The 72089-nt window shown below is 32.6% G+C and overlaps 1 long non-coding RNA gene across 1 annotated transcript; it reads left to right on the top strand.

Annotated features, from left to right (window-relative positions):
• Positions 1-12256: 12256 nt before the first annotated feature.
• LOC114327732 (uncharacterized) lies at positions 12257-38505 on the top strand. Its single transcript, XR_007699966.1, has 2 exons — positions 12257-12297; positions 38058-38505. It is a non-coding gene; the product is annotated as an uncharacterized LOC114327732 (long non-coding RNA).
• Positions 38506-72089: the final 33584 nt, after the last annotated feature.

Below are 72089 nucleotides of genomic sequence, written 5' to 3' on the forward strand. Positions count from 1 at the left end.
AAAATTCACCAAACTTTATTACAGTTTTGCTAGTAGTTGCGGCAATATCGTACAAAATATGTAAAATTTGTTTTTCTTCAACATAAAAGTTCAAAATTTTTATGGCGTGAAAACGGATGGCGTTACAAAAATTTTATACTAAGTAAACCCCAATCATTTTCAGTTTTTTACCTATCCTAGAGACGGTGTGATCTTTTGTTGAAACACCCCGTATAAACGGTCAAGTCTAATAGAAATACTTTTAGCTAGGAAAAGCAAAGCTTGGGATCATGAAAGGATAAGTGTCGACTGGGAAAGACTACACCACCTGAGTTCTGCTAATGACATATTTTTTAGTAGATGACCTATACGCTGTGAGCTCATAGGTAGAGGGGATATTTAAAATATCGCGAGCGCCAATAGTGACAAATCAGTGAACGTTCGGTGGAAATTTGACATAAATATCAAAGTGATTAATTTAAAACATTGAAATTAAAAACATTAATAGGAAAAAATATTAGTTGGTCAAAGCTGTGGTGTATATTTTTACCTTAAATATACTTACGTTTTAAATACTGAATTTAAGTTTTTTTAATCTATCCTAATATGTAATTATAAATTAATCTAAGCGCCATCTACACGATAATTGTGAAAGTATCCGAAGCAAGAAATTAATATTTCATTAATAGAACGTTTAAATGATTAGCAAAATCTAAAAAAAAAATCGATTACAATTTAATTACCTTTTTGCGTTGTAAATATTAAGCGATAACAATTAAATAATAAATTTAAAGTTACAGGCGAAAGTTGCATTAGTAATCCGCTAGTAGCGACACCAGCGAAGCTCAGAGCGTGTATAACCCAGTAAATGAACGTGAACTACTGCGATACCGTGTAATTTTCAGGGTCAACTCCGAATTGCATGAAAATTTGGATTTAGGTTCTACTTACCCTCTACTTCAAAGTTGAAATTAAGACGTTGGCTGCTTTTACTTTAGGTGTTACAGTCATCCCTTCTAGGCGGTGAAAAAACATACGTTTAAAATAAGTCCGGAAATGGATAAATTGACTAATTCTAAGTAACTTTCGTTCCATAGAGTTTTTTAACTAAGTCAATACTTTTCGAGTTATTAGCGATTGTACTCAAAAAGTATTGGCTTAGTTAAAAAACTCTGTAAAGCAAGAGTTGCAAGAGTTGCTTAGATTTGGTCAGTTTATCCATTTCCAGACTTATTTTAAACGTATGTTTTTTCACCTCAGAGAACGGACTTTCACCCTCCAAGTAAAAGCTACCAATGAGACAAGTTCAACTTTGGAGTGGAGGGTATATAAGTAGAGCCTAAAACCAAATTTTCATGCAATTCGGAGTTGACACTGAAAAGTAACTTCAATACGGTCATTTACTGGGTTACTATGGTCCATTTTTTAAATAGGAGGAGTGATTTAAACGCGAAAAATAAAGCCTGCTGATTGGAAGAAATAAAGCCGAATTTTTACACAAGCAATATCTGTCAATATTGTTCTGAAGTTATTTTCCTGTGGCATTTTTTATAATCGACTATTTTCAATGGGAAATAAGCCACCATTTTACCAAAAAAAATTATATTATTAACGTTTCGACGTCTAAGTCGGATGTCGTTGTCAAAATACAAAATAATACTAAATTAATAATCAGACAGTTAATAAACAAACTTACATGGAATCATCTTATATTCCTCATTTTTTCAAGTGAGTTTAAATAAAAAACTAACATATGAAGTTAAACAATATTTATTTTACAGCAATTTAATCACTAATACCTACATAAAAATTGAATACTCCAATAAACTCATGATAACAAATGGAAACTATTTGTTTTAAAATAAAGAGCATTGAAAAATTAAATGGAAAACTAAAAATGTTTCAATTGTTTTTGATACTGCTATTGCTAATCAAATTGTCAACATTTGGTTTTGGTAGATTGTTCCATTCTTCAAGAACTGCATGTACCAGCCGTGCGGTGTTTTGTAGATTATCGCAATGAGCTCTAATTTTTCTTCTATAATTTCCCACAGAAACTCTATAGGGTTACCATTGGGTGAGCACGTGGACCACTCCAAAACAATGATATCTTCTGCTTCAAAGAAGTCTGTGGTCACCTTGCTGGTATGTGGAGTTGCACTATTTTACATGAACATTAAAGTTTCTCTCTCCAGTTGCACCTCTCCAGGTCCCAACTATACAGGTTCTAGAAGCAAATCAACATACAGGAGAGCATTTAAAATTGATTGGATACAAATTAAAGGGTCTTTTTACTGATCATAATGCCTTCACAAAACATGACTCTTCCTTATTTTTATCTGTGAACGTATCTTACAGATTTCGTTCTTGTTTGGCTTCCTCGCCCTCTAAGTAGAGCTTCACGATACGATACAAAATCGATACATTTTAACTATTGAGTATTGTATTGGTTATGCCAATGAAATATCATATCGTGTATCGATATCGGCAATACTGTCTTAAAAATATCGTACTGATATTGATACGATATCGATACAATTTTCGATAGAATATCGACATAAAAAGGATCTAATAAAAAACGATTCTTAATTCATTTATCACTATCTGTTTTAAAAAATCTCATAATTAAACTATATAAGAAATACGATAAATTACATTGTAACCTAAAAATATAATCATTTAAAGAGCTCTTTATCCATCTGTTTACACAAATGAATTCTTTGTTACTTTTATCTTTTAAAGAGCATCTTTTATTTATTAGTACCAGCGCTGCTTCAGAAAAAAGCCGCTCGACTGGTACAGACGTCACCCTATCCAACTCTAATATCCCATGCTAAGTATCCCTAGCCAACCGAGATAAAACGGGGAAAACACTACTATATGATTTCCACTATAATATAATATTTGTGTCTGGTCCAGGTCTTGGAGATTGTAATTAGTTTTCAATTTTCTTTTCAAAAACATCGATATTATCTAATGATTTTAAAAATTAAATATCGAAATTGATTGACTTACTGGGTTCATCTTCCTCCTCTCTCGCACTAATAGCGAGCATACGCGCTTGTGTGACTTATAACTACCCTTATAAATATTTGGTGTTTTATTTTTTTCCCTCGATATTGATATTCTCAATAAAATCGAGGCTAGCGTATCGACAATACAAGAGTGTTGTATTGATTTCAGATAATGAGTATCGTATCGACATTAGTATTGCTAATCTAAGTATTGTATCGGTATCTTAATAATTTTCGATACAATATCAATACCATATCGTTATTTTTATCAAATATCGTAAAGCTCTACCTCTAAGTACACGAATTCGTCGTTCATCAGATTTTACACAAATCCTGTTCAAAAATTTTGACAAAAATAGCACATTTTACCAATTTCCAATATTCCAGGCTTGGCGTTTAAGACACCAATTTAACCGATTATTAATCTTATGCTGCCTGAATAACTCGGGAATTCGTAACTCTCTCTTGTCCAATAATCCTTGAACACGAACTATTTTCTTTATCAAGTAAGTGTAAGAATTTAAACTACAACACTTACATCTGCAGCTTCCAAAAGTTGCTTTTAGAACATAAATATTGATTTGAAATACATCTTGATTCATATCTTGATCAAAGTACATCTGTATTTTGGACACGTTTTTAGAAGAACTGGCATTACGAAGCTCAAAGTATATGATGGAGCAGTAAAAAAAAGAGTCCCTCTAGTAGAGGTCCCTTATAATTTACACTGACCACATTGTTTCAACCATTGGTATTTCATTATCAAGATCCCCAATGTTGACGAAAAATCGAGAAGCATGGAGGAAGAACATCGACAAGACCAACTTATATATCTCATGACTCATGATAATTCGATACCTGCGTCAGGTTAGCGAGTAAAAAAAAGAAGGTTTTTAAAAGACTATTTATCAAATTTATTATTTACATTCCTCGATAATATGCAAAACTACCCGTATCTTTAACTGCCTTGTCTGCAATTATTAATTAGGTACTCATTGTGAATTCGTTAATAACATAAACATTCCTGCGCAATTTTTTCATTTATTAAATGTTTAAATAATTTCCAAAGGTAAACCCTTTTGGTCCGAGAGCTGTTGGACATTTTTGGGTAGGTATTTTTTGGGCAATCTGAAAATTTTTCAGGTAACTCTTCCACGATAGCCTAATACAAAAATGCCGGTCTGGCTGGAGATTAACTTTGCAAGGTGCTTGCATGGGCGCCCCAGGAGTATTTTCAGGGGGTGCATCTGAACTTCACTGGAGTGAATCTGAATCACTACATACTACTAACGAGTATTAAATAAACAACTATACATGTGTAGCTATGTACTTTCTTTTTATACAGGGGGGTGCAATTGCTATGTTGACAAGGTAATTTTTAATATTAAAAATAAATATTCTAAAAAATCAGAGGTTTTGTTTGGTAAGATTTTCTACCTGCCAGGTGGTGAAGAAAATTACGCGTTGAAGGGAATGAAAAGCGCTGTAGGTAAGGTGCAGTATGAGAAAGAGCCTATTTTCGATAGCTGTTTCGTCCTCGTTCGCAGAAATTAAAAACATCATCTGTGCTGAAATCGTCTAATTCTTCAAACTCTTCATTTAAGCTAAAATATTCATTTAATCTTCTCCTTTGTCGGACTCCCCTCGAGACTCGGATTCCTCTATATTATCTGTAAATATTTATAAGTGTTCATGGAAATAATTAAACATGAATTAATAATTAATTAATTGAGTTGCTACGTATTCTCTGTTCTTTTATATGGAGCCGAAGCCTGGACAATAACGGACGCAACTGAAAACAGACTTGCCATTTTTGACATGTGGTATTATTGAAGAATGTAAAAAATACCATGGACACAACACGTAATAAACACAGAAACATTAAAAAAGGAAAAAGAAATACTCAACGCTATGAAGGCGGAAAAAAAATGAGCTGCTTTGATCACATACTAAGAAATACAAACCATGAGTTGATGCGACTAGTTATACACGGAAAAGTGGAAGAAAAACAAAACCGGGAAGACGACGCATATCCTATTTGACAAATTTACAGTAGTGGAGTGTAAAAAAAACCTTACTCGTCAGAACCCTTGCAGACAGAATAAAACGGGCGGTTATGATTGCCACATTCCTGAAAGGATGAGGCACACGCAGAAGAAGAAGATTGAATTAATTCAATAAATACATATAACTATTTATAGATCATATAGAGGAATCCGAGTATCGAAGAAAGTCCAACGAAAAAGAAGAAGCAAATGGGTATTTTAGCTCAGCTGAAGAGTTTGAAGAAAAAGTACAAGGTTCGAACACAGAATTAATTGAATTTATATTTTTACACTTTTATACTTATATATTTATACCTCGACACCTTACGGTATAACAGGATCATCGATTATGTTATGTTATGTTATATTTATAATAATTGTCCTTCACATTACATTTCGAACATTTGTACTAATGGTAGTGGCATTTTCTGGCCGCTGATCACAGTTTAAAGAAGAAGAATAAGAAAAAAGAAGATATTAGGCTTCTTGACACGTGACGTGCGCACATCACTGTTTTTTTCTGTGCGCGGCTGATCACACGCGTGTTCGAAATAATTTTATGAAAATTGTTAAAAAGCGTTTAAAATGCCAAAAAGGTCATCAAAGAGTGATTGTTTATCCCGAAAGCGGCGGAAATATGAAGAGTTGCAACAGAAATTGGTAAAGTTGAGAGAGGAAATGGATGAAAAGGACTCAGGTATTTATATTATGATATTTATTTTGATTTTCTTATGGTAGTTAAATTAAATTTAGCGTGAATAAATAGAGCTATATTTATTAATTATTTACAAAGTGACAATTTTAATCAAATCCAAACATGGAGTCTTTTATTTTGTTGTTATCAATATATTTTTCTGTTGCCATAGTACCTGTTTCTTCGCCATCTTCCTGTTCGAATATAAAACAGGCACTATGTTGCCGGACTGCACTGGTTTTCCTATTAATGTTTATTTCGTAGAAAATGGGTTAACATAAATGACATGCAAAAACGTCACATTTTGCAAAGAAAAATTATATTGTTTGTCTCAATAAGTGTGCCTTAAGGTAGCCCAAAGTAATACAGACTAAATAATTAAGGATATAACAATAAATCAGAGGGTACTTTTAAGTTGCCCAGAAAATCTTTATGATTATTTAACCTGCTTCTATTATTTCTCAGAGGCACTTTATAGTAGCCCAGAAGTATAGAATGGAATATATTTTTATTTAACTAATTTTACACATTTTACTTCGAATTTACATCACAAGAATAGCAAGTTACTTACACAAAATTTGTGTTTGGCTTGTCTTCAAACAATAATACTATGGGAGCGGGTATTTTTTAATAGCCCAGAAAATCTTTGTGATTTATTTGAGATGCTCCTATTTCTCAGAGGTATTTTATAATAGCCCAGAAATTTAAAATAGAATACATAATATTTATTTAAATATTTTTTTGTACATTTTACCTTGATTTCACTTTTCAAGCGTAGCAAGTTTACTTTCACTAAATTTTTGTTTGGTTTTGTCAAAATATTAAAAATAATATTACAGAAACCATTGTGGAGGTGCATAGCCCGTCAGTTTCACTAAATAATGCAGAAAATGAGATCCAATGCAATTTGAGCATAATTGAAGATTTTGCAACAACCAGCTACCAGCAGCCTGCTACAACCAGCAGTACTTATTGAGGAGTCGCAACAGCAGACAGAAGATTTTTTCATTGGGGAAGGAGAGGTACCTACACAAAAAGAATCTATTTCTCTAAATATGATTAACTTTGGGGAAGACCCATTAAAAACTAACCTTAATGCTTCTGAAATGTTGCCAGATGTAGCAAAAAGGCTAAACTATTCTCTTTCCAAAGGCTTAGACAAAATTATTGTGGGTAAACTTACAGAAAATTTCTTAACTGCTACAAACTGCGAAAGACTTTGCCCACCTCAGTTGAATTCTGAGATTTTATCTGCCATAAAAGATAAAAATAAAATTAGGGAAGATAAATGCTTGATGCAAACAATTTTAGCTGCAAGTATTATGTCCCTTTATAAAGAGGTCGAATTAGGATTAAACGAAAAAAGGAATATCGAAACAATTGCCAATTCCATAAATTTCAATATAGAAGTGTTTTATAAGATGTCCTTGCACAGAAGATTTTTTGCTCAGTTCTTCATTAAATTTAAAATTTAAAAAATTATTAGACGAGCAACCTATATGTAAATATTTATTTGGGGAGAATTTGATTGAAATGTTGAAAGAAAGCAAAGATACAAGATCAGCACCTTTTCAAGTCAGCTCTATAATGAAGCCCCAAAAAGCCACTTTTTATCCGAAGACCGCGCCACAACGCCAAGCTGTTTTTTCCACTCAACATCCAACAAGAGTTCTTCCAGAATCTAACAACTTCAATCAGCAGAGTTTAAACTTCAATCCAGTCTCAAACAGACCAAGATTTCGACAAAGCCAGTACCCAAATCATCCTCAACCAACATCGAGATACAAACAGTCGAGCAGACAACAGCACCAAAACCCAACCAGAACAACCAGGAGGTCATATTAAAGGTAAATAAAAATCAGCAGGAAATGTGGCTAATTATTTTAAAAACCGGAAAAAGATTACCTCAGACAACAAAGTTTTAAGTTGGGTCCAAGGTTTTAATATTTTATTTAAAACAACACCGTCTCAAGAGAGAGCACCAAAAGTTTTTCATAGACCCAAATGAGTCGTATGATTTAGCTATAAAGCAATTACTTGATAAGGGAGCTATTTCTCCTTCTTCACATACAAGAGAGCAATTCCTTTCTTCATATTTTCTAGTGCCCAAAAAGAACGGAAGTCATAGATTTGTTTTAAATTTAAAACAGTTAAATTTAAAACAGTTAAATTGCTTTATAGAAGCCCCACATTTTAAGTTCGAAGACTATAAGTCAGTTCTCAAGCTCATTTTCAAGGGTTGTGTTATGGCAAAAGTAGATTTACAAGATGCCTATTTTGCTATTTCTCTTCATGAAAATTAAAAAAAAATATTTAAAATTTGAGTACCCAAAAATATTCTATATCATTTCAACAGCTTACCATTTGGTTTGAATATCTCGCCTTTTATATTTACGAAAACCTTAAAACCAGCCTTAAACAATCTAAGAACAAGAGGCTTTACTTCTGTCATTTTTTTAGATGACACTTTACTGATTTCAAAATCATATTTAGAATTTAAAGAAAATATTGTTGAAACTTGTTCTATGTTTTTCCGCCTGGGATTTACTATAAATAAAGAAAAAAGTATACTTTCACCCACACAAATTATAACTTTTCTTGGTTTTACGTTTGATTCTAATAAAGTGATATATATTTTTCACCTGCTGACAAAAAAGAAAAAATAATTAATAGTATTCAGACCATCAAAAATAAAAGTACATATATGATAAGATCATTTGCAGCTTTAATCGGTCAGTTGGTAGCAGTTTGTCCTTCAGTTAAATATGGAAAATTATACTTAAAAAATTAAAAAAAGAAAAACGGCTAAAACTAATAGTTTTAACAAAAAAATTGACCATACCTAAATACTTGTAAAACGATTTCAATTGGTGGTTACATAACATACCAATTTAGTGAACAAAATATAAAAGAATCTAATTATGTACTTGAAATATTTTGTGATGCATCTCTTTTAGCATGGGGAGCATGCTGTAATGATAATAAAACTCATGGTTTTTGGAGTTATAAATGTACTTGAGTTATTGGCAGCATATAATGACTTGAATTACTTTTCCAAGGAATATAGGAATTGTAATATTTTGGTAAGAATAGATAACACAACAGCTGTATCTTGTATTAACAAGATGGGGAGTGTGCAATACTTTAATCTTAACATCATTTGCAGAGAAATTTGGCAATACTGTGAAAATAGAAATTTAAAAATATTTGCATCTTATATCAGTACAAAAGAAAATATTATTGCTGATTCAGAGTCAAGATCTTTGAAAATAGGAACAGAGTATTCTTTAAGTGATAATTGTGTTAATATAATTTTTAAGCAGCTTCATATTCCAGAAATCGATTTGTTTGCCACATATCTTAACAAAAAATGTGCAAGGTATGTATCTTGGAAACCTGACCCCGAATCGGAGAAAGTTGATGCCTTCACTCTAAATTGGCATGGATTAAAATTTTATGCTTTTCCACTCCACCTTTTGCTATTATTCCAAGAGTTTTAGAAAAAATCATATGTGACAAAGCAGTAGGAATTGTGGCAGTAGCAGAATGGCCAAATCAGCCTTGGTAACCAACCTTTAATAAACTGATATCAGGCAAAAAAAAAATTTTAGGACCTGATAAAAATTTAATTTTGAACCCTTTTAGGCTTCCAACTCCGGGACACCAACATCTTACCCTGACTATCGCCTGTTTTTCAGGCAATCTTTTTTAAGAAAAGGTATTCCTGAGCATTCCATCGCAATTATGATTGCATCTATTACAAGAAAAACACTAAATTTATATGATACAGTTGTCAAGAGATGGTGGAGGTATAGTATAGAAAAAATATGGACCCTTTTGCTTATGAATTATCAAATATTATTAATTTTATTAAATACATATATCGTAGATGAGGATTATACATATAGCTCTATAAACATTCAATAGATATTCCAGAAAATCATAAAAACATGTTTAAAAATTTTTACAAAGGTATATATAATCTCAAACCTTCATTGCCCAAATATCAATTTACTTGGGACCTTCAACCAGTATTATTTTATTTAGAAACATTATTTCCTCTCACAGGTCTTTCCTTGAAAGAACTTACTTACAAACTTGTAATGTTGATTGCTCTGACTACAGCTCACAGGTTGCAAACCCTATCCCTAATAAAAATTCAAAATATTTTCATGGATCAAAATAAAATTGCGATTTTGATACCAGATAGGATAAAGACTTCTTCGAAAAATAAAAATCAACCTATTTTAAGATTTCTCTATTTTAAAGAAAAACCACAGTGGTGTGTAGCATCGACTTTATGTCACTATTTAGAGATTTCTAAAAACATTCGTCCTCAATCAGAGGACAAGTTGTTTATAACAATAAAAAAAAACCATATAAAGCAGCATCTACGCAGACTTTGAGTAGATGGCTAAAAGATATTTTAAAATTATGTAACATAGACACCAATATTTTTAAAGGGTATAGTGTTAGATAAGCATCTACGTCAGCACGAGCTAGGGCTGGATTAAATATAGAAACTATTAGAGAGACGGCGGGATGGACAGAAAATTCTCAAGTATTTAATATTTTTTATAATAAACCTCTAGCAAAAGATTACGGACTCTTTGCAAAAACTATATTGTCTGTTTAGTCCATGTATGCTTCTGCGTTTGTTTATTGTTTGTTATACGTTTGTAATTATATGTTTATTATATTATTATTACATAAGAACATTAATTTTCTTATTATTTACAAACATTACTCTTAATTGTTCTAATATATTCTCTCTTTTTTTGTAAAGTTCCTAATAAAAAAAATGTAAAGTATCGATTTTTGGATTGCAATGTAGTTTTGTTAATTTATCGCACAATATTGCTTAATCTTTCAACAGCCTACCATTAGTACAAATGTTCGAAATGTAATGTGAAGGACAATTAATTGATTGGTTGACTTACCTGTTAAGGAAGGACAATCATAATTGTCCTATCTTACATTTCGAACATTTGTACGCTCCCTCCCTTTGATTCTTTCGAACCCACCCGTTTTTGTGCGATCAAAATAAATAAATAAAAAAAAAACAGTGATGTGCACACGTCACGTGTCAAGAAGCCTAATATCTTCTTTTTTCTTATTCTTCTTCTTTAAACTGTGATCAGCGGCCAGAAAATGCCACTACCATTAGTACAAATGTTCGAATTGTAAGATAGGACAATTATGATTGTCCTTCCTTAACAGGTAAGTCAACCAATCAATTAATTAATTTATCTTTTTCTATCATATTTGCAAAATTTATTTTATAGTAGGTACCTATGTACTATCTTTTTTAATTAATAAAAAGAGCTGACAAATCTAAAATATATAATAATTGCTCACATTTTGAGGCACAACAACATGGCGACGGTTAAACTGCAAAACCTCGTAAGTCAGTTTTATGTAACTTTAGAGAAGAGACGAAAAACATGTTGGCTTTTTTATGTAAGATTGAATTTATTCGTTTTTTGTGTGTAGGGTCTTTTTAGGTAACGATTCCATTACCATTAAGTAAAATTCAGTAATATTGTTTTTTTTCAAAAAGCGAGTTACGAGGTTCTGTAACTTAAAATCTTAAACTATCATTAAACTTACGAGGTTCTGTCTCATAAAAACGCTACTTACAAGGCTTTGTAATTTAAAATATTATTTATGAAGTTTTTGTAGGTGTCGCTAGTAAAATTAAATTTAAATATTGACTTACAAGCTTCCTTTGTCTAAAAGACATATAAAAGTATAAACCAACAAAATATAAAAGTCATAATGGACCAAAAATCGACTTACCAAGTTTTGCAGTTTAACCGTCAATGGGTATCGTCAGGTCACGTGATTTTGCTCGAGCGAATGGAGTCGCTGCAAACGTGGACGAAAACTCGGCAAACAGTTATCGACAATACGATCTTTCTCACACTGCAGCTTACCTATAGCGCGTAGAAAATCTCACAAAAAACTGTGTACCTGTGAAGAAAGTACATAGCTATACATGTATAGTTGTATATATGTATAATACTACTAGTTAATAGTATGTGTAGATTCAGATGCAATCCCCTGAAGTTCAGATGCACCCCCTGAAAATAATTCTGGGGCGCCCATGCAAGCATCTTGCAGAGTTAAAATGCCTCACAAATCGCCTGGCTTGTTTATTTTCTTTATATTTGAAATTTATTGTAACCTTAAACATATTTTTTTAATAACAATTTTTACCCTTTTTTTAATTTTGGGGATTTTTGGGGAATATGACTGTTTCCCTTCAGCCAGACCGGCATTTTTGTATTAGGCTATCATGGAAGAGTCACCTGAAAAATTTTCAGATTGCCTAAAATACCTACCCAAAAATGTCTAACAGCTCTCATGCTATTTTGACGTCTTAACGGAAAATATCTGCACTTAACACTTCATGGCGACTTAAATTAAATATTATCAAAGTATTGTATAATTTATGCTAAGTGTCTTTTTTAATAAAAGTATATAAAAGAATATTGTATCTGTAATCGCTCTTAAAAGGTTTCCACCATGAAATTGTCAGTGCTTTGTACTTTGGTGATTTTAGGTAAATATTTTATTATTTGACAGTAATTTACAGTTTTTTATTGTTTACTAACTGTTAGCAGAAGTGCACAACTAACTTTTTCCACTATCTTTCATTTTATGTATTTGCATTAAATATTTTAAAAACTTCATTTTCTTAAATATGTACATTTAAATTAATAAAGCTTTAGTAAAACTAAGCAAATAATGTTTAACGAAATTATATTACATAATTTAATTATTAAAAGTATAGAGTATTGTTTTTTTCTCTGTTAAAATTTAACTCGGGGTACAATTTAACTACATGCCTCTTTTACATCACTTTCCCCGATCGGTCAAACGATGGTTAAAAATCTTGTATTTTTTGTACTACTACTGACTTAGGTCTTGTCTAGATTGACTTAGAAGTCATCAATGTTTTTGCCGTCTTTTTAAGTATGAGAATATTTTTAGATATTGTCTATATTTTTACGTCAATACTTTAATGTTGGCAAGAGAGTACTTCATTATATTATATAGATCTATATTTTTTTCTTGACACATTCTAGTAATTGTTTTTGTATCATTGTCACACTGGAATCAGTATCTTCTTCTTCTTCAGGTGCCGTGTCCGTATTCAGACGTTGACCGTCATCATGTTTACAAATTCCTGAAACCTTTGTCTATCGGCTGCTGCGCGAAATAATTCTTCTACTGTGGAACCACACCATTGTCTAATATTACATAACCATGAAAGTTTCTTTCGACCAATTCATCTCTTTCCCTCCACTTTTCCTTGTATTATAAGGCGAATTAGATGGTATTTAGGCCCTCTAATTATATGGCCAAAGTATTCTGTTTTTCTTCTCTTTATAATGTTTATGAACAGACGTTCTGAATTCATCATTTGGAGAACATTTTCATTGGAAGTGTGTGAAACCCACGACATCTTTAGGATTCGTCGATAGCACCACAATTCGAATGCTTCTAATTTATTTAGCATTGTGGTTTTTAACGTCCACGTCTCACAACCATACAATAATATAGTCCACACGTAACATTTTAGGACCTTCTTGCGAATATTTATCGACAGACTTCGGTTACATAAAACTGGTTTCCAGGTCATAAAAGCCTTACGTGATATTTCAATCCTGGTTATTATCTCTTCATCACAATCGCAATTTACATTTAACCAACAGCTAAGGTATTTAAAATGGTTTATTCTCGTTCTATTTCCTCTCCATCAAGAGAAAGCACGCCTTGATCTACATTTATCTTTCCAACTGCCATCCACTTTGCCTTTGAAATATTGATTTTTGGGCCTCTCCGATAACTTGCTTCACTGACTATATTTACTAATGTCTGGAGATCTTCTAAACTTTCCGCAAAAATGGCTCTGTCGTCAGCATATCTGATACCGTTGACCACTTCTCCGCCCAGTCTTACTCCCTCTTGTCTGTCGTCCAAAGCCTCCCTAAAGATTTCTTCAGAGTAGAGATTAAAGAGACTGGGTGACAAAATACAACCCTGTCGCACACCACGTTTGATGGGTAGTCTCCAACTTTGATAGATGCTACTTGATTGTAATATAAGTATTTTAGCAGTCTTAGGCCGATGCCACATTATGCGTTTTGACCGGATGCGTTTCCGCCGCATCCGGTGAAAACGCATAGTGTGACAGATCGGTCCGGTTGCGTTGGAAACGGATGCGTTTTGAGTCATCGGTAGGCGCTTACAAACTGCACCAGACTAAACGCATAGTGTGACAGGTCGGTCCGGTTGCGTTGGAAACGGATGCGTTTTCACCGCATCCGGTCAAAACTCATAATGTGGCCTCGGCCTTATATCGTAGTGTCAAGTCCTGCTGCCTGTAGGCAATTGAAAAGTATATCGTGTTGTACTCGGTCGAATGCCTTCTCGAAGTCGATGAAACAAACATAAACGTTCTTTCGGAATTCACAGCTTTTTTGTAAAAGAACGCGCATACAAAATAGTGCCTCTCTAGTTCCTAGACCATCTCTAAATCCAAATTGCTTATTACCCATTCTACTTTCACACAGAAGAAATACTCGGTTTTGTATAGTTCGTAAAAATATCTTAAGTGCGTGACTCATCAAACTGATTAGTCTAAAATCGCTACATTTGGTTGGCCTGCTTTTCTTTGGTAATGTTATAAACAATGACTCCAACCAATCATCTGGTATTTTTCCTTCGTTTTAAATTTTGTTAAAGAAAGTGGTTAAGTAGGTAATGTTTTCCTCATCCAAAAGTTTAATTAGCTCAGCAGGGATTTGTGCGAGTGCTTTATTGTTTTTGGCTTGCTGTATTGCTTTTCTGACTTCGGAGTTCGGTATCCTGTGCCCTCTGTCTAACTGGTTGCCACAGGTAGTATGTGGAGCATTTTCTCGAGAAACAACGTCAAAAAGGTCAGTGATGTTTTTTTGGAGGTCTTCTATGTCCTTACAGGAATTCCCGAGCCAGGATTCTTTGGCTTGTTTAATTTTTCTTCTTATGAGTTTGTTGATTTCAGGGGATTTGATATTATTTTTATTTTTGTATTTCCGTCGAACTTCCATCAGGTCTAGAATTTCTTGGTCCATCCAGTCATTTTTTGCCAACATTGTAGGTGTTTTTAAAGATTCTCTTACGTACTCTAAAATAGAGTTTTGAATATCGTAACAACATTCGTTAATAGTTCTGATTTCGTTTGGTATATTTGATATTCTGTGCATTTTACTATTTATCTAATAGTAATCAGTATATCTAATACTTCAGAAATTTATAGTAGTAGCTTCATTCAGATTTACTTCTAAGAAATTTTTCAGTCAGTGTCATATAAGTATAGCTATACAATTTGTAATTTCTTCGTTTATTTTCATCCTAAAAGTTTTTATACATCCTTTAATATGTTACTTACGATTAATCGAAGATTTCTTGTTTGTCTTGCTATTATTCATAAACTATCGGAAAATATCAAACTTTGATGTGTTTAAAAAGTATTTATTTTGTGTGCTTGTTATAATATCTTCGAGACAGCAACGAGTTAAAGTCTCTCTTCGGAAAGGAAAATATAGTAAGATATTTATAGGCCAGTAGACTCAAATGGGTAGGACATTAAAACAGGTAGCAAAAACGCGTTCCAAGATTGCGGCTGTAATTTTGAATATTTTTTCGAGGTATTTGGCACACGTATTCGTAATATAATAAAGAATGGCGGTACAGAGCCCAATTTGAAAAATATATTAATATGTGGAAATTACTCTGTAACTAAATACAATATTAAAAAAACGAGCCTGTACCGCCATTAAGAAGAACAAAAAAATACACTTTCTTCAAATAAACTTTTTTATCCGATGCCTAGATTTTGTGTCATTTTGGAACTACTAAAATTTTTTATTTCATTAGTAGTTCCAAAATGACACAAAATCTAGGCATCGGATAAAAAATTTTATTTGAAGAAAGTGTATTTTTTTGTTCTTCTTAATGGCGGTACAGGCTCGATTTTTTAATATTTTATTTAATTACAGAGTAATTTCCACATATTAATATATTTTTCAAATTGGGCTCTGTACGTCTGTACCGCCATTCTCTATTATATTACGGATACGTGTGCCAAATATCTCGAAAAAATATTCAAAATTACAGCCGCAATCTTGGAACCCGTTTTCGCTACCTGTTGATCGCTACTGTTTCACCTTAATTTGATAAGCAGTAATGAAAATCGCCTTATAAACAATGTGTTATGGGAAAGGCCAGATGGGAGAAGGTCTGTAGACGGCCTCGAAAAAGGTGGAAAGATGCAGTCCGAGAAGATCTGGAGAAAATGGGAGTGAGATAATGGGAAATAGTGGCACAGGACTGACAATATGAAAGGCAAAATTAAACGCAGTAAAGACGCACGGAGAGTTGTAACACCATTGATGATGATGATGATGATGATGTTATATCTTCTAATACTTATTCTTTCAAACCTTTTTTATAATCGAATTATATTGGTTAGTCTTTCTATTAATTTTCCTAAATCACTTCTTATTGATTTTGATTCCATTATAGGTTGAAAATTACGACAGTTGGTTTTTCACTGATAACTTTTTAATAAATAAGTTTTGTATTGTGCTGTATAAAAATTTAATAAAAAATGAATATGTGTGTACCTTGTACGCACGTAAGAAGTTATACTTATATTATATGATTTCAACCAAATAACTATACTTTCGAACAGTTTATTTATATTTTATTTAAAGATTAAACTAATTTTTACCTACTAATTTCCAAAAAATTTTATTAAAACAATATCAAAAATTAAAAAAAAATTAGAAAACACCCGGATTCGAACCGGGGACCTATTGATCTCCAGTCGAACGCTCTACCACTGAGCTATACTTCTTTTGTTTGTGCGGACTACAATATCTCACAGACATAGTGCCAAATAGACCAAGTGAAGTATAAAAATACATACACTTTAATCACTTATTATCTTATGCAAATCCAAAGATACAAAAATTATAATAAATATATTTACTAAAAACACTAATATATTCTTTCCACACCATTTTTGGACTAATACATACATGTTATGGCGAGCACGCCACTGTGTGTGTTTATATTTCAATATTTAGACTACGTGACATGATAAACACCAACGCTTGTAATTTCGCGGTGTCAGCGAAATGTTCATGGACTATGAAAGGTTTTAAGAAATATGTAGTTTGTATTCATTAATTTTAGTATCGTTTTGTATCTCTAACTGTTAACATCTCAATAAATTTGTGCATTTCCTTCAGTAGTTACGTTACTCAATTCTCCAACGAACACACCACATTTTATAAAGAATAAGACTGGCGCAGTTAGTAGAAATTTCCAATTAGAAAAAGTAAAGCCTTTTTTTCTAATCGATTTTAATCGTTAATTGGGAAATTGGAGAATTAGTGACTTAGTAGTTGAGTTCCGAGTGTAAGGCCACGAGGAAGGAAAACTGAAGGAACCCGTAAGCAACTTGAAGAATTCCAAGTGTAAGGCCACTTGTTGTGTAAAGCCACAAAGCAATTCGGAAGTTCTGGAGAGGCGCAACTAGTAACTTCGTGAAATCTTCTCAACCACCAGCTTCAGTGAAAAGCCACTCGACCCTGGAAACGGTGAAGCATTTCCACAGAAGAAGCAACAACATCCCGGCTACCATACCGGCTACATACAGTTTAGAATTTCGACCAGTTCCAGTGTAAGGCCACTTGATCTGGAAGGTACAAAACGTGCTCACACCCGTTCTCTGCCCGTTCCAGTGTAAGACCACTTGATCTGGGAAATTGCAACGTTCTCCACCCGTTCTCTACCCGTTCCAGTGTAAAGCGACTAGATCTGGGAAGCTGCAACATTTTCAACCCGTTCCGGTGTAAAGTCACGTTTTCACGGAAGTACTTGAGGTTAGTCGAATTATATTCATTTTGTATTTGTTTTAATTTTTTTATTTACTCTGTTTCGCTATTTTCCAACTTTTAAGATATCATATCTAGTATTTGCATTTTTTATTTATTTAATTCATTTTTGGTTAATACAATGGCAATTAGTAATGTAACAGCAACAATTTCAGTCAGTACTTCTAATAATTATATTAATTGTGAGAAAGCTATCAAGTTTATAAACGTTTTTAATGGGTCCTCCTCAAAATTACATTATTTTATAGTTTCTGTTTATTTGATTTGTACAAAATGTGACCCAGAATTGCCAATTTTACCTTTTATTGTAATAAGCAGATTAAAGGAAATCACATTATTTTTATCTGATCGTGAACATAATACATTTAGTCAAATGATATAGTCCGAAGTAATATTATCAAGTTCACTGAAAAAATTGAATATCGTAAACTAAAATTAGACCATCTGGACAAAATATTACAAACAAAAATAAAGGATATTCAGCATATTTCGCCTTTGGTTAAATCAAACAAACAGGCAGACGCCCTGTTAAGTGCGTCCATAAACCATATGGCATATCTCTCATACAGGAAAGTAAATTGCCGAATTTCAGAAGGTTAAAGCTAACCTGGGTTTAAATATTTTTTTATATTTTAACGAGCAAGTCTTTAAATACCTTAATAATTACAACAAGATATTAATAATAGAAATATTTTGTATCTTTATAATGAGAATAACGAGAAATTGTTTTGAAATTATAATTGATAGTTCTTCTGGTATTGGTGACTCAGATTTTGGAAAATAGTTAAAACTAAACAACACCACTGCCTGGAAAATTTTAATATTTACAACTTTTCCTTTTTGATAAACAAAAAAAAAATCACACTGTTATAAGCTTTATTTTAACTGATAAAATTCTAAATACATCAAAATCACCATTAAACACAGGACCGTATGTTATTCATTCTTGAAGTTAATGAAACCAATAAAAGTCTAACATTTAAGTTGGATAACGAGATTATTCGCAAATTTCATTTTAATGTAAAACAATTTTATGATGCGATTACTTAAACGAAGTTGAAGTGTAACATAGCAAGTAGTAGATATGAGCTTTTATTATACATATTATGAAGAGATTTTAATCAATGACTACAACTTATAATTCGATTACCTTGTGGTACACTTCATCTACGGCCTTCTCACAACAACAAAAATAGAATGAGTTATTGCCGGTTGGTTTCTTTGTTTCATGTGGCCCTACCTGCCCTGTTCGGAGCATATCCAGAGAGGCTCTACACTACAAGCCCAAAACTTCGAAGCTGCAAAGAAGCCCTTCTTGGACACCCCAGCTTCGGTTTTCAGGAGGGAGGTGTTATGGCGAGCACGCCACTGTGTGTGTTTATATTTCAATATTTAGACTACGTGACATGATAAACACCAACGCTTGTAATTTCGCGGTGTCAGCGAAATGTTCATGGACTATGAAAGGTTTTAAGAAATATGTAGTTTGTATTCATTAATTTTAGTATCGTTTTGTATCTCTAACTGTTAACATCTCAATAAATTTGTGCATTTCCTTCAGTAGTTACGTTACTCAATTCTCCAACGAACACACCACATTTTATAAAGAATAAGACTTACATAACTTAAAACATTTAGCAACGAACTCCATACTGTCTGTGTGCGCATGCGCGCAGAATAATAAAAATTCACTCTCAATCGCGCCTAAAGAAGTATAACTTCAATAAAAATTTCACTTGTGTCTTAGTAAAATATTCTTTTACAAAAATTTACAGTTTTTAACTTAAAAAAGTATGGACAGCTCAAGTATCTTTGGTAATTATAACCAAAAATATTCAATTAATAGTGTAAAATTTGCCAAATAAGTGAATTTAATTACAGAATAATAATTTTTCTTTAAAATTTATACCGACGCTGCACACTATCAAAATTTAAACCAGGTTTGCGCCTTTTCTTCTTGGCAGTATTTAAAGAAAGATGTTTTAGCAAAGGTTCGTTTTAAACGATATCGTTTACATATAAAGTACGAATTAAGAAAGTAAGGAAAGTTAAAAGATAATTTAAGTGGAAAAAGAAGTAATCTGTATTCGAATTAATTCGAACGAACGTATATTTTAAATTTTTATATCATATTTGATCATTATTGCGTTAATTTAAAAATTGTGAGGTATATATTACAGGGTGTTTCAGTGGCAGATCTAGACATATGCCATGGGAGGGGAATTTGCGTTAGGGGAGAACTTTCCGTGAAATACCAACCAAAAGACCTAAAAAATATAAATCCCAACTACATAAAAGACATAAATAATAACTTACATGCATTAAGTTCCCTTAATCTACCTAACTAACGTGTTTATTGGGTTCATTTGGTCTGTATGTGGTTTAAGTTTCATGTCACCTTTAATATTTTTATGTCTCAACATTTTTTTTTATTTTGGGTCTTGTTAGGGGGGGGGGAGAATTTCCCCTATTTCCCTCCTGGTAGATCCGTCACTGGGGTGTTTCATTAATAATTGAAAATATTGTAACTGTAGGTTTCTTATGGGAGCTAGAGCCCCAGAAATAAAAACAAAGTATCTAGTTCAAAAATAAAGTGACGTACATACTGGGTTGGGATAAAGTTTGGAACCAAGCAAATATCTTTGAAACGAAAAGAACAATATTTATGAAACTTTGCATGCAAGTACAGTGACGCATATTTCTTGTTACTAGGTATTCCACTTCCAGTTTCACCGGAAATACCCTTAACTTATTTAATTTAAATGGGAACCCTGTGTATTTTTGCAGATTTTAAAAGAACTTGTTATTTTTAATTTATGCATACCAAATTTGGTAGAGAAAATTTGTTAAAAAGTGTCTGTAGATAATTTTTTGTATTAATACAACGTAGTAGGAAATAATCGAGTACCATATATACTGTAGACTAAAATTGTTGTTTACATGCACTGCATGACTTATTTGAATTTAGTATAGTAGGTAAAACTGTTAAGCTAAGGACAAATTATTAACACGTGTCGTGTTAACACGCACTAACACGTGTCATTGAAATATCCATTACGTTATTTTAAATAGATCTACACATATTATTGTGATGTGTCGTCAGAAACCGACAACACGATTTAACACGTCTCAACTACACCAGTATTAGACCAAACAGGATTATGATAAATATTTAACTTATCGTTTATGGACTTTAGACTTTATAGAAGATCCTGATTTTTTAATGTATTGTATACAGACCAATATACCTACTTTTCATAATAATGGTCTCGTACAGTAAACAAACATTTATTTCGTACAGTTTAAATAAATATTATTTATTAAATGTTATTTTTCTACAACCGTGTTAAAAATGCAATTTTTAGCACTCCATACGAGCGTTAAAAATGCTACTTTAAGGCACTAATGCTTTAAAAGTTTAGGCACTGCAGTTTGTATTGACCGTATAGGCAATTTTGTTGTAATGTCAAAAAAATATAAAAATGGAATATCAGTCAAGTTTAAGTAAAAGTTTTTGTAGATATTGTCCTGTAATTACGTGTGTAGAAAAAATATTGGATGATATGCGTGTTAAAAAGTTCATTTTTAAGGCACTTATGTGAATTGCAGAACTCGCTATCGCTCATTCTGCAAACTTTCATATGCGTGCCTTAAACGTGTACTTTTAACATTTATATCATAATTATGTACATATTTTAAAATCAATTTACCGTTTAAGAAGATTGTAAATTGCGCAAAAACTATTACTCCTAGTTATAGAACATCCCTATACCATTCGAAAGAGGAACCTGTGCTTAGTACAATAATTTTATTAATATGCATGATGTTTTATTTAAAATAAACATCATATGACATAAATAATCCAATAATAAAACTGTAAATTTTGAACACCCTGTAAATAAATGTGTAATAATCAATCATGGAATACATTAGTTATTAAATAAAAACCAGACCGTACTGTCATAAGGTGACAATGTCATACAATACCATTAATTAACTACATCTTTTGTTTTAAAATCGATTTACAGATTAAGAATTTAAATAATTGTAACTTGCGCAAAAATTATGAGACCTAGGTATAGTACATCCCTATACCATTCGAAAGAGGTAAAATTGTTTAGTATAATTATTTATTAATATACATGGTGTTCCATTTAAAATAAGAATCATATGACACATTGAATAATCCAATAATGAAACTGTAAATTTTGAACACCCTGTAAATAAATGTGTAATAATTAATCATGAAATACATTCAACCAATAGCCAAATATTTAAATGTAAAAGTAATTTTTTTATAATTTCTTAAATAACTTGAGAATAAGACTTCTTTTAAAACTTTACATTTTAAGAAAAGTCAACATAACTCAGAACATTCTGTACACAGGTATAGGGAAACCTTATGAAACTATACCTTATTTTTTGCAAAAAATTAAAAAATGCAATAAAATATAGGGTGTTCCATAAGAAAAAATATAACTTTGATACGCCGCCATTTATTAGGACACCCTATATATTACAAAATAATTTTAGAATGTAGATTTTATCAACTTACAAACTACTAATTTAAAATTTTCTTCAAATATTTTACCATTTCGCTGTAATCTCCCGTCCCGTTAGTGGTGACTCACCCTGTATATATAAGAAAAACGTACCGCCATGAAATATCTCCCCTTATCTTTAAAGGGCAAAATATAGCGTCTGATATTTTTCCTAAAATGTATACTTTCTACTATAAACAAAGTATAAAATAATGTGCAAACACGGCTAAAAATAACAACATATATATTCATAGTTAACAATAGAATGTCCATCTAATATATTTACCGTTGCACGTCATTACCTACGTAAGAGGTCAAAGTTGACATTGTTGCCCAATTACAAAACATTCTTGAATTCATTTTAAATCAAATATATCACATAATTTTTGCGAAGTGGATTATACAACAAAGCAAATTAATATTCAATGTAAATAAATAAAAACATTAGAAATAGAAAACAAGAATTAAGTTATAATCTTACGTTAAACTAAATATTAAAAACAATAAATATAATAAAACAAATATTTATAGTAAAGAATAAAAACAAATCTCAAGTGTCAAAATGTCACCTTCGTCCGATTAAAGTTACAGTGTGTTCCGAACAAATGTGCTTCATAAAAACACTTTATAATCCATTTATACAAGTCAAATGAAACATATTCTTGTGTATTTCTTTAAGTTAACTTTCAGAAATTTTCAAAAACTATTTCTATGCGTATATTTATAATAAAATATATCTGTGGCTGCAATTCCAGTGTACTCGTCAAAATGATTCTAAAAAAGAACACACCTACCGCCTATTATGTGACATCACGGGTTATGACGCGGATAACTTGCAACGGTAAGTATATTAGACAGAGTATAGGTATAAATGCAATATATTTGAGCGTGGCTAGCATATTACAAAAATTGTTACATTGGTACAATTGCTACAATTGCTACACGTGTTTCCATTTTGTCTAATATAAAAAAGAATTCATTAAATTACAAGATAATCTAAAGGTTCGAATTTTAGGCTACGCCTGCTGTTTATGCTACGCTGATGCGAGACTAACACCAAAACCATCTGCAACAGTAGTTCCTCATACTACAAAACCACGATTTTTTTTACCAATCGGTACCCCATATCCCAGAGCACTACTCAGAAAAAGAAGAGAGGAACCCGCTTCTGCTTCCACTGAAAAATCCATAAATACGGCAACCCAAACTTATCTTCCTGTAGAAACACCAAGTTCAGTAACCACTGGCACAACTGAGTCAGGTCCAATAGTTGAAGTAAAGGAGATTTTTTATCCTTCTTGGATCTTTAATCGCCATCAATGGAAACATCTACAAAGACTTTGGTGACGGGATGTAACACGCAAATCTCATGAAAGACATAGTGGCTCACTATAGTTCGGAAATGTTAAGACATATACTTGGTAGCTCTTTTACGTAAAATAAATGATAATATAACTTTAGTCATTATTACTATTACTTGAGTATTAATAATCCAAAAAATAATAGAACAAAACAGAGTACCACAATAATGAAGATCATGCATCCTAATACCTCTACTCAAAAGGGGAGACAAATCGGACCAGGAGAAGTATAGAATAATTATTAATGCATTAAATACAACACTAAAAAAACAATCAAAGTGATAAAAAAACACTTAATAAAATTATATGTAACATTAGGATAACAACAACAAGGTTTTAGATCGGTAAGATCATTATCATTATTAGTTAACGATTAGTGATATGTGAAATTTGTGGCAGGCAACCTCTTATAACATAATGACGTAGTTACCTTTTGACCCATTTACCACGTGTGGCAGTCATATGTTGCCCTAGGGCCGTATCCTTCGGAATTTTATCCATCCTTTGGATTTTTCGATGTGTTCATTTATATAAGACTTTTGTCTGTTTTTTGAAAGACTTTGACCTTTGTATTTTTTGGTTGGCTCATTATGTTCTTGTAACACTGATGATGCTCTTGTTACAGAGCGAAAACGTTTTGTTTATATGTTTGTAGCCCTTTAGGGCTTTTTAAACTAATATACCTTTTACCAAGAGGAAAATTTTTTATTAAATTTCACTTGTAATTAATGGTATACAGCCAACTACAGGAAGTTCTTCCCTGTGGATGATTAGTGATATGATTCATTCAGTCTAGCCCCGCTTAACAGAAAGGCTCCTAGCCGAGTTCCATCCTCTTCCATAGGTAGCGAATGGGTTAAGACCTCAACAAGGTATTTGCTAAACGTTTTCTATTAGGCGAGCCGCACACCAACGAAACATGAAACGTAAAACATTAAACATGAAACGTAAGCCAAGCCGCACACCAAAGAAACATGAAACGAAAAACATGAAACATGAAACGAAAAACATGTTTCATGAACCTAAAACACTGCTAAACAAATCTCAAAGTCCGCCTACCAATGAAACGAGTGTGATTCATGCTCATGACACATTCTTATTTTCGGAGAGTTTCATAAATGGGCGGACGTTTATTTGTTTAGCACTGTTTTATTTCCATGAAACGTAATTTACGTTTCATGTTTCTTTGATTTGCGGCCTGCCTCAGGTTTCATGAAAATAAAACACGGCTAAACAAATCTTAAAGTCCGCCTACCAATGAAGCGAGTGTGATTCATGCTCATAAAACATTTTTATTTTCGGAGAGTCGCATAAATGGCCCGACGTCTATTTGTTTAGCAGTGTTTTATTTCCATGAAACGTGATTTACGTTTCATGTTTCTTTGATGTAACAGAGAGCCTTAGAGAGTAATAAAAACGGTTGAAAAAATCTACCAAAACAACACAACAAAAGTAAAAGTAAAAGTAATTAAGTGACCCCATTGAAGGCGGCAGTGGGATAAGACACAAGTTTGTACTGGCAAAACTTTTCCCTGTACAAACTTCTGTCTTATTCCATTGCCAAAGTTTTGCCTGTACAAACTTATGGTCAGAACACTGACTCAAAAATAAACTCAGAGTTACATAACGAGCCATGGAACGTGCAATGCTAAACGTAAGCCTTCAAGACTACAAAACAAACAAACAAATCAGGCAAAGATCAGGAGTTCAAAACGTCATCACAAGAGCTACGACGCTTGTGTAAATTGTAACTGGGCAGAGTACTTAGCTAGACACAAGATCGACGGTGGACACGACGAAACATGAAATGGAGGCCCAGGAGCTATAAAAGAAGCCGAGGACGACCACCGACTAGATACCGACGACATAAAAAGAGTAGCAATAAAACGGCTACAAGCGGCCCAGTCTAGAGGACACTGGAAAATAACTGAGGGGGCCTATATCCAACAGTGGACGCAATTGACTGATTAATGAATATAGAAGTTCAGCCTGATAAAGGGTAAAATAACAAAAAAAGAAAGAACTAAAAAAAGTATACCAAGTGGGAGAATAACAACTTAAAATAATAATATGCTATGCACACCACGCAAAAGTAATCTCTCAAGGTAAAGATCATTTATAACGTGTGCTGCACTCATTTATTACAACCGCAAAAAAAAAGAGAAAATGCATAAAATTTTAAAAGCAAATCTACTAAGATGGGCGTAGCCCATCGCGTAGCCGAGCAAATCTCCTAAGGGCCGGCGTAGCTAAGCGGCAGTGTACTTGGCTCGCGTGCTGGTAGGCCGGAGTTCAAATCCTACCGCCGGCAAGGACAACTAGCCATTTTTAAATGTTTATAGGCCCCAGATCGACTCAGCCCGAATAAAATGAGTACCTTGTGTAAAACCAGTGGTAATAATAGGCGGTTGAAGCGTAGCACTGGCCCTGTTACCTTCCTTGTATACCGTAGGCCCTAGATATAGCAGACTACCCTGCTACACTCCCAAAGCCACGTGAGAGCCACGGCAGACTATTATTAATCTACTAAGAAGAAACGCTGGACGGAAGGGCCGCCCGAGAACTTTATCGTACCGATCTATTATCGTTATCGTACTAGATACTGGCATTCTATAAAAATAACAAAGTTACTCGTTATTTTGATATTTTAGAAACACCTTGTATACTTGAAAATATTTTATGGTTCTACGTATCATTAATTCCTGCATTTGAGAAAATGTTCGGGGACACACTATAGATTATTGCATAAATCAATAGAATATTAGTCATACTTTCATTTCAAATTAGTTCATTTTTCATAGAGAAATTAATAGTTTACAGTATTTGCATTTTACTGCATGGATTGTAATGAAATTTTGGGAGTAGCCCAAAGCCCAATCTCCTAATTCAAAGTCTATCCTATATACTATGGCGCTTTCATCATGGGGGCGGTTCCCACCACTTCTCGGGGATAGAACATTTTTATTTTCGAATTGCATGGAACAAAAGAAAGAATTTTAAGAAAATTTAAAAAAGCGCTCTATAATTTGATCTTATTTTTTTCACCCGTCCAACTTTTTGAAAGTAGAAATAACACTATATTAAGAGGTATTGCAAAAGAAAAACAATGCATTTAAATTCTGGTGAATGAGGGGTTAAATGTATGTACTTCTCATTTTTCCTTAAAGTACATTAGTCATATCTTTTTTTCCACCATATCTCGCTTAGTTTGAATGTAACCGACATTTAACGGTGCTCGTTTTAAAGGCCTTTTCAAACACTACAAAAGCATGAGCGCTTTGAGCATGCATCAAATAACACTGTAGTAAAATGTATTGTAGAAGGAAAACGATGCATTTAAATTCTTGTGGAAGAGGGGTTAAATATACCTACTTCTCAATTTTTTTCTTAAAATTCGTTGGTCATCAATTTTTTGCAGCATATCTCGCTTAGTTTGAATGTAATAGACATTTAATAGCGCTTATTTGAAAGGACTTTTCAAGCACAATAAAAGGTATTGGTAGCATTATACACCTAAAATCGACCGATTCTCTGTTATTTCAAGTTGAATACACTAATTTGAGCACGCACCAAAAAAAAAAACAAACTCTTTTTACCTACCATATCTCTTTTTGTATTATAAATAGAAAATTTACGAAGGAACGAATCTCTTTTTTATTTATAATCTTAAAAAAATTTTATATAGTGTTTTTAGTTTGATGCATAGTTTTCAAGGTATTCACAAAAAAACCGTCCTAAAACGTGTCATTTTTTAATGAAAATGGTCAATTTTCAACTACGCATAACTCAAAAAGTATTGAGTTCTCAAAAAAAGTATAGATCAGTTTTTGCTTAAAAATAGGTTCTCTAGCCACTTCCATGCTTATTTTGACCAACAAATTTTCCACTCCCCTGAAGGGGTGGGAATTGCCCCAAGATAAAAAGCGCCATAGTATATAGGGTAGATTTTGTTTCTTGAGCTATTCCCTACTTACTGTGAAAATATCAAGTACATCGATGTAGTAGGATGGAATTCGGAGCCAAATACCCTCATTGACTGCCCTATAATAATGCTCTGCTATGATCGCGTGAGAGGGGACACACTCTCGCGTGAGGGGGGAGCAAAATTTAAATTTTCTGTAACTTTTCGAGTTTTTGAGCTACAGCAACGAGTTTTATGTCATTGGAAAGGTAATTTTACATTCTTTCAAAATATGTAAAAATATACAGGGCGTATCTAAAAAATTAAGATTTTTTTTCATTTCCGGTTTAACCGGAAGCCATATTGTGGATAAAATTTATTGTGCTAATAGATAATAAAGTACTATATATGTCTACCACATTTCAAATTTTAGTTTCTATTAAAGAGAAAGTTACGGGCACTCGAATATTTTTTTATAAAAAATTCATAACTCCCCTCCTATGAGGAGTTAAGAAATCTGACTAATGTTATTCAGTTTACCGATAGGATATCAAAAATATATCAAAGAATAAACAAATTCCTTGGAGTCATTTTTGAGAAAATCTAGTTCAAACTTATGTCAAATTTTGACCCCTTAAATATAGGCAACCCATAATTTTTTCTGAAAAACGATAATATTCTTGTTATAGCCCCATCTTTAGGCTATATAAATGTTTTTTCAAATTAAATTTATCTTAAACAAGTTTTTAGATTGGTAGGGAAATGTATCGGGTGGGCGGTCGGCCATGCTGGCCGCCATTTTGGATTTGGAAATGTCAAATTCCGTATTTCTATTTACCTGTCGATGAGCTAACTTTAAGTTAAATTTCATTCGTTTTGGTCAAAATTTGCAAAAATGGGCCCCAAATAACCCCCCTATTTCGGCCCCCCTTTGAGAGGTTTTTTTCAAAAGCTTAGTTTCTCGACAAAATTCTTTTAAACTTACTCATACCGAATTTCATCGAAATCGGTCCAGTAGTTTTTGCTGGGCGGTGGCGACATACGTACGTACATACGTACGTACATACGTACGTACGTACATACTTCCGACATGTTTTTTTTATTTGCTTTTTAGACTCAGGGGGACTCAAATCGTCGAAAAAAAGTGAAATCTGAAAAAATTTTTTTTGCACGATCCTATAACTTTATCTATTATACTCACACTGCGTATGTAGTACGATAAAGTAAAAGTAGAGCTGGAGGGCCAGTTAATAAAACTACCCATTTTAAGTTTAATATCTAGGCATCACACTCTTAGGTCTGGATCCCGCGTATGAAAAAGAAAGTTGACTAATAGAAAGCTGAAATTTTTTAATAGCTTTAAGGGTGTCTAGTCGTACAAACTTTGATGTATGAAAACACTGAAACAGGGAAAATTTTAATTGTGGAACAGGTTAAAAATTTGGAAGGTCAGACTACGAAAACGTCCAATGTATTTTGTCGGACAGAACTTCCAATTAATTTGTTACCCTTTCATTAAACTGTCCTGAAACATCAGACTGCTATTTATCACCAACTGGGCATTTTAATGAGTGGAACACGTAAAACATGTCAAATGACAGGAATTATGACAGATGACAAATAGCAGTCTGATTTTTTGCATGAGAGTTTAATGAAAGGGTAACAAATCAATTGGAAGTTCTCTCCGACAAAATACATGGGACGTTTTCGTAGTCTGACGTTGCAAATTTTTAACCTGTTCCACAATTAAAACTTCCCCTGTTCCAGCGTTCCCATACATCAAAGTTTGTCCGACCCTTAAGCTATTAACAAATTTTCAGTTTGCTATTGGTCAACTTTATTTTCATACGCGGGATCCAGACCTATCTCTAGCTACGGAAAACTCGAAACGTAAGTGGAAGATCAAGCGAATTGAGCAAAGAGAGCCGCAGGTTGCTTGACTGAAACAATATGGAGAAATAAAAATATTGAGAAAGAAATGGAAGGCATAATTTACAAAAAAGTCATCTGGCCAATAATAACTTGCGGCAGAAACTTAGAGAGAACAAAAAGAATACTAAAACAGAACAGATGAAAACTCATAAAAAAAATCGGTTGTAAGACATGATGAAATATAGTTAGAAGTACAGGTATACGAGGGAGATGTTCTGTCCTACTATAGTATAGTCTGTCCTACTATAGTATAGCATAATACTATAAATAGTACTATAGTACTATTGAATTTACAATAGAAGCAGAACATAATCAGTCCATAAATTTTCTAGATTTAAGAATTATTAGGATACAAACCAAACATGACTTTTCAATACGACAACATCGCACATATGAATTTGAAAAAAAAAGTAGGTAATATTTATTAATTATTTTTACATGTTTTAAATTAATTATTGGGTAATATAAAAAGATTAACATGAAATCTTCACGTTTAAATAAAAGTTGGCCTTGCTGTTGTATATAAAATTTGTAAAAAAAAGACATGTAAAAATAAATAATGAAATATTACCTACTTGTTTCAAATGCATGTGCGCTCAGCGTTTGACATTGAAAACACCCACAAAGCCAGTGGCGTAGCTGACAGACCCGCAGGGCCCGCAAGCCCCTTACAGCCTTCATGCTCAATACTTCTACATTCTTTAAATTGGGGCCAAAACATATTTTCCTAATAAGCATCAAGATAAGGAATTTGGAAGGAAGTACTGAAGCGGGTAATATACCTAACTCTTACTCTTTCCGGTTGCAATTTAGCGTTTCGTGGACATGTTGGTAGTTTAGATGAAAGTGAATCCCAAAAAAGTAATTTTTTGTAGGTGGTTCATTTACTAGCTAAATATGATCCTGTTTTAGCTAAATTATTCGATAAAAACAGTAACTTAAAAACAAATTACTTAAGCCCCCAAGTTCAAAACGAAGTTATAAATTTGCTGACTCAAGACACTGAAAACAAATTTATTAATTTAATTAAAAAAAGTTGTTTTTATTTAATAATTCTTGATACCACTCAAAATGTTTCAAAACACGATCAGCTTAGTTTTATTTTCCGGTATGTAAAAATAACTTGCGATAATAGTATATTACTTTATGAGGCGGATAAGCATGACTTTTCTTGACGCGCCCGATATTACGCGCCGAACGAAGTGAGGCGCGTAATAGAGGGCAAGTCAAGAAAAGTCGCTTCTTTGCCGAATAAAGTATACTATTTTTTCTTCAAACGTAGCAATTTTCAACCATAAATAGTGCAATTCATACGCTATTTTTACTCGAAATTAACTGTGACAACTATCAAAGTCGTCTAGATGTTAGAAATTAAAATAATTAAGTCGTCGGTGGGATTTGCGTCTCCCTGGTTACAGTTGTTTGACAGTTGTTTGCAATTATTATTACGACGAACTTCAGCAACACTTTTAATTGATGGAGGCGGAAATCTAGAATGCCTCAAACGACAGGGGGGCTGGAAATCAAGCACGGTTGCCGAAGGATATATAGAGGATTCAATAAGAAATAAGAACGATAATGCTCAAAAAATTTTAAACCCTCATGATTCGCCAACATCGGGAATGATTGCTGAAAGTTGTGCTCGACCATCAGTATCATCAACAATTACCAATGCGTATCAAGAGTCGGGAACATTTTTGCACGGTTTCAATTTTGAAAATGCCTCATTAACTAATTGTACTTTTAATATTACTATAAATAAAAATGATGTTTAATTGTTGTTAATGACATTTGTATTGTTGCTTTGTGACATGTTTCATATTGTTGCCATGACAACATTTTTCCCTCCGCCGTAAAGAAATGGGAAAAAAAACTGCTGCCGGCGGAGACATCAAACTTTGACAGGATGAAGTTAGATAAGTAATGTCATCATTATTTGACGTTTGAAGAAAAAAATAATTTACCTTCCACAGTAGAAGTTGTTGAAAGTTTTTGGGATTTATTCGCATATTAGACCAAAGTGGGGAAGGTCTTGTAAATGAACTTTTAAAATTTATACAATCAAAACACCTTTCCACACACAACTGCAGAGGAAAGGGGTATGATGGGGCAAGCGTTATGAGTGGTATATATTCAGGCGTACAAAGGCGCATAACTGACGTTGAAAAAACAGATTCCTATGTTTATTGTGTTACATCCCATAATCCGAACCTAGTGTTGAATGATGCCGTTGCCGGTGTACAGGAGTTGGTTTTTTTACGATATAATTAAGAGATTAATTATATGTTTTTTTTAGTGCCACTATTATAAGATGAGATGTACTATGTACTATTAAAACTTTGTATTCATCGCGTTTGCCAACACTTAGAAGGTTGTGTGAGACCTGGTGTTCATCCAGACATGCAACGGTGTAACCGATGATCCTAAGGGGGGGTTACAACTACTGGAGGGTCTCTAGGGGATATGGAATAGTAATGATGTTAAGCGTATAGAGCTCAAAGTACATCCCAATGGGGGGTTACAATTCCCAAAACCACCCCCCCTGGTTGCGCCACTGCAGACATGATGCTGTTATGGCTTTGCGCCGAGATTTTCATTGCTATGTAAAAAAATGATGAAAAATTAGAAGTTAATGCATTATTAGAGCATATGAATAATTTTAAATTTGCCGTTAACATTACTATTCAATCTAAAATACTTAACTTCATTAATCTAACATCAAAACTTTTGAAATCTGAAACGGCAGAGTTAACGATCACCCTTCAATTTTTTGAAAAAAAAACTCGTGATACTCTTCGAGAAATGAGAAATTCCTTTTCCGAAACTTTAACAGAAGCAGCAGGAATAGCAGAATAGTGGGGTATTATATCAAAATTTAAAAATAAACGAATAAAACGTATAAAAAAATTTTTACGATGAGCTCAGTTGCGACGAAAAAATAACTTGTAGAAAAAATTTTTTGAAGTTAATGTTTTCAATGTAAATTTAGATAAAATGCTGCCACAACTTACTAATAGGTTTGTCGGATTAAGAGACATGTAAATAGGTTTTCATGTCTATTCTCAAAAAATCTATTAACACTAACTGATGTAGACTTATTAAAAGTAAAGGCCAAATAGTGCCATTTACATATATTTTAGTAATTATACTGTTATTAGTTGTCGCTATGTTTATAATATGGGGCCCCACAAAAATTGCCGCGGGAGGGCCCCCCAACCTTCAGCTACGCCACTGCTCAAAGCTAGTTCAGCCGAAATCCATGAGAGGTCGTCATAATATATTATTAAGGATAGACAAGGCATACTGAGCAAAACAGCGTAACGCGCTGGTAATCGATCGGTGGTCCCTCTATCTCTTTTTACAAACCGATCCCGCATATATGACAGACAAAGATGGCTAGACCACTCAAAGTTGGATATTGGCGTTACACATCGATACACAAAGCGGGGCATACCTTACCTTATCTATTGGATATTATATTTATGGTTATATAGGGCTTTTCATCGATTGTCATTTGTTTCGAGCTTCTGTCACATGTTGTATAATCCGTGTATAATATTAATATACACGGATTATACGAAATATGACAGAAGCTCGAAACATATGACTGTTGTTGAAAAGCCCTATTCTACTCCTTTAGATTTTCGTAATTAAAACTGCGGCTAACTTAGTGTCTATTTACTTTTTTACGTTTCCCGTGAAATACATGCTTTTTGCACATAGAGGTATATATTAACATAGAGGGAGCCTACCTTCCGCGCTTCCTGACGACAAGATCTCGGGGACTGGTTTGCTGCATCTCCTTCTAACACATTGTATCGAGAATCTATAATGACATTCAGTGTGATAATAGGCACGGAAGAGGAGGACAACTGTAGCAGCTTTACTATGCGTAAGAGTGAAACAGCACTAATCCAAATAAAAAAGATGGTGTCGTCACTTCGCTCTGAATGACACTCTCTCTATGCTAATATTTAACTCTATGTTTTTGCACTTTGTTTGATCTAGGTTATAATTTATAATACAGTACGTAACTTGTTCAGCTGGACATAGGGAATATACATTTAGCTAACTGTGGCAACTGCGTTAACCTGTGTTAGTTGAGGCTTCTGTTCGAGTACGAGTTTTTGGTGCAATAGAGCTGTTAGAACGAATATAATGAGTGACTTTTGAAGCAAGGATTTTGAAAAAAATCAAAAACAAAGTTTATGATTAATGACTTTATAATTTTACTTTAATTTTTAAAGTATTTTTTATTTAAACACTAATTTCAAAATAAAACAATTTTCACATTTCCTTAGGCCAAAAATATTTAGCTAGTACATTGTCATATTTTGACGTTTATTTGTCAGTCGAAATGAATTGGCAATTTTGAGGGTAATGCCCTTAATGTTAATAACTATATTGTCATCGAGAGAGCTCATTTGCCACAAGTATCTCAATATAATACAATGTATGAATTTACGTATCTAAATATATACTATGTATGGTTCTTTTCATGAGCATTTTTCAGTGCGTCACAGTTTTTCGATTTCCCTCTAACGCATTAAATTGTATGTGACAGAAAAAAGCGCACGCCGCTGATTACATTTCTTCGGTGACATTTATAACATTTAATCTAGTTGTCAATAGATGGCGCTAATAATATAACATTAAATAATATTATATTATTCTATATAAAAAAAATTTAATCTGTACAATTTATAAGACTATACAAATCAAAGAAAATACCATTTTATAAATGCAATAAACACAATAATTGATTTGTTTTTATACCAAATTGCAAATAAAAGGTGACAACAAATAAAAGGTGTCATATTAGGATAAATGTCGTAAATGTATATTATCACAGACTAACCTTTTTTTCTATCATTTGTGACGCACTGAAAAATGCTCATGAAAAGAACCATATGTTCCCTATGTCCAGCTGAGCGATTTACGTACTGTATACAGTGCATCCATAAAGTAACGCATAAATTCATTATTTCGTAAACCGGCGACTTTGAGAAAAAATCCTGAAAAGGTCGATTTTTATTTATAAATTGCGATTTTTTGGCATATATATGATACTAGAGACGTCATCAATCTGGGCGTGATGACGTAATCAATAATTTTTTTAAATACGAATAGGGGTCATGTGAAAGCTCATTTGAAAGGTTAATCAATTATCTATTCAAAAGTAGAAACATTAACATAATTGTTTATACAGGGTGTTCAAAAAAAATTTTTAAATTAAATTATTTGTGACAAAAAGAAGAATACATGTAATTTATTTAATTCAAGATAGGTACGTTTTCCTATTGTCAGAAAATTGGAAAAAAATGTTTATTTAAAAAATAAACATTGATTTTCGCTTAAACGAATATGTTCAAACTGCTATGCGGCATGTGTGTGGCAGCTTGAGCATTGAATTTAAGCAAAAAAGAACATTTATTTGTCAAATAAACATTTTTTCCAGTTTTTCGGAAACAGGAAAACGTATTTTGAATTAAATAAATTACATGTATTCTTCTTTTTGTCTCAAATAATTTAATTTAAAAAAATGTGTTTAAACACTCTGTATAAATAAATATGTTAATGTTTATATTATTGAAGGGAGAATTAAATATCCTTTCAAATGAGCTATCACATCACCACTATTATTCTCATTTAAAAAAATCATCGATTACGTCATCACACCCAGATGAATGACGTCACTAGTATGATATATATGCCAAAAAATCGGGATATGGGATTTTTCGTCAAAGTTGCCGGTTTACGAAATAATGAATTTATGCTTTACTTTATGGACGCACTCTATGGTATTTAGAATTGTTTTATTAAATTTATAATTATTGAAATGTCTTGCATTAGTTATATACAACTAATAAAATTTGATATCTGATGGGATATTGTATAATTCTTCCCTTTGCAAATATTTCAAAATCAAAAGTAGCCAAATCAATACAGTCCTTCTCGAGAGTCTGCTCTATTGGCAGGAAATCGCAATTGAAGCTAACAAACAAGGCCTTAATACACATTTTTAAGCGAATATGTGCATACGACATTCAAATGTGGCACACTTATATGACATATATAGTTTTATGCAGTGCTAGTCAAAAGTCCGTTCCCCCCTATTATCTTTTGAACCGTTATACTTATAATCACTTATAATAGTGAAATTTGGAGGGAGGAAATAAGCGGACGTAGGGTAGGCTTCTTAACTAGTCATAACAGGTGACGTAATAATAGTGACAGATGACTTTACAGCGCCACTGTGACAGACAATTTTAAATGGGACCTTATAACAAGTGATACCTTGTTTGAAAGATATTGACATACTAATTTACCTCTTCACCATACCTCTTCAGTCATACTAATTGTGTTTGAGTTGGAGCTCATTTTGAAAAATAAATAACATAAATATAAAATTGTAGTTTCGCATTTAATAAATAAAAATTCTAACTTCCGCCTATGATTACTTGTCAAAAAGGTTGACGTTGATGTAAAAACTACAAAAGAACTGAAATACGTCAACTTTTTTGACAAAAAACCATAGGCGGACATTTGAATTTTTATTAATTAAATGCGAAACTACAATGTTATATATTATATTTAATTTATTCACCAAAATCAAAATCAACTTAAAGCAAAAAAATAGTATGCCTGAATAGGTATGTTGAATAACGTTCAAACCAGGTACGACTTGCCATAACCCAAGTATCAATTTTACGACCTGCAACCAATTTTGTCCTAATGGGACGTTAAATTTAAGGACAAAATTGGTTCACAATAAGCCTTAACCAAGGACAACGTCTGTTTTTCCTATGGATCAACGTTGCTGCTAATAAGTAATATAATCTGATGACCAACCGACATCGGGAATAACGACGTCAATTATTAAGATAAGGTTTGACGTTAAGCTGACGTCGGTCTTAACCTATCTGTAGTATAAGTGCAATTAAGTGGCATACATCAACGACTACTCAACGTCGGGAATTACAACGTATTTTTAGGATAGATGTCAACGTTCAGAGGACGTTGGTGTTTTATCGAGTATGGTAGACGTATTGTTCGGGAAGACGACAACGACAATCCAACGTTGAGAATACCAACGTTAATGATTAAGTTAAGGTTTAACGTTAAGCTGACGTCGGGTATAACCTCTATACTACAATGTAATTTACTGAAAGACATTTAACGACTGCTCAACGTCGGGGATTATAGAGTATTTTTATTAGTATCGAACCCAACGTTCAGGAGACGTCGGGTGTTTTCTCAGTAAGTATATGGTAGATTGCTGCGTGTACTTGCGGGAAGGTGAGAACGACAATACAACGTAGGTAATAACAACGTAGTACTTAAGTAAATTTGTATACGTTAGCCTGACGTCAAAGTTTTTTTTATAAGATACCTGTAATTTACTCAAAAACGTTGACGACTATCCAAAGTCGTAAAGTAAATTTAGGACGTATTAGGTATACCAATAGGTAAATTCGAGGTAAGCAAGGTAAAAATAGGTTATACTAAAGGTCAGCAGGGGGTGTCCTTGTCCAAATCAGTTAAAATGTAGTGCAATTTAGGTCGCGAGTCAAATCCGCCATAAATGAAAGATCGCCATGGTTCAGCCATTTCTTGAAACATAATGTTTGGCAATTTTTTTGCTAGATTTTAATGAGTATTTGATTTTAATTAACGAATTTTGTTTCTATATAAATCAAGGATAATTTTGTATGGGTCTAGACATAATATGTTTTTTTAATTACGATGGTTATTTCTATTTTTACCGTTTTGTTCGATTTAACCTGTAAATTTCTGAGGCGCTTTCAGTTTTTAGCAATTTTTATACCTAGTTTAATAGTACACTTCCTTGCGTTTGTAAATTTTCGACCGCATTATGCAATGAGGCAGATGATTAATAAAATAATTATACAAGTAACTTAGGTTATATTCTGAATAGAGTAAGGAACCTACTTAAATAAGTATCAACAGGCCGTCATGCATCTTAGTTTCTGATGATTTAATATCCTCCAAGATTATTAACCTATTTGGTAAAAATGAAGTGTGTCGGCCGTACTTCTGTGGTAGAGAATTTTATACTATTACTTTACAAGACCAAAGTCCTAAAAACTAACGTAATTTGATGATAAAATATCTCGAGCTGAGAAGTCGAGAGGGGGACGTCGAGGCAACCCGTATTTCTATTCCCCACTTAGGTGAAAATAGCGGTTTTCTGACCGTCGTCGCAACGTCGCGTATTAACGTTGGAGCATTTAATCCAACGTTAAGACGTCGTAATATTACGTCCAATTGCTTCTTGGAAAGGTTCCATTTAAAAATATCGGCCACAGTGGCTCTGTAACGTCATCTGTCGCTATTACGCCACCTGTTATGGCTAGGTGAGAATTCTACGTCTGCTCATTTCTTTCTTCTAAATTTCACTATTATAAGTAAAACCGTTCAAAAGATACGAGGGGGAACGGACTTTTGACTAGCACTGTATAGTGTATATATATTATACCACTTTTTATATTTTCTGTATATATTTTAGCATTGATAGCATATTATAATAATTACTATACCGAAACATGATTCCATTTCATATTATATAAAAAACATCATTGAAATTAAAGATAATCTTAAGCTTTGTATTTTAGGCTTCGTCTCTTCTGGACTTCTGCCTGAGGTGTCCTCAGATGCAGGAAGTATACCAACACCAGGACCTGTTTCTGTTTCTACTCAAAAATCCATAAATACAGCTACTCCAACTTCTGTTCCATCAAAAAGGCCAACCCGTTCAAAATACGTTGGCATTGATCCCAAAGTTTTAATTGCAGTTGAAGAGAGCTTTATTCCTCCTTGGTTCAATAATCCCTTCCCCTTTCCCCATCTACAAAGACTTTGGCGACGACGACGAGACGTGCCCAGCAAACCTCAAAAAGGAGGTAAAGGAAAACCACCATCATTTAAAGATATTGATCAACCTGCTTGGTAGATAGATATGGCCAACCTCATGGAGGACGTGCTGTATCACTATCGTTCGAAAATATTAATACGCATAGTTGGTAGATCATTGACTTAAAATAAAGAACATGATTTTAATGATTTTTATTATTCTTCTTCTTAGCCTTCTATCGTCCATGTATGGACATATGCCTCTCCCAACTCCTTCCATCGATCTCTATCCTGAACAGCCTACTTTCAATTTGTTTCGGCTATTGTTTTTATGTCATCTACCCATCTCATCTGCGGTCTTCATGTTACGTTGGTGCTACGTTGGTAGATTGCTATGATAATCTTGCAGGGTTGGAATGTCGAGTTGAAACACTGACTCTAACTGTATAACTTTATTTACGGTTTACAACATCAATCAACATAATGTTACTAAGATGTTGTTTTGCGAGGTGGTCCTTCAGGACACCCTTATCGTAGGACGACTCACTAGCATAGTAACAATCTTGATAATAACAATACTATAATGATTTATGATAATCCCTCTGTGGGCTATCTATATCTCCTTATAATTTGGACTTTGAAAAGTAAACTATACGTGAGCCTCTACGAGGTTACATACACAAAACTGCGTTAATCAACCTTCGTTTTGTTTGCATATTTAGAAACAATATATTTTTGTAACCACCTAAATTACTTAAAATTATATAAATTTTTTGATACATATTATATTATACAGTAAGGGGTTTTCCCTGGACCTTTGAGTCGTAATTTCGCTGATTGTGTCAGTTTAGCTTTCAATACGTAGGTATGTAATCAATTGCTTCTTTCCTAGTTCGTCCAAAAAATCGTTGTATAATTCGATTGCATCCAAGAATGCCTTGATCGACTCTTCTGTGTTTCCAATATGTGGGATCAGATTCCCTGCAAATTTTTCTGCCATTGTATCGCCTTTATGCTTCTCCTTTCTTTTATCTAATACGACTTTACTGCTTCAATTATTTCTTTTGTTCTTTTAATTATCCCCCTGACAATTATCTCTTCTTTTTCGCTTTGTTCTTCTAAATTGTATATTGTAAGCGTTGCATTAAATTTGTCTGTGCAATATTTTAATTTTTCCAACCATTTGTTTGTAAAATGCACGCTATTTTGTCGTTGTATCGTGTCTTTTCCCAAATTCCTGTCCAATATTCTTAGTTCCTCCAAAATTTGTCGAAATTTTTCTTCGAACATAAATGAAATATTTACCGATGGTTTTTTTATCGGTCAATTACTATATATAACTATTTCCGTGTATATCATTAAAGTAAATAAATAAAACCTATAAATAGATTTAGCAACTAACGAAATGTAGAAATTATGCAATATGATTCATGTATTAAATTCAAGTTCACTATGCAGTAGGAAGTGTTATTAATAATCGTTTAGCTTACCCATCAAAAAAAAAATTTTCCTGCCTTATAATATTATGATGCATTTAGTTTATGTATTTAAAACAATGAAATAATAGATCGTTTAATGTTTCTGCTTTTATTTTTAGATTTAGAGATTGTAGTTTTTTTTTGGAAAGGAAAGTTTTTTAATAATAAAATTAAAAATGAAATATATTTAGTCAGCTGTATAATGATTAAATATACACATGCGAGGTGTGGTCCAGTCGTTTCTTCCATCGTGAGGCAGCTCCATTTAGGGCAGGCTCCATAAATCAGCTAACTAAAGGGGAGATGGATACTTTACCCCAATTTTCCATGTAAATTTCCAGCTGTTGTTTTACATAACTATTTCTTCTCAGCGTCCTGTCGTCTCAGCTGTCCAGGTTTAAAGGGCTAAGGGTCGCCATGTTACGTTGGTGCTACGTTGGTAGATTGCCATGATAATCTTGCAGGGTTGGAATGTCGAGTTGAAACACTGACTAACTTTATAACTTTATTTACGGCTTACACCATCATTCAACATAAGGTTACTAAGATGTTGTTTCGCGGGGTGGTCCTTCAGGACACCCTTCTCGTAGGACGGCTCACTAGCATAGTAACGATCTTGATAATAACAATACTATAATGATTAATGATAATCCCTCTCTGGGCTATTTATATCTCCTTATAATTTGGACTTTAAAAAGTAAACTATACATGAGCCTCTACGAGGTTACATAAACAAAACTGCGTTAATCAACCTTCGTTTTGTTTGCATATTTAGAAACAATATCTTTTTGTAACAACCTAAATTACTTAAAGTTATATACATTTTTTGATAAATATTATATTATACAGTAAGGGGTTTTTCCCTTACTGCAGCGATTCTCAACCTGTGGGACGCGCCCCCCTATGGGGGCGTGCTTTTAGTAATGGGGGGCGTGAGCATATAAAAAAATACACCAATATCGTTAAACAATTTACTAAAATCAAAGCAAAACAAAATTCTGATAAAATAAAAAATAAAATACACATGAACACTGAATAGGAGTTATAATCATAAAGAGCACTATACTAAAAAGTAAGATTTTACTGTTTTTTGTCAAAATTATTGAACGAGGGGGGGGCGCGGTGAAAATAATTATGGAAGATTGGGTCGCAAAGGGTAAAAGGTTGAGAAACGCTGCCTTACTGTACATTCCGCTTGGTGGTCTACTTTTATAAGGCCTCCCATATTGTAATGTGGCAATGCAACGTTGGTCTTTTTGTCTAGCAGTGTGGCATGCGAAACTCCATTTGAGTTTGGCAATTTTTGTTGTAATATCGTTGACTTTCTTTTAACTTACCCAGTCGTTCCTGTTTTTATCTGATACCTAGCATTGCTTTATTCCATTGCTCATTCTGTTGTGGCTAGTTTATTCATATTGGCCTTGGTTAGTGTCCTAGTTTGACATCCATATGTCATGATAGAAAGAATTCACTGGTTAAACACTCTGCTCCTCAAGTATTGAGGTATTTTGTGGTTCATAAGTATGCAATTAAGTTTACCACATCCTGCCCATGCCAGTCTTGCTCTTCTAGTAATATCTGCACTTTGGTTTTCCTTGTCAAATTTCAGAATTTGGCCAAGGTAGATATATTCATGGACTTGTTTTCACTGCCATTTATTTATACATCGTGGGTCATTTGTGTTTGTCATTGTTTTTGTTTTTGCCATATTCATTTTAGGCCGACGTACTGGGAGCTGTCTGCGAATTCCTCCATCATAATTTGTATTTCTTTGAATATGCTCGCTATAATCACGATGTCGTCAGTGAATCTGGGGCGATTTTTCTTGTTACCATTAACATTAATACCATATGTTGACCATGTTGTAGTTTTGAAGGCGTCTTCCAGCGCTAGATTAAAAAGTTTTGGTGATGGTACGTCTCTTTGTCTAACTCTTCCTTTAATGGGGATGGAATTTGTATTTTCGTTTTTTGTATTGTTATTATTACTTGAGTATATATTATAAAATCCAAAAAATAATAGAACAAGACAGAGTACCGCAGGAATGGAGATCAAGCATCCTAATACCTCTCTTTAAAAAGAGAGACAAGTAGGGCCCAAATAATTACAGATTAATTAATGTATCAAAAAACACTAAACTTAACAGCCAAAGTGATAGCAACTAAATGAATGAAATTATAACACTAGCAGCAGAAAAATAAGGTTTTATTTCGGTAACATCATAACGACGCTATATTTATATTGAGGGAAGTGCAAGAGAAATCAGTAAAATAAAACAAATCACCATATTTATGTTTCGTGAACCTTTAAAAGTCAATTAGCGGGGTCAACTTTGTCGTACCCAATTGAAGGTGGAAATGCGATAAGACAGAAATATTAACTGAGCCCTATATTATTAAACCTTATCATGGATGAAATAAGAATAAAGGAAGAATTAGAAAAGAATATCAAATGGAAGTAAAACAACTTAAAATAATACAACGTATGCTGCACCAATATAATATAACCGCCAGAAAAATTAACACGGTAATTTCCCAAATGGTCGGTTTAGACAGTCCAGTTGGCAGAGGCGCAGTCGATCGACAAGTTTAGTGAATTTGCGATCGACTGTTCGAGCCTCAGCCAGGTCATGAAATTAATAAAAGGCCAACGCCGTAGTAGAAAATTCAATAGAATCTACGACTTGGTCTGGAATAACTGGCGTCTGATCGGTCTATGGAGGAGCGATACGGAAAGGGATAAGGGCTTGCCGCTTGGCGATACTCCTACATAGGCCTCTACCGAAGGGCGTTGACGCCTAAGAACGGTAAAAAAGGCAAAATGCATGTTTATTAATGCAAAAGTAAGAAGTATATGAGAGCTGAAGGGACAGGTAATAGAACAAGTAATAGAGTTTAAATATCTAGGCATTTCAACCACTCAGGGAAAGCTCGAAATATACGTGGAAGATTAAGTGAATAGAGCAAACAGAGCGGCAGGTTTCCCGAATCAAACAATAGGGAGAAATACAAAACAACGGAAAAGAAATGCGGGAATACCCACATAACAATTTCATGTTCTTAGTAGATTCATAGAACATACTTTTCAGAAAAAGTATAAACAGAGAATATGCGTAATTACCATTGCGAATGTGCAGAGCAAATACTGAATATATACTACATTACAGTACTTAAACGTTCTATGTATATACTTAGAATGTACTACCGCACTTCTTTTCAGTATATACCAAGAATATACTTTTTAGAACAGTACTACCGCACATTTTTTTTGAAAAATGGCTTTGGCAGAGCCAATTAGCCAGACTTGTTTGTGATTGATTGCAGATTCATAGTCATAAATTTCTTATAAACATTCTACAATATTATTTTTATAGATACATTGGTACATTGTGTAGCTTTTTTTTGTATTTTGTTTTTTTTAATTATTTTACTGTTTTTTTAATATATATTTTAATTTGTGCGAAACACTTTTTTTTACTTATTTTTTTTCTATTCTTTTTTTATTTTTGTTTCTATTTTTTTTTCTTTTTTTATTTATTATTTTTTGTTATTATTTTATTATGTTTTTTTATATATTTTTTTTAATTGTTTCAAACCACATTAACAAATTATGCCTATTACATTACGTTTACAACTTGTATTTACATAATTTAACATGTTTATAAATGAGATGAAGAATTTCCATACCATTTGTAAATATTAAAGTGTTAAGGTTTATTGGGAAAAACATTTTAAATCTTTTAATTCCTTATAAAGGCCGTTTATGTTATTTATGTTTAAATGACATTCTAATATGACATGTGTTAGATCTCCGATTTTGCCACAGTACAATTGGGAGTATCTGACAAGCCGATCGTATGCATGTAATATGGCGTAAGAGCATGATTGGCTCTCAGCCGATTAATGGTCTTTATAAAATGTCTGTTATATTATGTGTAAAACCATCTTTTTGAGAATATCCTAGGGTTACAATGAGCAAAATTTGAGCCAGTATTACATTCTCTGTAATGCAATTGCTAATTATTTTTAAGTTTTTGTCTGCTAAAAGTATCAATATCTGAAGCTGGAATTAAATTTTTGTTTATTTTTTCTCCAATCATATAAGCTGATTTAGCAAAATTGTCAACTATTTCATTGCGTTTTATTTCCGAATGACCCTTAATCCAAGCAATTGTTACATTTACTCCTAATTGTATAATTTCAAACAGAGTTTTAAGTATATTCAATTCAATGTGGTTTATGTGTTTGACTGCTTGAATGTTACTTAATATGTCCACCACGCTTTTACTGTCAGTAAATATAACATAATTGCTAGTTGGATTCAGTAGTACATACTGAACAGCAAACATTACTGCTATCATTTCTGCTGTGTATATTGAGCATTCAATAGGTAGGCTATATTGATGATGGTAATTTTTATTTTCGTGGAATACTTGGAATACTACCGCAAATCTTTTTAGTTTATACCAAGAACGTACTTTTTAAAATATTCCAAGGAAGTGCTATAAAACTTCTATTTATATACTTAGAACGTACTACGGCACATCTTTGTATGGGGAGAATATATTTTTAAGAATATTCTAAGAAAGTGTTATCAAGTGCTATATTGCTCAGAAGTATGATTTCAGCATCACCTAATCTCATCTTAGGTTCTACTGGTTCTACTGGTTCTACCAAATACCTATTATATTTACATATTTAAATGTAATTGCATTCTCATATGCAATTATACCTATTATAATTGCATATGAGAATGTAATTAGTACCTACATTCTACAATATTACTTAAAAAGTAAGTAAATATTTTAGATACCTACTATTTAAGTAATATTGAGTTACCAAACTAGATTACATTTTAAAGCACCACAATCAAAATAAAGAGATTATGTATGTTCTCTAGTCCTAGTACTTTATCATTCGTCTTCATCCTTAACACTACAAAGATACAGATACAAATAATGCCTGTTTTCGTTTTCATATTTTACTTTTGTTTCACATTCCTAATCCTTATTCAGGCCAGGTATTAAAAGACTGGCCGTGTGGCCGTTTGTAGTTTGGTTAGCGAACAACATCGGTGCATCGGTGGTTAGTGTTGCCAAACGGAGGGAAATTTCCCGTTCTGGGGGAATTTTCAACATGAAATGTGACAAAAGGAAACAGTTAACTCAAAAGGGAATTTTGCTCCAGTCAACATTGTAAAACATTAAAAAAAATCAAAACATTTGAGAATAATTAAACATGTCTTCTCAGATTTTGTAAACAGGAGGGAATTTTTTTATAAAAGTGGGAATTTTTAAGGTAAGTTGACGGAAAAAGCTTACTCGACGGTTGGCAACACCCAAGCCTTTGGTTGTGGGTTTTGGCACGTTTTGGTGCTGGAATGGCCCATATTGAATTGAATGTACCTAAATTCAAATTCCACCGATGTAAAAATACTCATAATAAACTCGAAATGGTAAAGTCATTTCAATTATGAAAATGAATTTTTAATAATAAACTTTAATACAATTAATGTTTAAAACTTTTTTACCATACAACAATTTTGAAATGAAGTTCGTCCAATACTACCTACATTAGGAGTGGCCAAACTTTCTTAACAGTGTGCCACTATCTGTTTATGAAAAGTTAGTCGTGCCACCAAAAATTTTCTAACAAAAAATTCAATAGGTAGGTGGAATTTGTATGAAATAACAAAAAATATATGTAGCTGCAATAGTATATTATTCCACGAGCATGTAATGATGGCTATTACTCACGATGATGAAGTTTGCGACACGAGCGAAAGCGAGTGTCGTAATTCATCAAAGTGAGTAATAGCCATTACATGCGAGTAGAATACTATACTTTTTCTACGACCTTTTTTTATTTTAAATAGTAAAAAATATAATTATCAACTACTGGAGATTGTTTATTAATTTATTACTAGTAGTACAGTACACGTTTATGGTTGATGTGATTAATGTGGCTTGTGAATCTGAATTTTCTTAATTAAATCTTGAATGTTGGGGTCAATTTTTATTACAGCTAATAAAATTAGATTTTTCAAATGATTATTGGTTAATTTTGAACGATATTGTGATTTAATAACATTCATAATTGAAAACATTCCTTCACAAACATACGTCGAACCAAAACGAAAACAATACCGCAAAGCAAAATTGTGAAGATATGGAAAATCAGCTGTGGAAACGTATTTCCAAAATTCAATATAATTTGAATTACTTGTACTTGAAACAAGCTCGTTATGTTGACATTAAATTTTTAAACTTAGCGTAATTTGGAACATTATTTAATTTGATGGCTAATTCCTTCATGAATTTAAAATGAGTGGGTTTTTGTTTCATTAAAATCTGAATAAAAAAGTAATATTTTGTTTTTGAACGAGCTTACGTGGCTAAATAAGGTTGGAAAAATACAATCTTTTTCTTGGAATCTTAAATTTAATATGTTCAAATGTCCCATTATATCCGCAAGGAAAGCTAAATCCCATAGCCAGACTTCATTTTTCAACAGAGAGCACTCGTTTGGCAATTCCTCATTCTCCTCTTTCAAATTCCAAAATCTTGCCAGTGCATTCCCTTTGGACAACCATCGAACACTGCAATAAAGTAGTAATTCACCTGCCTCCTCCGTTTCTTCCTGAAAAAGTTCTCGGAATCGTCGTCGATTACTAGCTCGAGCATGTATTTTATTGATACAATGGCATTTGAAAATATTTCTTCCTAAAAAGTTTTCAAGTAGCGTTGCAAATCCTTTGATTCGACCAACCATGGAAGGCGCTCCATCTGTACAAACCGACTCCAATTTCGACCACTCCACTTTGCTACCTTCAATAACATTTTTCACTTGATCCAAGACATCCTGTCCTGTTGTGGAGACCAGTTGGCGCAAATCTAATAGCTCCTCCACAACATCGAAACTATCTGTCACGAAGCGTACAAATATGCTCAACTGCGCATTACCTGTGATGTCACAGCTTTCATCCAAAGCCAGTGAAAAATATTTGCAGTCTCGTAGTCCGCCGATAATTTGTGTTTCAACATCCTGGCCCATATCATCAATTCGGCACATGACGGTGTTTCTGGACAAAGCGATTTGGTCCACCATATATTTTATGTTTGAATCACTGACATTTTAAGCGAATATTAGTAAACTATTTTTAATTACCTCTTCTCCGTCGGAATATGGCTTTTTCTTGCGTGCTAATAACAGCGAGAGTTTATATGAAGTCTTCACCATTGTTTCCATTTCATTACTTCTTTTTTTGGAACAAAGATTGTTGCCCGGCCAAAGATTTTTTTTCTTGGCGAAGAATTCGGTTCGTAGGCGTGATCCGACAGGATAATTGTTGGTGAAATCACCATGAACTTGCTTATAATGGCGCTCCAGATTAAATTTTTTTGGCACTGCCACACAAATTCCACATATCAAACAGCAAGACTTGGAATTTTTGTGATGAGTAAATAAGAATTGTTCTTTCCATTCAGTTTTAAATTCACGAATCGCGATATCGTCCTCATATTTACGTTTTGAAGTTGATGGCCTACTCGTTAGGGATGGCGGTTTTTGACAAAACACCGGTTTTCGGTTATACCGGTTTTTTTTGCTTACGGTTTAACCTGGCGGTTATAACCGGCCAAAAAAAACCGGTTTTTGTAAAAACCGGTTTTCGGTTTTTTTCATCCAATAGGTTACAAAGTTACATTTACAATACACTTTAGTTTGCGATACTCCATTCGACTGGATATCAATATGATCAGAATTAGTACTATCGAAAGGATATGTATTACTTTTAACACGTTTGTATATTTGTAGAATAGGTATTTTAACATTTTAACTCATTTAATACTTCCTGTATAAGTGTATCATTTTCAAAACGTAGCGAAATTCTTGGAGATTCGTATTCGTAATCAGTAATTCGATATTCATAGTCAGAGCATTATTTTTGGTAATCAGAAAAAGTCATTCACCCACTTTCAATGTCAAGAGTTAAGTGTGAAAAATAGATGATGTTTGCGTCTAATTCAACCAGATCATTTCTTATGTAAATAATATGATTACAAATACCTTTTCAAGGAAATATTTTAATTAAACTTAATTTAATAATTGTTTCTGGCTGATGTGAGATTGCACTTTCAGTTTGCTTGTGTATTTTATAAAATGAAATAAAATTTGAATTATGGTTTTATTTGGCATAATTACTTGAAAATAATAATTATGATTGGGATCCAAAATAATACCTAGCCTAATCCTAATCACCGTAACAAAACCTAATAACCGGTTTTTAATTTAAAAAGAAAAAACCGGTTACAACCGGGACAATAAACAACCGGTAAAACCGGTTATTGCGAAGTAAAAAAACCGGTTTTAGGTTTAAACCGGTAGGTTTTTCCCATCCCTACTACTCGTGGTCATTTCGAAAACAATTGTTTTAAAAGGAAATAAACTGTAAAAACACTATCTCACAAGGCAAACAGACTTGAAGCGTCTCGCACACAAGTTGAGAATCAACTGAGTAGAGAATGACGTGAACGTGTCTAGCGCGAGGCAGTGGCGTACAATAAAAGAGTGGCGTAGAATAAAAGACGAATTTTTTATTTTTTACTAAGTTAATTTTTTTTTATTTTTTTTTATTTTTCCAAAAAGTCCTCGCGTGCCACTTCTAAGACACCGCCGTGCCACACCGTGGCACGCGTGCCGTGGTTTGGCCACCCCTGACTACATACATAAATTTGATTAATTATTCTAAAAAATAACGAAGTTGATGATCTATAAGGCTAATATTATACTTACTATACATACATATTATTTTTAAAATATTTTAAAAGTATCTACTTATAAGTATGTGTTAAGAATATTCGATAAAGGTATATTCTAAGAATAAACTTTTACGAATATTCCGAGATACTATGTACACGAATGTGCTCAGTGTATTCGATACGAGAATATTCTTCGAAGTATATGCTATGCCTGTATTACGCATATACTAAAAAGAATATACTCCGACGAATGTTGGTAGTATATGCTTTGAACATGATGCGAACATCATTGTTATGTGGGTAAAAATGAAAGGCAGAATTTACAAAACAATAATCAGACCAATAATAAACCTACAAGGCAGAAACTCGATCTATCACAGAGAAAACAAAAATAATGCTGGAAAGAGCAGATACGAAATCCCTTAGAAGAATCGATGACACTATACTAAATTTACAATCAAGATGCAGTAGAAATAAACAAACCAAGACATGTTAAATGCTACTAGGAGTACTGCCGAATCATAATTTACAATGTATAAACTTTGGAAATCATGATTTGGGATTTACAATGTATATACATTGTAAACTATGATTCGAGAGTACTCCTAGCAGCATTTAACGTATCTTGGTTTGTTTATTTCTACTGCAACTTATTGTAAATTTAGTATACAAGAAAAGACAGAGCTAGAAGTAGGTACATATTATACGACAGAGATGCAAGGTGGAGAAAATTAAGGACTAAGAAAGAAGTACAAGAGTTGAAAGAACAGTCATATAAAATAAGGAGAATGTCAACAAATATAGTAGTAAAGACGGCAAGAGACGGGAGATGGGAGACTACAAAAATGAGCATCGGTTAACAAATTGTCTGTCTTTAATCGTGGTAAGATTTACCTGTCTGGCAGTGTTATTAAGAGTGTCGGGGCAAATATTTTATGGAGCTATCCCTACTTTTTCTTCCGTTACAAGGCAAATTACGCGTAGTCAAATAATCACTGGTGTGGAAAATGCAGATATCAGTAGTTGACAATGACATTGCCATTAGCGTTATAGAGATTTTCGTTCAGTATTTAAATGTTCTTGGAAAACCTTTACTTAATTTTGCTCCGATCCCCTTAATGTATTCATTTTTTCGAATCCTGAGAAAACTAATAAATATTTTTGGAAAATTTAAAGGCAGAATGAACGATTACATTATTATCGAGGGCCGAAAGTCCCTGAAAACTTCTATATTGTTTATTTTAATAGTTTACAGGGGTGAAAATAAAAGATAAAATTAAGTGTGATTTTTAATTGCAAAATATTTCATTCAAAGGAAACTTTTTATTTATTCGAAGGGACTTTCGACCCTCGGTAATAAATTAGTCTTTCATTCTGCGTTTAAATTTTTGAAAAATACTTATTAATTTTCTGAGGATTCGAAAGAGATGAATACATTTAAAACACATTGACAATTTTGACGTGCGTTAAAATTTTGCACTTTGCTCCGTTCCCATTAATATACACTTTCAAGTGGAGATGTAAATACGACATTCAATTGTGACACATTTATATGGCATATCTATAGTTTTATATACGGGTTTTTTGATTTTATTTTTACCTATACTTTAGCATGGCTGGCATTAAATAATAATTACTACATCGGAACCTATTTCCATTTTAGATAATACAAAAAATATTATCATTGAACTAGAAGATAATCTAAAGCTTTGTACCTTGTATTTTAGGTTTAGCCTGCTTTTTATTCAACAACGCAGATGCAGGACGCAAACCAAAACCATCTGCAACAGTAGTGGCCAAACCAAAAACTCGAAAATCACGATCTGTTTCTGTTTCAACTGAAAAATCCATAAATACAGCAACTTTAACTTCTGTTCCATCCAAAAGACCAACCCGTTTAAAACACGTACAAAACCACTCCGTACTTAAGGAGGAGAATTTTTATCCTCCTTGGTTCAATAACAACTATCCCTATCTACAAAGACTTTGGCGACGCAGAAGGGAGGTGACCAGCAAACCTTATAAAGGGGGCAAAGGAAAACCACCATCCTGGAAAGATATTGCTCAACCTGCTTAGTAGATAGATATATTCGACTTAAAATAAAGGATACGATTTTTAAATACTTTTTACCATTACTTGAATTCATACAGTGAATGAGCACGCTAATAACCGGCAAAATAACGCAAAAGATGGAAAACATAATACATTGCGAAACAAAAAGAGATGAAGCTAGTGGAGGTGGAAATTATGGCTACAAATTTTTAAATTAACATTACATTACATAGTTTCCCACCTTTAGACGTATCAGAGGAGTATGACAACTGTCACCGTGACCGTAGAATGTTATAAAATACCCCCGTCACAGACGTTTAACGGTGGGAAACTGTGTAATGTAATGTTAATTTTATATGTTTATAACGATAATTTCCACCACGACTACTTTCGTCTTTTTTTTTGTATCGCAATGCATTATTTTTTCCATATTTTGCGTTATTTTGCCGGTTATTAGCGCGCTCATCACTGTATACCTAATTGTGTATTTGTATTTTATTCTAAGATTCCAGATAACTAGGTAAAGATGATGTGTGTTGCCTAACAACACAATGTATTTGATCGTGTTAAAAATAGCTTAATATATAGGGCATAGGGTGAGGCAGATATGGGCCTATTAGAAATATCTCGAGAACTAAAGGTAACTGAATTATGAAAATTGGAATAATGGGGTTTTGAAGACTGATCTATTTAATGAAAATATTTTCATCTACCTGGTACTTCCGGTTATACCGGAAGTTGCTTATAACTTCGTTTTTTTTTAAATAGGACACCCTGTATATTTTGACATTTTTGTATTCTCCTGGATTTCTTCTTTCTTAAAATATAATGTTTTGTAACATTATACAGGGTAGGTTAGAAAATAATTACGTTTCCTTATTAATTTCGTAGCAAAATTCACACCCTGTAGGATTGTAGTAGTTTGACATAATAAACTCTATTTATGTTCAAATGATTTTTGATATAGTCTACTATTGTGAGCAATTATTAGTATAGCTAAATTTTTAATTTTAGTATACAGGGTGGAATGAGTATCTTCTGAGTTGTCTTAAATGGAAAACCCTATATTTTAGTATTGTAATGAAATGATATTTCATGGTACTTTTTTATTTCTTAAGCATTCTCTATACCTAACTGCTTTAATTTGTGCTTAATTGTTAATCGCACCAACAATCTTAATTTCGAGGGTATTTTGACAGTTCAACCATTATTGGCAATTTTAAGTAGCAGTCTAGATTAATATGTATTTATTTCCAAAAAATTATTTGTGATTGAATATTTTCACGGCCAACCTAATACAATTTCACATATTTTGTGTTGCAATTAATGTTTTGTTGAATCACCAATAATCACAAGTTAAAGCAGTTAGGTATAGGGAGTGCTTAAGTAATTAAAATGTACCATAAAACAAAATTTCAATACAATACTAAAATATAGGATGTTGCATTTAAGGGGGGGGGTATAGTTAATTCTACGTTTTTTTGCATAATTTTAAAACGTTTTCCCTTGAAAGTTATAGGGTTAAATTAAATGGGTAAAAGGATATTTTAAAGAAAAACACTTAAAGATTATTCAGTTAAATTTTTATTGAAAAATATTAAAAAATGAAGCAGTGACGTCATTTTTAAGTAGATGATCAAAAAAAGAAGATGATTTGCGGTGTACACCATATCTTTGGACAGAATCATTTGAAACATATATACCAAAAGGACTATTTTAGTTTAAGAGTTTTTTGAGGTAGTGACGTCAAGTTTTTATGATTATATTGATTTTTAAATTCATGGTATAACTTTAAAGTGAAAAAATCGAAAAAAACAAAAAAAAGTGTGTTCGGTAACGAGAAAAATGGTAATATATACAAAAAAAAAATATTAAAATAAGCAAAAACTCGACGTCACTACCTAGTAAAATATCTAAAAAGAAGTGTGCCAAAATTTCAGAAAGATCGGTGCATTACTTTTTGAGTTATGATGTACACCGCCTCAAAAAAACATGTTTTTCAGAAAACGCGTTAAAAAAATGTAGTTTTGTCAATATAATACTAAGAAAATTTTTGTATATATCCATATCTCCGTCAATTTTGCTCGGATTAACTTGAAATTTTAATGGTATACTCTTGAAAATATTTACAATCAAACAAGCCAATAAAAAAAATCGAAAAAATAATCAAAAATACTATACCCCCCACCCCTTAAGAAAACTCAGAAAATACTCATTCCGAGTTTCGACCAACCCTGTATAATAAAACGAAAAATTTAACTATACTAATAATTCCTAACAATAGTATATTATAGTAAAAATAATTTGAACATAAATAGAGTTTATTATGTCAAATTACTACAAGCCTACAGGGTGTGAATGTTGCTACGAAATTAATAAGAAAACGTAATTATCTTTTAACCTACCCTGTAAAATATTACAAAACCTTATATTTAGAAAAATACAAAAATAGACGGTTTAGTTTTGATTTAAATCTGTCTCCTGCCATCCCCCGATAGCGCTATTTCTAGGTCTACCTTTTGTCAAGGAGGCTATGCAAGAAGACAAATTTAAATCAAAACTTTCGTAGTTCTCGGTATACAATAAAACTATTTATACCGGAGTAAGGTTAGAACGCCCTCTTATATTTAGAGAAAGAAGAAATCGAGTAGAATCCAAAAATTTAAAAATATACAGGGTGTCCTATTTAAAAAAACGAAGTTACAATCAACTTCCGGTATAACTGGAAGTAGCAAAGAGACGAAAATATTTTCATTAAATAGTTCACACCTCAAAACCCCTGTATAACAATTTTTATGATTTTCTTACCTTTATTTCTCGAGATATTTCTAATAGGCACTTTATCTGCCTCACCCTGTATACTATGTTCAGATACATATTCGCAATTATTATTTATTTCCAAATACATCAGTGATGAGCGCGCTTATAACCGGCAAAGTAACGCAAAAGATGGAAGACATATTAAGCTGTGAGATAAAAAGAAATGAACCTACTGGAAGTGGGAGATTTAGTTAAAAAACCTATAAACTTACATTCTTGTTTCCCACCTTTAACTTACATTCTTGTTTCCCACCTTTAGAAGTATCAGAAAATTATGTCAACTAAAACTGCCACTGTCAGATTGGCAGTTGCCAACCTCTTCCGATAGGTCTAAAGGTTGGAAACAATAAGTATAATGTAAATTAATATAGCCAGGGACGTAGTGTCAAATTTGACCGGAGCATTTTAGCATGGCTGGTTTCTTATTATTTAGGTAGGTGTTCCAAAGCTTATTAACAAATGATGTGTCAGCTGGCCCAAAACCGGGGATTTTAGTCAAGAAAAGATGAAACATGAAAGTTGATGGACCAACGCTACAGCTTAAATGTCAAGTATTTATATACGTTACTCAGAACATTTAATAGACTTGCTTACTTGGCTCCTACGTTTCACTCAGGAGATCGGGGTTCAAATCCTGGCGCGGAAATTTTTGTTTTGTTTTTATATTGACATTTTATTTTGAAAAATATTTATTTTTATAATACCACGTTTTTATTATTTATACGAGACAATATAAAAAAATCTGTATGTCTTTTATAGAATCGCAAACTATGCATTTTTGGTCATAATATTATGATTGAGCTTAATAAGCAAATTTGTTGTACATGAACCCCTGAAGGTTCCTGAGTTGGTAAGACCAACAATATAAGTGAAAAGGGAGATATTATTTGTTATTTTTTTGGACATACTGTTTTTTCTTAATTTTATATGTTGTAGAACCGAAAGATACAACCCTAAATTTTCACTTTTCTATCACCAACCCCCATGTTTTAATAGCAATCTAAATATTTCCCTATTCTCTATAATATATAAAAATGAATGTTTATCTGTACCTATGTCCCTTATAGAATCGTAAACTATGCATTTGGTAGAAAAAAGTATGGGTACGCAATATTTTTTAGTATTTTTTGGCTTTCTGGTAATTTTAGGTATTAAACATTTAATTCAAACATTATTTAGTTTTAAGGCGGTACGAAGCTTGCCGGGTCAGCTAGTTAATAATAAAAAAGTATTAATTCTTTTAACTCTATTAATTATTATTAAGTATATATTATTAAGTATTAACTCCTTCCTGGGGTCATGTAAGTACAAAAACTTTGCTTGAGGTCATCATATGATTAAATGCATAGTTTACGATTCTATAAGGGACATACAGACAAAAATTCATTTTTATATGTTATAGAGAACAGGAAAATAATTAGATTGCTATTACAAAAATGGGGGTTGGTGATAGAAAAGTGAAAAATTATTTTTTTTTTTTTATTAGAAAAAGAAGTCGCATCCACCAAAAGGTTATTAGCGACGGAACAAAATATAAATAACAAAAGTAAACAACTACAGGTTGTATAGAATGTTTATGGATTTTAGATAATTAACTATATTGTCGCAGGAATAGTTTTGACCTAGAGCCTGTGGTAGAGCGTTTGGGATCTTGTAGCGCTGTCTTTCTTGGTCATATTTACTACAAACCATTAAAAAGTGTTCGACTGTTAATCGGACGTTACACTGATCGCATATAGGTGGATTACTCTTTGTGAAAAGGTAAGAGTGCGTTAACCTGGTATGTCTAGACGTAAACGCGCAACCGCAATTTGTTCTCGTCTATTGTGCGACGATGGAAACCACTGAGACACATTATTTTTTATTTTATTTAACTTAGAATTAGATTGAGACCACGCATTTCGCCACAAACACAACACTTTATTTTTAAAATAAGCTTTTAAGTCACTGGAAACACACTTGTCTATCGGCTCCGAAAAATCACTTAAAATTGCCTCTCGTGCAGTCCTGTCAGCTTCTTCATTTCCTGTTATTCCGACGTGTGAGGGAACCCATACAAATTGAACGCTTCTTCCATGTTCATGAGCTTGGGAAAGCTGGTATTTTAGCAACTTTTCAAAAGGATGTTTCGGATTGCGGAAACAAGTGAAATGTTTTGAATTGTACAACTGATTGGTCTTTAAGTTTGTCTCCTGTAGACAAATAATATCTGGAGAATATTCAGATAAAAGAAGCTGTAGCATAGGGAGACGATGGAAAAATCCATCAATGTTCCATTGAAGTATCGAGTTGAGTGTTGTTAACAGATTCGGAGTTAGATGATACTGAGCAATTATCTACAGAAGAGTCACTGTCTAAGTCAGAAATCTCTTTCCCTAAATGGTTAAGAAGTTTCTTTTGAAGTTTTGTAAACTTAGTTTTTGTAGATCTATCATTTGCATATTGATAGCTGCTTTGTAAAAGATAGAGTAAACCAGGCATATCAGTTGTAAATTCTTTAACGACGCTAATAGTGTCGGGGGAGCCTTGGACATTATCAATCAGTAAGGACAATTGGTGGTAATTTAAAACGAATGGTGGGGTATGATTATCAATAAAATTTTCAAGAGTTTCCCGTGTAGATGGGACTTTAGATGAGCGCGGTTTTTTTGGTTTAGAAGATTTGGGTTTTGCAAACAGATTTTGTGATGAAATTGCTGAGTCTGAAGGAGGAGTATCGATCTCACCAATACTGCGTTTTATGGAAGAACTTGCGTTTTCGCAAGTGCTATTAGAGTTTTCACTTAGCTGTTGTGGCTTTATTACCTTTGGAAGTACTGGAGCAGACTCATTGGTAATGACAGAAGTCGAGCTTGAAGTTTTGATTGTAAGATTGGTTGAAATGGTTGTTTCGGAGAATTGTGGTGATGTATCAGTTTTATTTGAGTTTTCCGCAGTTGCATCTAATGGAAGAGGTGCTGATAGATTGGAGGATATTGCTTTAGGAGTTTGTGAAAACGGTATTGCCGCTGAATGTGGATGACTGAAAGTGTTGCTATGAGTAGGAGTATTAGTAATTTCTTGGTCACGGAGATTTGTAGGTGTAGGTGATATGCTCGGATTTGATAATGCATAACTTGATGACTGCTGAGTGTTTGGTAACTTTTGTAATATACTTGTTGGATCTGTTTGATTTGGTACTTCATTGTTTGAATCAATATGAGTTGATTCCGTTACTGAACTGTTATTGCATTGGGATGATATGTGTCCTGTATTTTTGCAAATAAAGCAGGTGAGTGTACCTTGTGACAAAAATATGCGGTAAGGTGTTTGGTCGAAATTTATTAGAATAGAATCTGGAATTGGTGATGCTATAGGGCTTACATAAACTTGCCTCCGAAAGCTCAATATGTGACTATATTCGGGAAGAGTTGAGCTAATTTTCAGAAATGTTATTGGGGAAATAAGCTTTAAACCAATATTCTGTAATTCTTCAACTAATACTTGATGAGGAATTGACGGGCAGACACCAGACAAGACTAGTCTTTCTGCTGGAGAGACAAGTCTCCGTGCTGTTACAATTTCGCCGAGTACTTCTATAGAGGCATGTTGTTGCATGAAATTATCTACTACGGTTTTGTTTGCCAAATACATGCAGATTCTATTATGAGATAATCTAGATGAAAAAATAATATTTTTTGGGTTGATTATTGTGCCCAACGGAATTAAATAATCCTGCAGTTTAGCATTATCGATACAACTAAATACAATTGCTTGGGTCTTACTCGGAAAAGAGTTTGAAGCGGCTGATGCATAACTGTTTGTGATATTCGAACGTTGATTTACTGGACTGGTTAGATCGGAAGGTGTGTTTACATTGTGTGAAGTCATTTTAGCTGCGGTGGCGAAAGCTTCAGTCCGGCTCTGGTAAGTGACAAACCAACCGCATGCTAGCTAACCTCACAAAATGATTGAACGGTGGTGTATATTTATTATTTGACGTTTTCTTTTCACAATAATAAAGTAATAATTACGTATAGATGACTTACGTAGTAGTATCTAGTAGATAAACACTTTAATTTTAAAAAACTATTTAATAATACCACTTGTTTTTAGTAAAAACTAGGAGTACAATATCAGTACAACTTCACCATACCTTGCCAGGGCCGGTCCTGAAAAATTATTGTTGTATGTATCTTTTGGTTTTACATCACATAAAATTATGCAAAAAACAGTTTGTCTAAAAAGATAAAAAAATGTCGGGAGGGGGGTGGGGAGGCCAACCCCCTTTTTCACTTAGATTGGCCGTACTAACTCAGGAAGCTTCAGGGGTTCATGTACAACAATTTTGCTTATTAAGGTCAATCATAATAATTATGATCAAATATATATATGCTATTTCATAAGTTCTATGCATAATTCTATAAAAGACATACAGATTTTTTTATATTGTCTCGTATAAATAATAAAAACGTGGTATTATAAAAATAAATATTTTTCAAAATAAAATGTCAATTTAAAAAACAAAAAGAATTTTCCGCGCCAGGATTTGAACCCCGATCTCCTGAGTGAAAGGTTGGTGCCAAGTAAGCAAGTCCATTAAATGTTCTGAGTAACGTATATAAATACTTGACATTTAAGGTGTAGCGTTGGTACATCAACTTTCATGTTTCACCTTTTCTTGACTAAAATCCCCGGTTTTGGGCCAGCTGACACATCATTTGTTAATAAGCTTTGGAACACCTACCTAAATAATAAGAAGCCAGCCATGCTAAAATGCTCCGGTCAAATTTGACACTACCTCCCTGGCTAATAGGTTCTTACCGATAAATCTCCCACCTCCACTAGTTTAATTTCTTTTTATCTCACAACTTAATAGGTTTTCCAACTTTTGCGCTACTTTTCCGGTTATTAGCGCGCTGACCACTGTATTAATACATAGAGAGATGGCAGATAGGGAAATGCCTCCCAGATACAGGGTGTTTCATTTTGAAGCGGAAATACTTGAATAGAGAATAGAGGTCACCGAGGCGGTTCTAGATGTACTAATTTTTTGCCCTACCGACTTGTATAACTGAGGTACAGGGTGTTTTATCGATTTTGCTCATTTCTTTTCTAAACCATAACTTTAGAACCACCCCGTAAATATTTTTTGATATTTGGTACCCATATGTCCCATTTTTAAACCCAAACGACCGACACACTAATCACTAAGAAAATCCAGGTCCGGATTAATAAATAATTTTAAAGTAATTGTGACCTTAAAATAACACCCTGTATATTGAAGTTTTGAAAATCTGTTTGCACATTTGAAAAGAGCACAAAAAACTAAAGTTATTGGTGTGCTTCAATTTTTCGGCCACACAATTTTTTCACTTTAATTCTGAAATTATATTGATTTTTTTAAGAACTCTGACATTCAAAGGAGGCATTATTAACTTTTAATTATAAATTATTAAAGTTATTGAATAAATACTCATTTAAAAAAAAAATCAATAATTATTTACTACATTGCAACGACCTAATTACTAATGACAAGGAAAATCCAGGTCCGGATTAACAAAAAAATATAGAGTAATTTTGACCTTGTACCAACACCCTGAATATTGAAATTTTGAAAATTTGTCTGCGCATTTTAAAAGAGCATAAAAAACTGTGGTTACAGGTTCATTTTAATTTTTTTGCGCAGATGATTTAATTACATCAATTTTGAAATTATATTGAAATTTTAAAAAACTCTGAGATTAAAAACCCGGTATTATTAACTTTTAATAATTTAATGTTAATGGATCAATACTCATTTTAAAAATACTTTATACTTATTTACTACGCTGGCTTCATGGATTCTCTGGATTTGAAGCTGTATGCACATCATTAAAAATTAGAATTGCGAGAATTGGGATATAGGTCTGGATCCCGCGTATGAAAAAAAGTTGATTAATAGCTTAAGGGTGTTTAGTCGGATAAACTTTGATATATGGGAACACTGTAACAGGGCCAGTTTTAATTGTGGAACAGGTTAAAATTTTGGAACGGTCAGACCACGAAAACGGCACATTTATTTTGTCCGAGAGAACAGACATAACCTCTCCGAACAGAGATTAAACTCTCATGCAAAAATCAGACTGCTATTGATCACCTGTCATAATTCCTGTCATTTGACATATTCTACATGTTCCACTCATTAAAACGCCCATTTGGTGATTAATAGCAGTCTGATTTTTGCATGAGAGTTTAATCTCTGTTCGGAGAGTTTAAGTCTGTTCTGTCGGAAAAAATACATGTGCCGTTTTCGTGGTCTGACCTTTCCAAATTTTTAACCTGTTCCACAATTAAAACTTCCCCTGTACCAGTGTTCCCATATATCAAAGTTTGTCCGACTAGACACCCTTAAGCTATTAACAAATTTTCAGCTTGCTATTAATCAACTTTTTTTTCATACGCGGGATCCAGACCTAATACGTTAATGATTTAGTAAAGAATTAAAAAACAGCTATATCTAATAAAAATAAAATTCGTTTAAACAGTTAACAAATTAACAGAAATTAAAAATATTTGAACTATAGCAGTTGCTCAAAATGTCCACCATTTTGTTCGATGCATTTACTTGCTAGTTTTAAAAGATTTCGAATCGATTTTCTAATTACCTTAATTTTCTGGGCAGCTTCTTGTAACCGTGACAGAATTAATCAATATTTAATAAAAATAAAAAATCTATATAAGCACTTACCTCCAGTTCATCCATATTGAAACATTGCGAATAATTTACGAAAGGTATAATGGTTCCGTTGATGGATTTAACAAACCAACTGCCATTCTGCAGACACTCTTTAAAAATAAACTTAGAGCTGTCAAAACCATTCACCTCTGGACAAGAATGATTTACCATTTTCCCCGGCGGAGTTTCTGGCCAGCATATCTCAAAGTCTGCGATGTAGTAAAGATAGGTGTCAAATGTTTCTGGACAATGTCCTGGAACAAAATAGAGAATATTATATGAATATTATATGACAATGCAGTGGCGTACTGAGCACGGTTCCGCGGAACCAGCGCCTGGGCGGCCACACAGGGGCCCGCTCTAACGCGCTTTTTGCTTCTTTTATTTCTAATTTGATGGGGACATCGTGAACTACACAAGTACACACTGGGAAATGTAAATGATTATTAAATTTTTAAGTTTTGTGTAGGTACCTACTTATAAAAACGGAGAATGCCGATTCATCAAAAAATTTGAAACAAAATTTATTAAGAAACACAGGGAATGCTTTTGTAAGGTTCCTTACTGGTCTTACCTGCTTACCGAAGCCCTTGTTTCAAAACTTCTTGTTTAAAGACTAACTGCCGTCGATGCCTGCCTACACGTGCTAATTCAAACACTTCTATTTTTTTATATTAGCACGATCCATGAATAAGTTGTAGGTAAACTACAAATTTGCAGAAATTCGGAAACTGATCAATGCATGTTTTATACAGGGGGTCGTAAAAATAATCCCAATACAATAGGCTTATACTCGTGTTTATAGCACCCTCAACCTTAAGCCTGTACTTTAAGGTAATTCTTAATGACTGAAATTAAATTCTAAATATATTATACAATATGTAGTGGTACGGATAATAAGGATAGACATAGACATTATGTAATTTATTTTTAAGCAAACATCGTCGTTTTTCCCGACAAGTGCTTCATTTTTTGGTTATTTCACGTTGAAGTATTCGAATTGGAATTTGACGAATAAGAACCTACTTTTTATTACGTACAACTCTGCTTCTCCTGGGTTTACAGACTTCGTATATACATCATTTTTTTTCGCTTTTTTATAGACTATATTTTTACTAAGAATATTTTGTTCGATAAAATATTTATTTTTGGAGTTATTTGCGAAAATCCGTCTCAAAACGTGTTTTTTTTATTGAAAATTGAACATAATATACACTCACAAATAACTCGATAGTATTTTCTTAGTGAAAAAACTCGATAGAACTAAAGTTGCTTACAATTAGTCAGTTTATCCAATTCCGGACTAATCTTGAACGTATGTTTTTCACCCCCCGAGAAGGGGTGACACTCACCCCCAATGTAAAAGCACACATCGGCACAATAGGTATCACTTGATATTATATATTTTATGATATGATGATTCATATTTAATGTTTATTAAAAGCTTTTGATATGCAATGTGTGTTTTATTGGGCGGGCGGACCCGCATCTCAACTGGGACCAGGGCCCGCTGATCTATCAGTACGCCACTGTGACAATGTAGATATGTACAATGCATAAAGATCTTATTTTAGCATTTTAGGAAATGGTCGATAGTATTTGAGGCCAAAACAAAATAGTAACAGGATAGAACCCTTTGAAAAAGGAAGAAAATATAAGACAGAACAACAGAATAACAAACGAGAGAGTTCGAGAGATCATGGGGGTTACACACACTATTGTTGACGACATCAGGATGAAACAACTCAGCTGGTACGGACACGCAAGGAGAATGCCTGAACATAAAGTACCAAGACAGATCCTCGAATGGAAACCAAGAGGAAGGCGCAGACCAGGAAGGCCTGGAAGAAGTTGGAGAGAGGGAGTTGATAGAGAAGTTAGGGACAGAGAACTCGAGGATGATCTATGAAATGACAGAACGAGATGGAGATTGGAAATCGGAAGACGTCGAAGAACGTTGTGAACCGATATTATATACAGGGTAGCGAAAAAGTCTGGCAACACGGTAATTTCTCGTAAACTGCTAGAATGATTTTTGCAGTTTTTGGTAGGTAAGGGTCTTCTAATGCGGCCGATGTGGTAATTACATTGTTGTCAAATCTTGTTGTCAAAATTCTGGAAATCTAATGAACTTTCTTATTTTAAATAAAATACTTTGTATATTTTTTGACTTCTGAAGTCTTTAAGAAATACTGATTATTTTTCATGTTATATTCCCTATACCTAAATGCCATAATTTCGGAGATTGCTACATATATAAAAAAAATTAAACAAATTATAAAAACCAATTTTTTCGGCTCGTGTAGACATTGTTTTAGGTTTTTTTGGATCATTGGGAAAAAAGAAGGCCTTTTCTAATTATTCTCTAAAGATAATTTTTTCGAATTACAAACAATTTAAAACTGAAAAATGACGATTTTCAAGGTTCAAACACACAAGTAAAAAAAATAATTTTTGAAATTACGAAGTACCTAAAATTAAACTCAGACCTTCTTCTATCATGTACCTAAGAGAATTTTTTTAACGTTTTATTCTAAAACATTGTTTTATCATTATTAATGAAACGCATATTAGTCTAATAAAATAAAAAAAAGTCAAAATGTTAACTCGTACAGGTTAAAACAAAATTTTATATCAAAGTTTAGGTGGGCACAAAAGATATTTTCAAGAAAGTATCCAAATCATACAAGGGGATCATTGTTTAAATAAATAAAAAGGGGTCATTTTTGCAAAAAAATACTTTTTTAACTGCTGAGGTAATTCACTTATTAATGAAGGTCTATGGGTTTTTTTTCTGCAAAGCTGAAGGGCAAAACTTTCACATAAGACTTACTGAATTAAATTTGACCCCCTATTTATTTATATAATTGTATATAAACCATTAAAAACAAATTTGCAAAAAATTATTTTTAGCGTTTTAAAGAAGCACTATAAAATATCTTATTTTACAGGCTAAGTTGCGCTATGTTACCAGTATTAAGCAAAAAAAATTGGTCGAAAAATATTTAATATTTTTTGAGATATTGAATTTGTTTATTAAATGTTACTATATTTTAATTGTTGTTTTCAAAGAAATATTCACCTGCTGAAGATCTCATTATTTTTATTTTTATGTATGTTTTCGATAAATGTATTGATAAATTCAAATTTGAAATAATCTCCCCCCTAAAATGGCATTTGAAAATTATTCAAATTTGTTTATAATTTTTTTTTAATAACGTCTCGGGGATTAAGTATTTTGAAATGCCGTTTCGATAATTAGGTTCCTGGGAATTTTTTACTAATTAACAATATTTTTTGTTTTTTTTTTCTTCTTTTTTTTTCTTGGAGTTATATTACTACGGGCCCTTTTAGGGTTAAATTTTATTAAGAATGTCGAATCTCTGAGTTGTAGATTCTAGACCTAAAAATATTAAGATTAAACTAAAATCTCTTAAATAAAATGTGGCTACTTACTGAGTTACAGGGTGTTTTATTTAAAAATTATTGTTACCAAGTACTTTAAATCTATTTGAGTATCCTTATCATACTTGGCATAAAGTGTAGCTATTATACACCCTACTAAATTGTGATTAATAAACGTTTCTAGCTAGTGCCAGAGGCGTACGACAGGGATAGTGAATGATTGACCCTTCCCAAATTCTACGCCACTGAGTGAATTACTATTTTAGCGAAGTTTTTCGATTCTCCAATACTTTGTATGTAAATAACTTTATTGGTATCGATAAAGTCATCAGTTTGAGAGATATTGGAAGTTTAAAATGAATGAATGAATGAATCAAAATAACTATGCCGTTTATGTGGTATTCCTACCTTATAAAGTATGTAGAATAAGTAGGATAGAAAATGTTGAGTAGATAAGTATAGGAAAATATTATTGTAAAATAAATGAGCAAAATTGGTGAATCGGCGAATGAGCTTTGAAGGGCCCGTAGTCAAACGTCCAATATCTCGAAAACTAATGACTTAATCGTTACCAGTAATGAGAATATTATTTACATAAAAAGTATTGGAGAATCTAAAAATTTCGCTAAAATAGTAGTTTCCTCAGTGGCGTAGAATTTGGGAAGGGTCAACCATTAACTATCCCTTATCGTACGCCTCTGGTAGTAGCTAGAAACTTTTATTTATCACAATTTAGTAGACTGTATAGTACCCACACTTTCTGCCAAGTATGATAAAGATACGTCAAATAGTTTGAAAGTACTTGGTAAAAATAATTGTTAAATAAAACACCCTGTAACTCAGTAAGTAGCCACATTTTATTTAAGTGATTTTAGACCAATCTTAATATTTTTAGGTCTAGAATCTACAACTTAGAGATTCGACATTCTTAATAAAACTTAACCCTAAGGACCCGTAGTAATATAACTCCAAGAAAAAAAAAGAAGAGGAAAAAAAAATTAACAAAAAAATTTGTTAATTAGTGAAAAATTCCCAGGAACCCAATTATCGAAACGGTATTTCAAAATATTTAATCCCCGCGACGTTATTAAAAAAAAAAACAAATTATAAACAAATTTGAATAATTTTCAAATGCCATTTTAGGGGGAAGTTTAATTGAAATTTGAATGTATCAATACATTTATCAAAAATATACATAAAAATAAAAGTAATAAGATTTAATACAGGTGAATATTTCTTTGGCAACAACCGCGTTTTTGCAATTGAAAATAGAGTAACATTTAATAAACAAATTCAATATCTCAAAAAATATTAAATATTTTTGGACCAATTTTTTTTTATTAATACTGATAAGATAGCGCAACTTCTCCTGTAAAATAAGATATTTTATAGTGCTTATTTAAAACGCTAAAAATAATTTTTTGCAAATTTGTTTTTAAAGTTTTATGTATAAATATTTAAATAAATAGGGGTCAAATTTAATTTAGTAAGTCTTATGTGAAAGATTTACCCTTCAACTTTGCAGAAAATAATCCTATAGACCTTCATTAGTAATTGAATGGCCTCAGCATTAAAAAAGTATTTTTTTTTGCAAAAATGACCTATTTTTAATTATTTAAACAATGATCCCCTTGTATGATTTGGATACTTTCTTAAAAATATCTTTTGTACCCACCTAAACTTTGATATAAAATTTGTTTCAACCTGTACGAATTTACATTTTGATTTACATGTAGTGTAATTTTATTTTACTAGACTATATGAGATGGCGGGCGATCGGGCTGCATTAACAACTAATAGACGGAGAGGCAGCGCTGAAAAATCTCTTTGAATTTACTAAAGCTAAATTTTTTGCAGTTGATTACGGTGATTGTGTAGAGAAACATACTGCGGTCGGTCAAGCGAAACGTAGAACAGGGGTTACTGAGAGGGTATCAAAGTTGCTTTCATACGAAGGTAATTAAATCCATTTACTGAGGCTGAAAATAGTGCACACATTCTAAATTGAATATAAATAAAAGTTATTATAGTTGGTCAGCTGTATGAGGGGACAGAGCCGGTCGGTCGGCCCCAAAGAATGTCCAGGGTTATTCACTATATTTGACCCCCTTGTAAACTGCTTTATTTACAGAATTAGAAAAAAATGTAAAATACAAAAGTTATTCGATTTTTTAATTATGATTTTTTGACATATATATCGTACTAGTGACGTCATCCATCTGGGCGTGATGCCGTAATCGACTATTTTTTTTTAATTAGAATAGGGATCGTGTGCTAGCTCATTTGAAAGGTTATTCAATTCTCTATACAGTACTATAAACATTAAGATTATTATTTATACAGGGTGTCCAAAAAATTGTTTGAATTATTAATTAAACAATTAATTTAATTACATTTTTTTTGGACACCCTGTATAATTAATCATGTTAATGTTTATATTATTGAATAGGAAATTGAATAATCTTTCAAATGAGCTAGCACTCGACCCCTATTCCCTTAAAAAAATATTCGATTACGTCATCACGCCCAAATGGATGACGTCACTAGTACGATATCTATGTCAAAAAATCATAATTTAAAAATTGAAACCCTTTCGTATTTTACATTTTTTTTCTAATTCTGTAAATATAGCAGTTCACAAGGGGGTCCAAATATAGTGAATAACCCTGTACATTCACTGGGGCCGACCGACCGGCTCTGTCCCGTCATACAGCTGACCGACTATAATAATTTTTATTTATATTTAATTTAGAATGTGTGTACTGATTTTCAGCCTTAGTAAATGGATTTAATTACCTTCGTAGGAAAGCAACTTTGATACCCTCTCAGTAAACCCTGTTTTACGTTTCGCTTGATTGACCGCATTATGTTTCTCTACACAATCACAGTAATCAACTGTGAAAAATCTAGCTTTAGTAAATTCAAAGAGATTTTTCAGCGCTGCCTCTTGGACTATAAAAAACAATGTTCTAAAATGAAATGAGACCAAATTGCTTAGGTTTGGGCTTGAATTTAGGCACTTCGTAGTTTCAAAAATAATATTTTTTACTTGTGTTTTTGAACCTAAAATTTGTCATTTTTGGATTTTTTTTTCAGTTTTAAATTGTTTATAACTCGAAAAATATTAACTTTGGAGGAAAATTATGAAATATCTTTTTTGTTCCCAATGATTCAAAGAACCTAAAATAATGTCTACCTGGGCAGATAAAATTGATTTTTATAATTTTTTTGAAAATTTTTAATAAATGTAGCAATAACTCAGAAATTATGCCATTTAGGTATAGAGAACTATCAATAATAATAGATAAGCATCTCTCAAGGATTTCAAAACGCAAAAAATATATAGGGTGTTCGATTTAAAATAAGAAAGTTCATTCGATTTCCAGAAAAGCAGAAGATTTGACAACAAAGTAATTACCACTGTAACATCGGCTGTATTAGAAGACTCTTGCCCACCAAAATCAATAAAAAATATTTCTAGCGGTTTCCGAGAAGTTGCCGTGTTGTTAGACTTTTTTGCAACCCTGTATATAGAAAATATAAGAACCATAAAAGAAAAAATCATTTACGTATGAAATTATGCCAGGAAGTGGAAGGACTTTAAGTCTGATTTGTGTTAGGAAGGGGCGTGTACGATATGTGCCGTAGAACAATAGAAAGCTCACGTCGTCGGCACACCCCGTTGTCGCCCCGTTCCGTTGTATGATAAACTAGCCAAAGCTTTTCATATCAGACGATCTTCAACGTCCCCCGTAAGACAGCCGTGTCGTCCAGGGTTTACTGTAAAGGGACCGAAATCATTAGACCGAAAGCAGTATACCGAACTTATTAGACCGAAAAGAACTTTACCGAAACCTCATTAGACCGAACAGTCGGAGACCGAAAAGCATTAGGTACATAATACAGGGTGGTCAAAAAGGATTTTACTCTGAGTAAGGGTAACATTAACCTCCCTTCACCCTTTATCCATAATGGTTGTTGTCATAATCATGAAATTCAAATTAGAAGTAAATAAAATTTACCCTTAATTTCTTTTTACTTGTCGCAGTAAAAGAGATAAGACAAATGTAATTACAACTAATTTAAATGTCATTTGGATGCTTATTAGAAATAGTTAAAATGTTGTTCACGTCACTCTACCCTTAATTTATTTTTACCTTCACTAATTTGTTTAACGGATGAAAATTATTTCATATCAGACTGTTCAGTACAGTATCGCGGTATGCAAATACTTGGAGGGAATACGAGAAACGATCGTGCAAGAATAGCGTAGAAATATTGCAACTTTCTTAAACAATAATTCATATTGTCAATTGAAATTGTCAAATTGACGTATATTTCATTACTACTGTCATTGACTACTGTCATTGAAGAAGAAAAATTGTATATTGCTCCACAATATTGATATGATATGCAATTATTATATACAGGTAAATTTAATTAATTGTATTTTGCATATAGTACTGCATTTTAATTACTAATTTTATTTACTACATACAATAGGGAACTTGCATAAATTTTTAAATTCAAAAAAAATGTTATAAATCACAACAGAACATAATTTAAAACATGTATCAAAGATAAAAAAGTTTTGTTTGTCTTTCGTTTGGCCCCTAAAGACGATTAAAAATTCAAATTAAAACAGGTGGTCCAAAACGCGTCGTGACGTCACTGGGTTGTACATTTACATTTTTCCAATAAAGTAAACAGAATTTTAAATTAGACGTTATAAACGTCAGTAGAAAATACATTTATGTGACGTTACAAGTGTTTTTGATCGTTTGAACTATTCATAGAAAATTTGAACTTTTACAAAATGGTTTTATTTTCAATAGTATACCTTCATTCCTTTCCTTCAAAAACAGTATAAAGCTCCAATTTTAACAAACTGGTATATATTATTACAATGACATAAGATACATGTCATTAGAATATAAATATTTTTGACTTATTCCACGACGATGAGCTGGCCAAATACCCAAGTAGGTGGAGGCCAATAAACTAAAGAAGAAGAAGAATAATCTACCTAAATATAAGGTTGTGTCTAGGTATACGCTAACGTTTACGCAAATAAAAAAGTTAGAGTGTCAGTGATTTCTTATTTTTTATTTGTTTAGTGTTTGTTTTTAAATTAACTATGGAGTGTGTACAATTATTTAGTTCTTTTAACGAGTTTAAGAACATTTTAAAACAGCACGAAAAAGATAAGAGACTATAAATTAATATATATTTTTTTAGTTATAAATGAAGTAGTATTACCGTCCAAGATTAAAATAAAAGGAAGACCTAAAGCTTTCACAATAATAATTAACTTGTTCTGAAGCTATTATCCTTGTGGCATTTTTGTAATCAACTATTTTAAATGAGAACTAAGCCACAATTTAACTAAAAAATTGATTTTATTACCGTTTCGACGTCCAAACCGGATGTCGTTGTCAAAATACAAAATATTATTAAATTAAACAAAAATGTTGTTGCTTAGTAAAAAATTTTTTCTTATACTTTAATTAATCTGACTTATTTTTTTATTTTGACAATGACATCCGATTTGGATGTCGAAACGTTAATAAAATAATTTTTTTAGTTAAATTGTGGCTTATTTTGCATTTAGAATAGTTGATTATAATAATTCACTTACGTATAAAAATTATTTTAACAATATTTTGTACCTACATATCATGTCAACTAAATACATATTATAATTATTTTGCTAACCTAAATATATACTTTTATATATATATATATATATATATATATATATATATATATATATATATATATATACATTGATTTATTACAATTAAGTTTAAAACATCTGAATAGTTCTGCTTCCCTTCCCTTAACAAATATTTTTCTATCCAACAAACACTAAACATATCAAAATAGCATGTACCAAAATGTATAGTCACAGCGCAAGCTAAATAATGACGTCACTGGCTTGATGAAGTTTAATTCGCGTCTACCTAACTTTTTTATTTGCGTACACGTTAGCGTGTACCTAGACACAGCGAAATATAATCATAATCAAAACTAATGCAAAACTATGTGACGTCACGGGCCGTTTGAACTATTTTATACCGCAGAAGACTTTAAATATGTATTTCTAAGTTATTACGAGTTTTTGAAGCGTGAAATTTTGGAAATCTCATTTTTAAACAAAACTGAACATTATTATCTAATAAAAAAAATGTGCAAGTTCCCTATTGTTTACGTTTTAATAACATAACCTAAATCTTATTTTTCTTCTTATTATTTTTTTGGGCTATGGCCTTGACAATTATCCAGTAACCAGGACTAATATAATTGGCCAGTATAATTAAAAGTGCAAAAAATGTTGCTGAGCGTAGAAACCAGGTGTCGCGTCGCCGAACTTGCACGGTCCCACTCAAATTTCGGTCTAATGCTGTTCGGTCTAGTGTGGTTTCGGTAAAGTGCTTTTCGGTCTAATGAGTTCGGTCTACTGTTTTCGGTCTAATGATTTCGGTCTAATTGTCGTGTACCGTCGTCCACGCCCCAGTCCTAACATAAATCTGCCTTTAGAGTTTTTGAGAGTATAAAACGGTTTATTACGATATTCGTCAAAACTACAAGTTCTATTAGACCAGAAAATTTAGAACAAAATAAATCGATTTGTAAATACAGCACCTATCGATTTGCAACTTTCTACATTATGTTTGGGATGACGTGAGGAAAAAAATCTACAATGGAAAGATAGGTGGAAACACATAATTACATTTACAGTATCCAAAAATGGATAAACATTAGGGCTAGGTTTTTTTACTTGAAGATTTTTGGAAATAAATACATAGTGAAATTTTAAATAAAACGTTAATTATCTTCTAAAATCTGATTTCTATGAAATGAAGTTAATAAAAAGAATATTTAAATTAAATATTCATAATTTTCCATCAAAAACTACTGCAAAACATGGCCGTTTTTGTAATTATGCAAATTTTGTTTTTCAAATTATATTCCGTAATTCGATGTGTAATAAAACAGATCATTATTAAATAAACATCAATACAAAAACTGGTAAAATTAGTCTCATTATACTCCTTTCTGTATAAAATATTTTATATTTTTCATTGGTGAAACCGTTGATATTTTATTATGTTTTATGTTGTTATGTTGTATTTAAAGTTATAATTATCTGAAAGCCCCAATGTAATTACAAATTGCATTCAAACTTAATGCCAAAATATTTTCGAAACAATAGTTTTTTAACAATACATACAAATATATAACTCAAATAAAAACAGTAGGTAACTTGTATTTTGATGGAATCTGTTTAAAATTATATTCAGACCAGTGGCGGCTCGTGGCCTTGGAGACAGGGTCGGCAAGGTTTTTTTTGTCTCGTCATATAGGTATACCATCAAATTAAAAGACTTAAATCATCATAGGAGATTTTGTTGTGTTTTGTTTTTTTTTATTTGATGTACTTGACATTCTCTCTTGTTTCATGGTATTTCGACAATACGTGTTGATTCTTTTGAGACAAGATAATTCCCGTTTATTTGAGGCAGAAATTGGTGGTAATAAGAAAATTGATGAACAGTTTGTTGTAATGAATTGCAGTACTGACTACATAGAATTATACATACATATTTTGTAATTTTCTGAAAATATTTGGATCGGCATAATTTTTAAGTACCTAACTTGTGATAATAAATATCTTGGAAATTCTTTGGCAAAGGGAACTTTTAAATTTTGAATCGTAAAATAGGTCAAAAATTTGCAAATCCTCAAAATTTGAAAAACGAGTATCTATTTGCATATAATAGTAGGTATCCAAAATTTCAAGATATACCTACTCGTTTTTCGAGATATGTATCATGTCGGTGTCTTTTTTGGGATGGTTCGGAAATGTCAAGCGAATCCAAAACGTCACTGCGTATATATTGGAAACTATTATCATTACGGAAATCTCTGAGATTTTGCACCAGCTTTCGTATTCTATTTTTGAAATTATTAATGTCAGTTGACTGATTTTGAACAACAATAAATATCTTGGGCCAACTCTGTCTTAAAAATATTTAAAAGAATATTAAAAGAGTAATCATTTAATAAAGTTCTCAAACCGATTGCTTCACGAATCGAGGTATCGTCGCTATCAAAATCGTCGCCTTCCATAATAAAACCAAAAACTTTCAAAAGCTGTTCACGAAAATCTGCTACAGATACTAAAACTGCTAGAGATAATCTGCTTAGACAAAACTAACCGAAATTTAAAATTTCATCGCGTCTGACAAACTGTTCGCTGTTTTTTGGAAACAAATTTGTTCTAAAGCAGTAATCCGTGAGCTAAACTGGCAAGAAAAGACGATATTCTTTATTATTTTACACGTAACATGCAAAACTAAATTCATTATATGCGCATCATAGTATAGTGAATAGATAAAGCTTGTGATGCAATAGTTTTAACTTTTGCCTGGAGACCATTCAATTCACCACACAGCACAGCAACGCCGTCATAAGATTGCCCCAGTTTACCCTACCAATTTATTTTTGATATCAAAAATTTTTTTCTACAACCGTGTTAAAAATGCAATTTTTAGCACTTCATACGAGCGTTAAAAATGC

This window comes from Diabrotica virgifera, chromosome 1 (assembly GCF_917563875.1).
Source record: "Diabrotica virgifera virgifera chromosome 1, PGI_DIABVI_V3a".
Taxonomy (NCBI): domain Eukaryota; kingdom Metazoa; phylum Arthropoda; class Insecta; order Coleoptera; family Chrysomelidae; genus Diabrotica; species Diabrotica virgifera.